Raw genomic sequence first — 68,723 nt, forward strand, 5'->3', positions numbered from 1 at the left:
CATGGCCCTGGCGTGGAGGGAGGCCCATTGGTCTCGATGTGGTGCTCCACACCATGCTTCACCGTGGGAGCGGAGAAGGTGGGCTTCGTGAGGTCAGGGAATTCGGCGAGCAGCCGAAGGTACTGGTCGCTGTCGGCGAGCGTGTTGGACAACCCGCTGTAGATTGCCTCCCCCTGCGTACAGGCGAAGGAAGCGAAAGTCTGTGAGTTGACCAGGCGCCTGTTCCCCACGTCCACCGACAGGTTGTGGGCGCACAGAAAATCAGCGCCCAGGAGGGGAAATGTGACAGCTGCGACGACAAAATCCCAGGTAAAGCGTTGTCCACCGAAGCAAACATCCACCGGTCTAGTGCCATAGGAACGGGTAGGCGTGCCGTCCGCACCCACCAACTGCGGACCGTGCTCCCCCTTCGCCACCTCCGATCCCCCTGACGGAATGATGCTCCATTGGGCACCTGTGTCACAAAGGAATCTGCGACCGGAAATGGTGTCTTTTATGAAGAGCAGCCTGTTGGTGACACCGGCGCTCAGGGCTACTACCGAACGCCGGCCCTGCCGTTTCCCGCCGGTCCAAAGGAGCAGGGCGAGTGGCATCGTTTGGCCTTGGCGCCAAAAGTGGCATGGTAGAAACACTGGCCCGCAGCGTTACCCTGCTGGCCCGAGGGTCTGGCGTCGTCCTTCGCTCTCCTGCGACGGTCCGGCGGCGGGGCAGCCGTGGGAGCCAGCAGGTCCGGGGACCGTTGAGGCATGGCCAAGACGAACCGGTCTGCCTCCCTGGCCAGGGCGCGGGGTCCAACGATGGTGGTGTTAGCAAGCGCCATCCTGACCTGAGCTGGCAGTGTGCGCATAAACAGCTCCGTGAAGAGGATCATGGGGTCTTCTGTACCGAGCAGGTTAAGCATCCTCTCCATACGTGCAGAGGGCCTCTTGTCTCCCAAGTCCGACATGTCAAACAAGCGGCGCACCCTCTCTGCGGTGGACAGCTCAAATGTCTCCAGGAGCAGGGCCTTGAGGCGCTCATACTTGTTTGTCGCCGGGGGGGCGGACAGAAACCCCACCACACGCGCTGCGGTGGAGCTGCCCAACATAGCCACAGCATGGTTGTACCGGTCGTCGTCGTCGGTAACGTCGCTTTTATAGAAATGTGCCTCCACTACAGCGAACCATGCAGCAGGCGTTGAGTCCCAGAACTCTGGCAGCTTAAGAGTGGGGGTGCGCACGACCTGCGTCACCCTGACAGGAGACGGTGATGCCTGCCGCTGTGAACGTCTTCCTCGGGCGGACATGTTGCAGAATAGCAGTGTTCGCTTGTGCGGTTTTTGTAAACAAATAAATAACAAAAACGAATGTCGGGGTCACCAATGTAGTGCCGGAGGAAAAGGAGGACGTAGGCAGCGTAATAATAACAATAATAATAACGTTTTAATCCAAAATAGACAGAGCAGAACAATCACTCACAGCGCATGGCTAGAACTCGTGCAACCGCATAAACCGTCCCCCTAGACCCCGGTGACTCAGAGCCAGTTCCCTGCCACTCGATCAGTAAGAGGGGAACACGAACCCATAATGTAGTCACTACAGCTTGTTCTTTCGTTCAGTCGAGTTTCCGGTAGCAGTGAATCGAATCATGGAATGCACGGTTCTCAGACTCAGCACCTCCCCCGTTCTCATTCTCAAACGTCAACAGTACAACTTTAACCAAACGCAGCGGGATGGGGGTGTGGTTGATTATTGGATGTTTAACATATCAGCAAGATAATAGACTTGATTTAGCAATGATGGTGGGTGACCCGGGTGTTTTAGGCTCCCATAAACAGAACCCTGAGCAGCCAAAGACTAAATCTAGCTGCCAAAATTAACACTGCCTTCAAAACGAGAGCTGGTTAATTGTGAAAAATGCATTAAACTGTAATCAGAAAACGTGGTTATATGCTATAGACCCTATAGTATCTGTGGTATAAAGGCTGGGACGAATTTCAAATTACAAATATGTACACTTTATGTTGAAAGTATAGACCACCCGCGGCGCTACCACTGTTGTTTATATGGTTAGATATGTTATTCATTTAATTATTCTTAAGAAAAAAGCTACAGGTTCATACAGTTCTTCTGTCATTCTGAATTTATAAGAAACAGTTAAATAATTTTGGACAGTTCCCTGCGCGCCATGATGGGTAAATGAATGGAGAGAGAAACAGACCCTGCAAAGATATAATTCTGTTTCAGTCTTTTTGTGTATTGAACATTTAAAAGAGATAAATGAAGTTAGGCTTACTGCCAAGGTGTGTGTCTTTGTCCGCTTCAGCTCTGAGCTGAGGACAGCAACACAAGAGCCACAGAGGTAGGCTACTGAGTCGCTGTCCTCAGTGACACAGAAAGGTGCTGAAACGGAGATGAAGAGGAACCCGTTTTTTTTTTTGGTTTATTTTAACTGGCCCATCCAGTTTTCTGGAGGCCCACCCACAATCAAAATCCTGGCGCCGCTAGTGGTATAGACCGTTGAGATTCCCATTGAAACAAATGGTGTGGTGACTAGTCTTCAAAACGAGAGCTGGTAGGTTATGAAAAATGAATTAAACTGTAATCAGACAACACAGTTATCTGCTATAGACCCTAGACTATCTGTGGTATAAAGGCTGGGACGAATTTCAAATTACAAATATGTACACTTTATGTTGAAAGTATAGACCGTCGCAATTCCCATTAAAATGAATGGCGTGGTGACTAGTCTTCACAACGGGAGCTGGTAGGTTGTGAAAAATGAATTAAACTGTAATCAGACAACACAGTTATCTGCTATAGACCCTAGACTATCTGTGGTATCAAGGCTGGGACGAATTTGAAATTACAAATATGTAAATGTTGAAAGTATAAACTGTCGGGATTCCCATTGAAACAAATGGCGCGGTGCATTGTCTTCGCAACGAGAACTGGTGGGTTGTGAAAAATGAATTAAACAGTCCCTCCAGAAAAATGCGGCGTTTTTTTGTGATTGATGCGGCCAAAAATCCTTGATTATGCGGCACGTTTTCTTAAAAAATGCGATGAAATATGCGGCATATTTATGCAATTTTATGCGATGAAATGCGTTCAAAAATTGCGGGAACTTGCGAAAAATGCAGCTTTTCGATGACGTTCACGTCGCGTAATTACGTCACTTCATAACGTTCCCATGGCAACAGGGAGAAATGGCCGCTCTTGTATGGAGTGAACGCAACATTTTTCAACTTTCTGCTAAGATATATGTGACTTTTTTGAAACGAAAATGCAGGGATTATGAAATCATGCAAGCCCCGCATATTTTGAGCGGAATTCGGCAATTTGTGCGGTGAAAGTGCGGCATATTTGAAAAAATGCGGCCCCCGCATGAATATGCAGACTTGGCTGATTATGCGTTGAATTATGCGATTGCATAATCGCGTTTTTCTGGAGGGACTGATTAAATGAAGAAATACACCTAGGGCCGCTGCTGGCCATTTCGGTGCCATATGCAAGTGGAGGGGGGGGGGGCTCTTTTTACATATTATTATTATTATTATTATTCACCTTATATATATTAGGTGAAAACATTTGTCGAAATTGAGGGATAGGTTATACACGGTGGGCCTCTTCATAACTAATTTATATATATTTTTAAATTCAATAATGTAATAATATATATATTTATATTTTACAAACATTAAGTTTTGGTTCCCCCCCCCCCCCGGGCCTGAATACACCCCTCGTCAAACTTCTTATTTAATGACAACGATGAAGCCTATTGTATTGCCTATTGTATTGTATTGCTGCCCTGCAGCAATACACAAAATAACAACATAAGCTACAACCAGTAATTCCTACATGCACATGTCTAACATAAACATCTTCAGGAACTTAACCAACCTTGACAACAACAACTATAGTAATCAAGAATGATAATGGACTTACATGAATTTTGTCAACAGCTTAATATCCTCTGTAACAGGAATGTCTGTAATGCTGGCAAACACAATAAGGTCGACTCTCATACACTGTTTATGTAGGATATATATGTATTAGTGCTGTCAGTTTAACGCATTATTAACGGCGTTAACGCAAACCAATTTTAACGGCGTTCATTTTTTTATCGCGCGATTAACGCTCTTTTGGCTTGGCAAATGTTGTAGTTTTTCACCTGCTGTCTAGCAACAACTAGGTACGTTAGAAAAACTACAACACCATACCGGATCTAGCCTCACCGGAAACAAAACAAGCACGCCGCACAAACTTGTTGGGGCAAGCAAGGATACGGAGCGGGTGAAAAACTCCTTAAAGGGGACATATCATACCACCAGGTGTGAGTGTGATTAGCCATTACAAGCAGGTTTGAAAATGTGCAGCATTGTGACATCACAGGTTGGCGTGTCCATCTATCCGTCACACATCTAGATGGACACGCCCACCTGTGATGTCACAATGCTGCACATTTTGAAAACGGCTTGTAATGGCTAATCACACTCACACCTGGTGGTATGATATGTCCCCTTTAAAAGTGTGTGTGTCACTCTGTTCGAGCCTGCACGAGAGTTCAATGTTGTCATTAGCTGTTACGTCTTTCTGACCAATCGCAGTTCAAGGCCCACCTGGGCTGTACCACTTCGGGAGGGGTCGCTCAGTTACTCCCCTCTAGACAAAATTGACTCGGTTGTGTCTGTTGAGTGAGTGAGAGGTTGCGGGCGCACAGCTCAGGCTGCCGGACGGCGCTGCAAGGAACTTTAATAAACGCAATATGTTATCCCGCAGTAATCAGCCCTACAGCCCCGAAACGTTAACGGCCCACTGGGAATTCTCCCGACTCTCCCGATTACCACTCCGCCACCATGTGTGTGTGTGTGTATAGGTGTTATTCAATAGCCTGGTAATGTGTATAGGCCTACGTACGTAATATTCATACTGGTTTAAATAATAAATGTTATAGTATTTCCCATCTTTGCTGAGCAAGAGTTTTGTTCGAAAGCTCAGTGATTGAAACAAATGAAAGCCTGGGCTATTGAAGTTTTATGGTAGGCCTACCACTGTCATGCACCTACCCGATGTCAAGTGGACCGGGTTGAATTCACTGCGGGTCGCTCTTCTTATATCCATCTTACCAAATATATTTTATTACTGTCCTTCTCAACACCCTCTGATCTCACTAAAAGGCAAGCAGCACGAAATCAAGGGATATTTAGAATGCAAAAAAATGTGCGATTAATCAACAGATGTAATGTGAGGTATGACCAACAGATGGAATGTGAGGAATAACAAAGTGACCACATCTAAGGGCAAAAAATGTACCTCAATAGACATAATAAAAAGATACATGTGTGAAGCACATTAAGTTACACCAATCCCAGGAGCACTAACAACAGTCTTTTTATTCAACAACAATTTAAAAATAACAACTACAAAAAAATAGATCGTAAACTATTAACATAAAAGATAATAAATCAACAAAGAGTAGAACAAACAAAGAACGAACTGTCTACTCAAAAGAGGCAAACACCTCCAGGTTTCTCCTGTCTATCATCTCCACACAGAACAGTTCATAATCAGTATGTGATCTGAATGAGAATAGGAATGGTTCATTTTTTCTTACGTCTTTCTTCCTCGTCCCCGCCGTCATTGGATTTGCGCTGTGTTGATGCTGCCTCCTGCGCCCAACCTCTCCTGAAACGCTGTCCTTGAAGGACTGCAACTGGCACAATGCTGCTGCCTGAATGGTGTCCTTCAGGACAACATCATCTTCCTTGAAGAAGAAAGAAAAATAATTTGTGTCTGTACTTGACAAAATAACACAATAATTGACACCCTACTCTCCTAAAACCACAAAATGGTACGCAAACAAAGGCTACTACTACTGATGAGTTTTCAGTGATAAAAAACACTATTCAACTACCCATCAGAACTATTTCATCTGGCTATACATACAACCTCCAGCATTACACACAAATATTACATACCAGGTTCCAGTTCCTGGTCTTCAGTTTTGTCTGGAAATAAAACAGTAATGTAATGTTGAGTAGGCTAATTTAATGGAATAATAAAAGTAGGCCCTAGTAATGCAATAGATCAGCCATGGAGTAGGCTATAACTTGTATATTGATGGAGATATGTGTACAACTTAATTTGGAAGTAGAATCCTAATAGAATCAATCAGATCTCACAAATACTCAGAATATGTGTAGGCCTACATGGATTCACCTGAATTAACAGTCTATACATTATCTGATCCTTCAGAGCTAGATGCTGTTGGAGCAACTCTAGCCCTTTTTGTGGGGACAGCTTTATCCTGAAATGTATTAGTGGTGGGAGGGTGGTAAGACTGTAGCCGTTCACAATTGCTCTAAGACAACATCACACATTACAGTATATGACACGTACCTGTAGCTTTTTTTCCTCCCGTCTTCTCTTCCTGCTTTCTGAAAGCTCATCTGCAGACCTTGGTGAGTAAATGGCATACATTACATATTTTCAATATTTGAATCAACTTTGGCAAGTTTGTTACAGTGAAGCAAATTATTTCAGAACTGTTAAGGAAACGTTAAACCCAATCTAAGACTCTTACGGCTTGGGGAAGTTCTTGAACAGAACAAGGCACCACCATCGCCGTACTTGCGTCATGTTTGACTGAGAAACAATAGTCAAATGGGTTAACAAATACAAATCAAGAGAGTGACAAAAACACCTTGCCTCCACTAGTGATGATAGACTTATGTAAACATATTCAGCAAAGTCCCACCTTCCATCCATTACAATGTACATTGAGTACTGTAAATTAAGAGAAGTGGTTTATATTTATGCTTATAAAAATAAAAACAACTCCATTTATTTTTTGAAAAGAGAAGAAATACCACCCCAGTTGCCCCAATACGACATATTCATAATATACTGAATAGCCATTTTCTTACCATCAACACAAACACCCCACAGTTGTTGGAAAAACCTTGCCTGGGTGCGCCCTGTAGTGTGAAGAGTACACGTCTTAGTAGAAGGTAGAGTCAGATGGTTTATCTCTGAAATAATAATAATAATAAACTGAAGATCCACAGTAAGAGTTCTCCAAGGCCCAGGGTAAGATCTGAGCCAAGGTTCTGTGTATAGTATATATGAAAGTCAATTTAACAGAACAATACTTCTGCTACTCTTAACCCTCCTAAACATGCATAAAGCTTAGAACACAGTTGTAACAGGATAAGCCAACAGGCTGGAACTCAAATAAAAAAATAAAAATAAATGGCCTAATGGGGTCAGAACAGCTCCACTGATAAGTTACAACTATGCCTCTGTTTCACGCATCCAATTCGAAGTTATGTACAGTATCTACAATCTTTGCCACATGTCTCTCTGGAGGGGCCACCGGGGTGACTGGAGGGGCCACATGTCTCTCTGGAGGGGCCACTGGGGTGACTAGAGGGGCCACCGGGGTGACTGGAGGGGCCACTGGGGTGACTGGAGGGGCCACTGGGGTGACTAGAGGGGCCACTGGGGTGACTGGAGGGGCCACTGGGGTGACTAGAGGGGCCACTGGGGTGACTGGAGGGGCCACCGGGGTGACTAGAGGGGCCACTGGGGTGACTGGAGGGGCCACTGGGGTGACTGGAGGGGCCACTGGGGTGACTGGAGGGGCCACATGTCTCTCTGGAGGGGCCACTGGGGTGACTGGAGGGGCCACTGGGGTGACTGGAGGGGCCACCGGGGTGACTAGAGGGGCCACATGTCTCTCTGGAGGGGCCACTGGGGTGACTAGAGGGGCCACATGTCTCTCTGGAGGGGCCACCGGGGTGACTAGAGGGGCCACATGTCTCTCTGGAGGGGCCACCGGGGTGACTGGAGGGGCCACATGTCTCTCTGGAGGGGCCACTGGGGTGACTGGAGGGGCCACTGGGGTGACTGGAGGGGCCACTGGGGTGACTGGAGGGGCCACTGGGGTGACTGGAGGGGCCACTGGGGTGACTGAAGGGGCCACTGGGGTGCCTAGAGGGGCCACATGTCTCACAGGAGGGGCCACTGGGGTGACTGGAGGGGCCACTGGGGTGACTGGAGGGGCCACTGGGGTGACTGAAGGGGCCACTGGGGTGCCTAGAGGGGCCACTGGGGTGACTGGAGGGGCCACATGTCTCACAGGAGGGGCCACTGGGGTGACTGGAGGGGCCACATGTCTCACAGGAGGGGCCACTGGGGTGACTAGAGGGGCCACATGTCTCACAGGAGGGGCCACTGGGGTGTCGTGAGAGTCCAGGTGCTTTAAGAGCTGTTTTCGGTTTATAATTGTAATTGCGCAATTATAACAATGAAAGTGCGTAGTCTTCCTGCAACCTAAACCGCACTTTATGATCATGAACTCTGAAAGAAAAACTATACAAGATATACAATACAATTAATAAAAACTGCTTTCATTATGGACATATTTTAAACAGTGTATTTAAAATGGTATCAAATATATATAATAATAATAATAATAATAATAATAATTAAAAATTTAAGAAAATGTACCTCTGTATTTAACCGAGGCATGGCATTTAATATGGTCGATCACACATTTTTGCCCCTTTATATCTGCAGAAGGGGCAGTGATGAAGACCGCTGCTGTCCAGCTGTATTTCAGGGCTCTCGCCATCCACAATTACACTGACGTGTCTCTAAAAGCCAAAGAAAACCAGTATAAACATAAAGAATGTTGTTATTAAAAAAAAGCATAAATATAGCGATATGAATTTCATTTGATTTCTATAGAATTGTTTTAATGTGAAATTATACAATTAGGCCTTGGTAGGATATTAATTGAAAGCAAATGAAAAGTCAAACCGATAAGATAAACACAATTGGGGAAGTATTTATTGTTATTTTTTATTTAAATATATCAAGCATTTTGCAATATAAACACTTGAGCACAGACACCTAACATTTCAGCTGCAGCTGACACATTTGCTAACCACTATTAAGAACAGGTCAAGCTACATTATTTTTTCAAAATCACAATTAAAAAGTAACCCTTGAGATGCAAGTTTTGACCATATACAGCTAACCACTTTTAAGAAAAATACACCATAATTCAACAACATTTTTTTCACTATGATTATTATTAGTATCACTGGCTCACCCATCTGAATAATAGGTGAAAAAATAGATGTTGGTGCATTATTACTTTTTTGCATAATGTCAGATTAAATAAAACTAAAATAATATTGATGTTCGATTTCTGTTTCTGTCTCTCTTAAGAACATTTCAAGACCCAACATGAAGTATCAGCTCATTGCTAAGGATATCCACAACGACGGTAAAGTAAGAATGCACCAAGGGAGGGGGAGGGTGAGGGGGCTATTTTGACCTAAGACACTAGGATATATTTGACCTATATTCGCTAAACATATTTATTCCACCGAATGGTTGACATTGGTTGACATTCCTGAGATTCTAATCTTTCAAACGGTGTAGGACATGACTACATCACTCAACCTTATGATGCCGAAAATTGACTCAGCATGTTGGGGGGAAGGGGTGGTGTCGTGTTCCTGAAGAAAGTAGCTCAATCCGGATGGCTTTTATCTCACTTTATTTGTTAAAGTATTTCGGTATGGTAACTATGAAGCAAAATGAGTGAATTGTATCATCTGACTCCCGCTCCCCGTTTGTATCAAGTGGGCGTGGCCTACGCGAAGTAGGCGTGGCCTATGTGACGTTTTGGTTCCGGCTTCCTCACCTGCCTAAAGGTGCTGCCATCTGTGGCTGCAGTAGTTATTGCATCTTATTTGTTGGTCCTGCTTACTTGTGGCTATTTGGAGCTAATGAAGCTTGTGTATTCAATCCTACTTCCTTGTGGCTATGTGGGGGCAGCTTATGTGCTTAAAATACGTAACAGTGGTGTAACTAAAACTTGTCAGCCGATGGGATTTGACGATTAAGTGGTTAACAAGACATAATAGTTTAATTTATGTTGTTTTGATAATAATGTATCCGAATGGTAAAGGTAGAATCTTCTTTATTGATGACCACGGTCTAACAGAGAATCCATGCGTAACGAGTTCCGGGTTATCGCAACCAAATCACGTGAAGTTAATCCCGCGAGACCCACTCATAATACGGTAACCCTTTAGGGTCAAACAGTTAAACAGTGCAGCTATCTAAATCCCCCTTATTTAGCTGTGGCTCCTGAACATGGGAAACATAAAATCATACACCTCTGCACTAACAGCAGTTTTATAATATAAATTTTAATATGATCTGGTTCACTTAAAGTTAACTGAGTGCCCCACAACTAAATGCATTGTCAACAGATTAAAACATTATGCAGAAGTCAAATAACAAAGCATTATTTCTGACATTTTGGATTCAATAAACTTCAGCAGCTAGCTCAGTTCATGTATTTTCTATTTGCCCTAGAGGCTCTGCCGGACCTAGTGAAATACATGGAATTGGCAACTTGAACTGGGTTTTTGGCCTGCGGTACGACACGTTGCTCGGATCCCACGCCTTGCTGGGATATACTGGTGGGAGACTTTTCTGGATTTCATTGTCTGTGACACTGTTCTTACGGTGTTTGTTCAGTTCCTTCAGTCCTTTGTATTTTGTCCATGCCCATGTTTCTCCATCACTGGCAGGATGTGGCGTCGGCTACACCTGTATTCCTTACCTTCAGAATCCACCACATTTGAACGTGGCTCATCACACCTCCGCTTCACCACTCCAACTTTAGCATGTCCCCTTTGTGTTTGGAGTCTCACCACCTGGTCTGGTTCCAGGGGGCGTAGTGGTTTGCTGGTCGTCGTAATAGTGTTTTTGTGTCCGCCGCTTCTTTGTTAATTGTGCTTTGATGCTGGTCGGGGTTCTTCAAGGGAAAGTGGCCAGAAAACGCTTTCCCTTGCCCTTCTCTTAGTGGATTCAACTCCTGGGTGTCCATGTGTAGCACCTTCAGGTATTCCGAGTGCAGGGCAGTGGGCACGACCGCCCTGTTTCCTTTCATGATGACCCTGTCTTCGACGGTGAGTTCATCACGGAAACTGAGGAATGGTCTCACCTCTGTAGGTACGCTGCAGGGACGTCTTGGCCAGCCCCGTTGAATGAAACAGGTGAGTTTCTGCAGCACTGTGTCTTCAGCAGTGTATTGACAGAGTTCTTCAAGACACCGTGGGGATATTAGTTGAACTGTCATCACCTCAAACTCTGGCCGTTCTGCCCTCTGGGGGCTGGCGTTGCACCTCGGTGCATGGGAAAGGGTGTCAGCTAAGTAGAGGTGCTTTCCTTTTTTGTAGGTAAGAGTCAGGTCGTATTTGTAACATCATGCGTTGCAGGCGAGCTGGGATGGTGTGAAATGGCTTGTTGTGAATGGTGACCAAGGCCTGGTGGTCAGTCTCAACCGAAACCGGCTTGCTGTAGATGTAGTCATAGAACTTGTAGCAGGCGAAGACCACTGCTAGAAGTTCCTTTTCGATTTGCGCATATCTCGTCTCCATCTGGGTCAGTGTGCGAGACGCGTATGCCACGGGATTCTTCTCTTGGAAGCAAGCAGCCCATAAACCATATTGTGATGCATCGCAGGTGAGTGTCACTGGTTGCCTCACATCATAGAAATGGAGTACAGGTGGGCTGCTGATGCAGGTCTTGAGCCTGTCAAAAGCATTATGTTGATGCTCCGTCCAACCCCACACCACTTTCTTGTGGAGCAGCTGACGTAGTGGTGTGGTTAGTTCACTTAGGTTTGGAATGAACTTGCCCAAGTAGTTTAAGAAACGCTGAAGAGCTGGCTTGCTATTATTTTTTTTTAGGGTCTGCTTTTAGCCCTTTATCTGTGAATGTGTGCCCAACATAGCTCACCTTGTTGAGTCCAAACTTGCATTTGCTGGGATTCAGTCTCAGTTTCACCTGTCTGGCAAGATCCAGTACCTTTTTCAGGTTCCTTTCATGCTCATCAGGGTCTTTGCCACCGATGATGATGTCGTCCACGATTATAGCACATGGATGTCGTGCAAAGATTTGTTCCAGGGCTCTTTGAAACACTTCTGAGGCTGCACAAATTCCGAACGGCATCTTTAAGAACTTGAATCGGCCATGCGGAGTTGTGAATGTTGTGAGGAGGGATGAGACATCATCCAGTCTGACTTGCCAGAAGGAGCTTTTAGCATCAAGGACGGATAAGATAGTGGCACCTGACATCTGAGTGGCAACCTCCTCCACCGTGCGCATGGGATGGTGAGGGCGCATGAAGCCCTTGTTTAGGTTTCTGGGGTCTACGCAGATGTGCACGTCACCCGTCTCTTTCTTGTGTGGCCACTGCGGTTGTAGCAGTTTTAAGGGTGGAGAGGGCTTTGCTATGTTTCTCAGTGAGCTCCCTAATTTGGCAAATGTGTAATGCTTTAGACAGTGTTAGGTCAGTCTCTTTTAGCAGTGTACGTCTGACACTGTCGCTACTTATTCCACAGACCAGTCTGTCTCTTATCAGTTTGTTTTCCAATTCACCAAATTACGGTTTTTAGCCTGATTTCTCAGTGTACTCATGTATGCCTCGATTGTTTCGCCAGGTTTATGGTGTCTGCTGTTGAAGTTGTGCCTCTCCATTATCACATTTGATTCAGGGTTGATTATTTCTTTGAACTTTCTTTTCAGACACTCCGGGTCCTCTCTAGATTCTGCTGGAACGATGACGTTATCATCTTCTCCTAGTACTGCGGGCGCATAGGTGAATGAGCGCTCCCTCTCTATAGCCTCCGGTCCTGCGAGGTTAAGGAGTATATAAGCTCTCGTTTGGGCAGGTTTATCGCCGTGTGCGCCGGCAATGAAAATATCATATTCTTGTTCAAACTTGCGCCAGTGCACTGCCATATTCTCATCAAAAACGAGAGGGTCCGGACGTCTGAATCCATCTGCCGTTTCGATGGTGACGCTTACCGCGGTCGAGACATCAAAGTTAATGTTCCGAGAAATGAAATTGTCTGAGTGATGTCTTCAGGATGAATCTCACTTCTGACACCATGTTGTTTTGATAATAATGTATTCGAATGGTAAAGGTAGAATCTTCTTTATTGATGACCACGGTCTAACAGAGAATCCATGCGTAACGAGTTCCGGGTAATCGCAACCAAATCACGTGACAAACAAACAAAACCAATGAGAATAGTCAAAACAACAACAACAATAGTCAAAACAAAAGTAATAATTTGAACCGAACATGTCCAAAAAGGACTAGGATGAAGCATATGCTTACAATGGCATGAATATTACTAAATATAGTAAGCATTTTGACAGTCTCACTTACTTGCATGGTTTATGTGTCAAACAGCATCTTTCTTCTTTCATGGAAATAGTCGTTTCTGACCCCGTTTCTGACCTGAAATTAATCTTCTATGGTTTAGGCAGACTAGACGCAGCTATGAAAGCCTGAGCAGGCAGAGTGCCCGCCCCCTCAATGTGGACTGAGTGCCCGCCCCCTCAATGTGGGCTGAGTGCCCGCCCCCTCAATGTGGGCGGAGTGTGCTCCCTCAATGTGGACTGAGTGCCCGCCCCCTCAATGTGGGCGGAGTGCCCGCCCCCTCAATGTGGACTGAGTGCCCGCCCCCTCAATGTGGGCTCCGTCTGCGGGCTGCAGTCAGGGGTACTTGAATTCTCTTGGCGGGCAAAGCAGAGAAGGGGAGGCAACCTTATGACGACATATGGGGCCAAATTCGAAATCGGAGCGTCTGAGCTTTCATATTTCAATGACGGAGCAGGGTACCTAGTGCTTGTTTACACCTAACGCCATTTCTAGCTACTGGGGGACCATAGGCAGGCTAGAGGAATTCCCTAGCCTCCCTATATTAATATTAGAAAACCTCATAAAGTGTCATTTTCATGCCATGGGACCTTGAAAGGCTGATTATGGTCCCACGTTTACGCAACGCAACGCCAACGCTTCAACGCAGTCGTGAACCTTTATGCGTCGGGTGACGCCTTGTTCACACTACATGCGTCCGTCGACGGCTGGGTGCTTGTTGACGTATCCATGTGTTTTTCCGGGTTGTATAACAAAGGCGATTTCATTGGACAGTGTCCTTGCGTATATTTGCATAACGCAGTCTGATTGGCCGACGGATCCGTCGCTGCCTGGAAAGTTGAACATTTCTCAACTTTTTGATTGACGCCTTGTTCACACTACACTGTCCAATGAAATTGCCTTTGTAATACAACCCGGAAAAACACATGGATACGTCAAAAAGCCCTCATCCGTCGACGGACGCATTTAGTGTGAACAAGGCGTCAGCCCTTGCTGCTGCGTCGCCTCGACGGAAGGTTCCAATTTTTGGGAGGCGCAAGTCAGGCCCTTGCGGTGGATGCAAGGAGGGTCCGCAAGGACGTACACAAACTTATGAACTTATGAACTCAACGTCTTTACTCAGTCAACTTCAGGTTGTCGGGCACGCATGTTTGTATCACGTGATGACTTATAACATCCGGGCACGTCATTTACATGTGATCATACAATTCTATTACAGTGTCCTCATTATAAAATCCATCGTTTGACCAACAAATGAGACAATCAAGCAATTAATAAAAAACAGCCAACCAACCAGTCATCGATGACTCAAATGAGTCTATGTCTCTTGGATGTATGTATGTGGGTATACATATAGCATCCTTAGGCAGTCAGTCGTTATATACAGGATGTCTATGAGAACTTCAACAAATGCTTGGCTAAAATGGAGATTGCAAATATCAGCAGTCTCCTGCTATACCTTATGCCTACTGTAACTATGCATGTGTGGTAACCACTGAAACATTCATGAACATTGATGTCCTCGGTCAGCAGAACAACCACCTGTCTGCTGATACAGAGGTAGTGAGAGCATACACAGTGCTGCAATGTTCTTCCTCCTTTTGATTTTGCTTTGTGGAACAAGTACAGCGATTCTCTTGGTGGCTGGTAATGAGGTGAGAAATCTGTTTTACGCGCCTAAATTAACCACGCATGTGACCTCACTCATAACTGGTTTGTAACTTTAATGGTGGTTTTCCCAGGCGTGTGTGTGTGTGTGTGTGTAAGTGTGTGTGTGTGTGTGTTAAAGCAAGGAAATGTTCTTATGTCACATTTACAAGTCATGTCATCCCCAGTCTTTCAACAGCAGCAGAAGCATTTGGATCTGTGAAAGCAGTCTTTCATGCCTCAAAGCGGGGACAAACCAATAAGTAATGAGTGTTAAAACAGGAAGAACATTTCCCCTGTCTCCATTCCCTCCTTGCGTGGAATCCTCTGTCTCTAGCGCGGTGGATGGAGCGGGGGTCGCCGGGCCTGGCTGGAGCAGGCCAGGTGGGCTATGAGCCTGTGTCACTGAGGACGTTGAGGGTGAAGATGGTGGTGGTGGGCAGCACTGGGCTGGGGATGTCCAGTCTGGCTCTCTGCTTCAGGAAGGACGCGTTCACCTCATCCTCATACAGTACCCGTAGTTATACTGCTCTCTGTCTCTGACAGCTGACAGACAGAGAGGGACTGGATCTGATGAGCTGGTTAGTAGGCTAGTCTGGCTGTCTGTCTGTCATGCATTGATTTTTAACCCCATTGGCTGGCAATCTGTACTCAGCTAGTCTAACAGCGGTCCACACACAGATAGAAGCAACATGACAGATTTTGAAAAAACAAAATCAGTGAATGCAGCCACAGTCAATGAAATGGAGATGACATAGCCGTCTGGTTTGTAGCTGTCTGTCGGTCTGCATATGTCTGTAAGTCTCTATGTCAATCTGTCTGTCTGTTTGTTTTTTTGTCTTTCTGTATGTTTGTTTGTTTGTGTGTTTGTCAGCTTGTTGGTCTTGGAGCTAGCGATCTGCTGACATGTAAATGCTATCTAGTAGCATTGTGGTTGCGTTGACAGCCACGATGAAAGGACAATGTGTGACAAAAAGATCACAGCAGTGTGTGAAGGACAGCGAGACTCCTGTGCATAAACCAACCCACAGAAAACAGGGACACCTGTGTGTGTGTTTGTGTGTGTGTGTGTGTGTGTGTGTGTGTTTCTAGGCATATGTATGTATGTATGTCTGAATGTATGTTTTGAGCATGTATGTACACTATGTATGAAGATACACACTTCACACCTATGAATGGGTTAGCCAATTTGTTTTATTAAATTAAAGGTGGGGTTTGGACAAATCAAACTAAAGTGTCCCATATCAGGGCGATCTCCCCGAGGGGGTTAGTCTCTCTGGACCTTGGGCTCCTCAGGAGAAGAGGGTTGAGAGCAGGGTCAGGGGGTAGAGCAGAAGCAGGCCCTGTTCCTCATAAAGTTTCTCTTCCATTCTTCTACCGATCAGACTAATCATTCATCCTGTCCCCCTGACCACACCTGGGCTATGCTGGCGCTACTGGTGTGTAACCTCTCTGTCCAGTGGCTGGGCAGGGTTAGACCGTGGAGGAGAGGCTGTCTGATTATGAACTCTGTCTGAAGGCTGGGTGTCGAATAGGGGCCGTGAAGGAGAGGCTGTAGAAGGCTGGGTGTCGACTAGGGGCCGTGTAGGCATGCTGTGGCGTTCAGACCGCTAGACGCTGGGTTCTCTCTGGGCGGGGGGACTTTTTTAATTTAAGGTCTTTTGAACTTAAATAATGTATCCCTAGATGAAAGCAGGGAGACATTGACTCCCGGTTTCTCTTTGATTATGTGTCCCCAACAGCATGGCCATCAGGTCGGGACATCGGGTCAATGAACTGCTGCCCGCGATAAGTGAGACGTGAAATGTACTTTTTTACAACTAGAGGGCAGCAGTTACAAACGCTACAGCTCCGTACAGCTCCGATAACCATTATAGCCAGAATAATGAATTATATCAAAAATTCTGATAGTTATATCCACAATAAAACTTATTTCAAGTGACTAATTACTCCTAACAACCTATTACTAAGCACACATTGTACAAAGTAGTTGACTCATTCATTAGAATAACATAACCATGTTGTTTGTTATCATTATTAAAGATGCACTTTAGACTGTTAAACCCAACAAACAGTTAAATATATACTGACTCGGTTTGCTTTTCCCATCACCGTGAGTGACTACCCAATCAACCTCCCTTTAGTGATATCAATCCACCATGATGCCTACATGTTGATTCTTTGAACACGTGTGTGTGTGTGTGTGTGTGTGCGTGTGTGTGTAAAGGGGTGTCGGGGGGGTGCATGTGTGTCAATGTGGTTGTGGGTCTGTGTGTAATTCTCCGTGTCCCCAGCCAACAGGGTGAACAGCATGTTGGGGGGCAGTATGGGAGCACTCAGACTGGTTGTAGCGCAACAACATCTTTACCTCCTGCGGCCCAAAGGCCTGACCTCCTCCTAACTCGGCTTCTCTCTCTCACTCACTCACTCACTCACTCACACTCACTCACTCACTCACTCACTCTCAGCCTCCGCCCCCTTGTCTCTCTCTCTCTCTCTCTCTCTCCCTGGATTTCTCTCTTTCTCTCTGCCATTTGGGATAAAAAATAGTCTTCCTGTTCCTGTCAAGATGTTGAGCTGATACCAATTACCTTAAAGCGGACTCCTACAGTTCTCTCCAACGCACAGTGCACCCTGCACTGTGTGTGTGTAGTGTGTAGTCTGTGTGTGAGAGGGAATCCGTCCACACATCTTTTCTTTCTAGAATGATTGAATGGATGAGAACTTTTTTCACCAATATTCAGTTCAAAAGGACCCCCAGTTTTCATAGGTCCATGTATTCTGACATAGAGAGGACCTTCAGAAGGCAACATGGTAAAAACATCTCATGTTACCAGTGGCGTGGCGTGGGGATTTTTTTTGAGGAAGCCAAGTGAGGCCAAGCCTTTAGAGAAAATAGTACGTTTCAGCTTGGATGTAGTTAATGCAACTACAACAGCTATTTGAGCGCCTGGTCATTTACCAGGACTTACACACACCGGTAATCTGACCGACACGACACACGCTCTCTCTCTCCTCTCTCTCTCTCTCTCTCTCTCTCTCTCTCTCTCTCTCTCTCTCTCTCTACTGCGCTCTCTCGCTCTCGCGCTCACTCTCTCTCGCGCACACACACGCACACACGCACACACACACACACACACACACACACACACACACACACACACACACACACACACACACACACACAGTCCTCCTAAACATCTCACTAAATTATACATTTTATTATAAATACAACCCCTCCCCGACCGAAATGCACAAGCCGCTAAATGGTCAAAGAATCGACAGCGCGGTTGTCGGCTATTTCAAGTTTCATGTTCACGTGTAACACGACTCACACAATCACAGTATTTGATATACATCCTTTTCGTAAAACTAGGCCAAAATCAATGTTAAGTATTCAACACTACTTTAAAGACAACACCAAGACAACCCAGAACAAGCACATTTTCTGCATCATGCACGAGTTTGAAGCTAGACTCGGAATGGGTACATTCGTTTTGTGACACCGGGCAATACTTTCTTTCTTGAAAGCGTCTTACTGACTGTAGCGTCTTATGGGAAAAGAAGCAACGGTGATTGACCATACTAAACACCTTATCCATACTATGGGTCTGTGAAATGCTAATGAAATCAAAAGTATTTATTAAGCACATTTAAAACGGTGTGCAATTATTTATTTATGTTTTTGTTATAATGGCCGTTTTTATTTGTATGCCCACCGTTATTATTATTTTTTTACTGCCGTTTATGAAATAAATATGATCTAATGCCACAATTATTCATGTCTGCGATCATCACAGAGTCCACAAGCAACGCAGGTCGCAATCAACGATCAATCAATCTAGCGCACTGTCGAATTCTGCGCCCACAGTGTAAATGCAGGGAAAATGAGGCAAACCCAAACCAAATGTTTTCATGTCATTTATCGTCCTCATATCTGTATTTGCACACAATTATTCATGTCTGCAATCATCACAGAGTCCACAAGCAGCAGGTCGCAATCCCCGATGGGTCACAATTCATGACAGCACACAATTATTCATGTCTGCGACAGTGGTTAAATGGGGCCGGGGAACGACCCCATTTAAGTTTTAAATTAATTAATTTGCCCAAAAAACGCTCCAAACACTGCCTTTCTCATGAACATATCTGATGATGACAGTGAGTTGGCACTTGTTTGATATGTCGGACGTGTCATCCACTTGTACAGCAATGAAAGGGGACATGCTTATTTCTGTATCAGTCTCATCCTGGATGACTCGAGCTATGCTTTCGATTATCTCATTCTGTATGGTGTTAGACATACCGCTGAAGACTGTTGACGATCCCAAGTGCTCTGCAAGCGTAGTGTCAAACTCCGCAGACGCATGAACTAACTCCACAAAATTGCCCCGGTTTGCGCTGCCAGCGGCCTCATTGTGTCCACGGAAAGCTTGTTCTTGGCGAGCAAGGTACAAGGCTGTTACAATAAGTCTCCTCAAAATATCACGATTCTTTGTAACCTGTTCATTGCGCTTCTTTACGCTGATGCTTCTTGCCAAATCCAGAGCCTCATCAATCCTGACACGTCCAAACAGTGCCAGTTTCACAGCGCAGTCGATGTGGCTTTTGGATTTTCCATGCCTCTCGATTGCGCGGGACAAGTTGGCAAGGTCAACGAATCCTGTAGTGACCCAGGGATTGTTGAGGGAGCACGAATTCCTATCAAAAAGAATACACGGCCAGCAAAATAGTCGCTGGAGTTTGTTGCTGCAAGCTAGCCACTCCGTTCGAGTATAGTTCGCTTCATTGAACGTCCGAAAGCCTTGCTTTCTCTCCAATCGCAGTTTCAGCGTCGGTGTTGGCCTACCATCTGATTTTATTTGGAGTCGCTGCTGTTGTGGTAGATTTGCAAAATTATTTTTAAGCAAATAATCTATTAAATCTACATCTCCACCCTCCATAACTGCATTTGCAATGCTAACTAGGCTACTCAAAAATGACAACAATTCAAACATGCGAATTTCGCGCTATTTGTTTTTTCGGTGACGTTGATAATGATGCTTTGATTTGATTGGTGTGAAGCCAAGGGCCGAGTGGCTTCCCTTGGGACCCTCCTGACACCCTCCCGACCAATCAGAGGAGGGCACTGTCATTACGGTAGCCTCACCTGATTGGTCAATTCTTTCTTTTCTTTTCTACAAGGGATGCCAGCTCGGGCTGGCTTCCTCGCAGCGTACAGTGTTGTGTTTCGCCGCGTCTTCAGTATATAATAGGGGCGCCGTATCGCGCGCATTGTGAAATGGTCAATGAGAGGAGAAAATGGGGAAGAAATGACAGCAACACAGCACAAAATAATTAACGAAACTGTTAATATAAATGTGTTTATTGGATGACAACTACAGCCTAAAAAAACAGGGAAGCCTGGCTTCCCTTGGCCTCCGGGAGAAAACTCCACTGCATGTTACTTAAACCTGCATCTTGTTGCTGTTTTCACTGTGGCCATCAGGTATTTGTTCAAAGTTAGTTGTGTCACAGATAGACTGAGAGATAATGAATCCCTGGGTTTATGAGTCGTGGTATTGATGGTTTAATATGCTTTAGAAACTCCTTGTTTCAATAAAAACAAAGGCTATGGCTGCCTTTTAAGGACACATCTTTGAGCTACACTGAGTCGAAGTGTGTGCCTTTGAAGATCAATTATCTGTCCTCCTCAAACTGTCTAGAACACTTTTCACGACTGTTTACAGCGTTACTTAAAGGATATATAATTAACATTTTGATGTGGACGTTTTTATTACTCAAGGGAAGATTAGTTCCAGAAGTTCTGACTCCTCTCCTGTCACCAGACATCTGCTCTCCTCCCTCAGGTCAGCCAGTTACCAGCATACTCCTTATTATGGGATATTTTCGCTCTCGTAAGGATCGCTCTCTCTCTCAGATGGTTCACCCATTTTATTGTGCAGTGGTTTAGAAATCATGGAGAGAAGAAGACTTTACTTTACAGAACAGCTTGAGGACAGGCGTCACCAGACCGCTGGGCTGCATTTGGTTTGGTTTCGGTTTTTTCACCCAATCAAAGTGGAAAAGTGAGGCATTGTTTAGATAACCATATGGGATAAAGGGAAAAATACACTGACAGATGTAGTGAAAAAACGATCCTAATAAAAGATAATAGTTATTATAGTTATTACTGTTTTTTATTTTATGTGGGTTTGGCTGCTTTGCACGAAGAAACACTACATAGGCATTTGCTGTTTTGATCAATGTAATAATGGTATATTTTTTGTAAATAGAGGAAAATAGAATTTCAATGACAAAATAGAAAATAAAGAGGCAACATGTTTAATGACAACAATGGAAACACCAAATGTTCTATTTTAATAGGGCTTTGACTTTCAAGAACTTTTGTAATTATATCAGGTTAATCACTGTATAGCACAGTGATAGTCGTAAACTGAAGTAAAAAATGTGTAATGGTAAATATATTTTTATTGTAAATTGCAAAATGTATCATGGCTTTATGTGATTATTTACAAAGATCTATAAAAAACTATGAATAAATGTTGTTGGTTACTTACTAATAAACAAAGATTTAAGAGCTAGAAATTGAATAGGCATTGTCCGCTATAAGAGTGTGAAATGCACCCATTGGCCCTCTAGGGCAATTTCAGACTGCCCCCGGCTCGTCTCTGACCATATCTTCCCTGATTGGTAAATGGACTACATCTCGCCTGTCGATCACAGGTGCATGAAATGCAAAAAAATAAATAGAGTGCAGTCTTCATCCTCATCAAACGTAACTGGGTCCGCCCCTTTCCTGAACATTCGGGAAGTACACTTCCCATTCATTTTCTCCCTTGACTTTTCGTAAAATCATTTTATAAAGAGTTGCAAGCCTGAAACCAAGCAAATCATGCGTCAGGCAACTCGTGACCATTAAACATTTGATTCGGGGAGAAAATTATTTGGAAAGAAAAGGCTAATTTTTTGTGAACGAGTCAGGAACTACTTATCCCATAAACCATTGCAAACCTTTTCACAATGGTTACAACGCAATAGTTTAGCACTAGTTGGTCATTATATTGTTTATATTGTAAATTATAAGTTGTTTCATATATTGTGTGTTTGTGTACGTATTTATAGTGTTTCATATAGTGTATAGCGTAGTCATCGACATGGTACGTTATATAGGGAGTGAAAGAGGGAGCAGTGTTAGTTTAATTTCTAAATCTTGGATCTTTTATGCAGTCTCTCTATTTGCAACTCTTAAACTTACAGCAGCAGCTTCAAATAAATATGAACTAAAACTGAAGAGACAAAGATTTACAAAAAGGACTCCTTGTTACTGGACGAGCCAGTGGTCTGCGCAGGCTGCTGACGGGCTGCGTCTGAGTTTGCATGGGAGAAGGGGCGGCTTCCTCGCCAGGTGAAGGTGAGGCCTCCCGGCCTTCACTCTGCGTCCAAAGCGTCCCACGGGCCGAATGCCCCGGCCCGTGTACCAGTACGGGTCGATGTCCGGCTCTACACCGGGAAACAATAACCAAACACAACTTGACTTCAGAAAGGGTGGTTTTCATTGCCACAATTCAGGAACTCTGACCACTTACAGTAAAATGATCTACTCATTATTGGAGGTTATTGATGCCAATCTTTCAGACATTTAAAATCCATTACTACAGCTCAAGGTCTAAATTAAAAGTATGAAATAGGCCTACTGTTTCATCATATTCATTTGCATACAATTGATAGAATTAACATACCTATTGGACGTATGTTTTATTCACATTAAAAATACTCAAGATAAGATTCTAAATGTAAAAAAACAAAAAAACATTGCATTATGATGCCATAATTTATTCCATGTGATTTATAAGGAATAGCATTTGTTTCCAACAATGGGTCTAAAATGATGACTAAAGAGTGAGGGAAAAAAAGAGAAAGGGAAACAATGAGTTATGCCAGCTCATGAATACTTACTCCTGATGTTGAAGGAGTCGCTACTGGTCTGTCCATGGTCTTTACACAGGCCATGTCTCACAACTAGCATCAGCGTAAACAGCAACACACACCCTCTCATTGCAGCACACAAAGCTTGTATAAACCACAGAATATTCCAAAAATCTGAAACACAGCAAGTGCAGACATCCATTAAGGACTTCTGCGTGTGTCTGCCAAATGAGTAATCATAGAAACGACAACCCTAGGCAAACATTTGTAAATACAATATAGTACAGTATAGTAGCTGCATTTAATTCTTAATCCACCAAATATTTCATTTTTCAAAATGTCATTAGAATATCAAAATACCTTATATGTTTTTGCAATATAATTTCTATTTACAACCACGGTGCAAATATTTGTTCAAAGTGCTAACCTTGACTATTTACACCTGTCAATCATTACTGGAATAATGTGCTGGACTAATTAAAGTGAAGAGTCATTGATGAACCAAATCCACTGAGTGGATAAGGAATACAGATCCGGATGGCCTTACCTTCAGAGCTCCTGGAGTCTCCACTGTTCTCTCAGTCTAGAGCGGGAGAGAGGAAGCCTTGTGGAGCATCGAGCACAAGGACCAGATGATCTGTGCCGTAGAGAGCCATCGGTCGCTATCCTCTCTCCTTTTATAATGCACTTGGAGGTGTAGTGACACACACACACACGCACACACACACACACACACACACACACACACACACAGAAAGTGTGTAATCTCCACAGCTTTTGTACCTAATGTCCAGTACAGAACGTTTTGGATCCATTCTGTAGGAACTGTAGGTAGGTTGATGTAAATAGTGATTGGGGTGGAGTGAGGTTTGGCGAGCGGGCAGTGGTAGGGGTCATGAATAAGAGCAGGGAGGAGGCAGGGTTTGATGAAACACAATTTGGTTTATTTTCTTATTCTTCAGGTTTATTTGATGCTTTATCTTGCATCAATTTAACTCATCTTTGTGTGCTGCATAAAGGGGATAACAAAAAGATAATAGAATTAGACAATGATCAAACACATAAATTAAACAAATGAACAAAGGCACATGTCTAGCAAACAAAGGAATCTGGTCATGAACCAAGCAAACAAAGGAATCTGGTCATGAACCAAAGATAGTCAAATTAATAGATTGACTCACGATAATTGGAGACGCACACAGGAAGCATGAGCGTGCTGGTGGTGAGTGCCAAGCAGGAGCCAAAGTGTGCACAAACAATTCATAGGCTCCTCCCCTCCCCCAACAGGTGAGGTGGGCGTGGCCAAGTGGCAGGTGGCAAAGGTATGTTTAGGACGGGCAGATTCAACACAGTCATTATGTTGAAAGAATAAAAATGGAAGGGGAAGGAAATCAAATGGAAGGAGTCTTTTCACATTCAGTTGCAGAACCGCCGTGAAAACCCAAGAATATGTCAGGGTCAAATTCCTTCATGAACAGTGTTTATTGTTTAAATGGTGTATGAATAATGAGGCGAGGTGAGGTTTGTGTTATACTGATTCTGAATGGTATTGATATCACTTGGTAGCTTTGCAATTGATCTAGTTGTTTGAAAGCAGTGTGTTATTCAATTGTATGCTACACCAACAAACCGAATCTTGAATAAATATATAACTCTGATGATTAAAATAGAATCAGATCTAATATCAAATTATTTATTTTCATACAGCGCACAATATAGAACATGACACGATGACCCTACCTGCAGACTTAAAGCTCACATAGGTTGCCAGGTTGAGGACACTGAATGAAGACTAAGACAAACCATGCAAACCTATATTTAGACAAGGACAGCCTAATGCATACCGTTGCAATGTATTTGTTGTTTGCAAATAATAAGCATTGTGTTCAGAGAAAACAGAAAAAAAAATCATCTTAGACTGCTTTGTTAATCTCTGATGACATATCATGTTCATTTTAGGATATAGTACAGTACATATCATATAGGTTCTTAAATATCCTGTCAATATTGCCGCTGCAAAATCATGTTTAACATGTTTAATTATACAAACCTAAACTTCTCCCTATACAAAATGTATGAAAAAAATCACTTTGGTATAGATATGCAGGAAAGCATGCTACAGCACATGTATTGTTAATATACTTGCATTGTGTTCATGAACAAAGTGGTGTTTGGTGCTAACTCTGTATTTGGTATTTTTTTGGTCAGCTAAATATTAAACAAAAACATAACCAAGAGAGATTTAAATCCTGAAAAATGATTGGTTTATGTGATTGATTTCTAAACAAGGAGTCAATGAGATAGCCTTAATACTGAGTTCTTCCTTAAACAATAGGAATGAACTCAACAAGGTCGATAAAAACATCCACAATCAGCATTTTCTATTAAAGATTGTATCAGCGATGTTGTGTGATGTCAATTCTGTTGGTATTTGAAGCGAGATCCCAAACAAACAGAGCCAGCTCGTCCCTCCCTTCTGTGTTTCGTGCATCCAGAAAATCTATCATGAACACAGCGCAAAACCCCACATCACCCAGCCCTTGTCGGTGATTTGTTGGAATACTATTTATTTTGGTTTTTAGGTGTTGGTAGTACCATTTATTTTTGTGTACGATCTCGGAGCGCAGGCTGCCTACAGATCCCTGTTTTTTGACGGCCTGCTTATGGGGCGAGCAGCTAGCGGATCGTGAGAAAATATCAGATTAATGTGATGATTTATGTTTCGGCCTAAAATCGCTGATACAACCTTTAACACAGCACAACATAACAGTGGACTTTGTTTGACTAAGAGAGTAACTGTGAATGGACAAGCGAGCGACTGCACCACTGTACCGCACCCTGCTACCATTACGGTACGGATGTGAGCCGGGACAAACAGTCACATCACAGCCAGATGAACCGCTTTCATATAATGCTGAGTTTCCTCCTCATGGACACGGAGACATGACAGGTTTCTAAAGAGAGAGAGAGAGAGATAGAATGAGAGAGAGAACTCTAGAAAGATACTGACATACGAACATACAGAGAGGCACAAGATCAGTTAAAGATGAATTGATTGGCTTACTGTTTTAATTGATTGAGTGATTGATTGATTGAGTTATAGTTGATCAGCAATTCAAAAGACACGGATTCGAAGGACTCTGGAATTCGGAATGTGAACAAACAACATAAAATCTAGCGACCTTCTAACAGGAATCTGTGAAGGCCGACTGGGAAAGAGAAGAGTTGAGCAAGAGGATCTATGGTAAGAGGAAAAGTAGAGATCCACAGAGCAGTGTTCATGCAGTTCACCTACTTACTATACGACTCATAAGCCCCCAATAACCAGAGAATCATCATTAAGTCATGAAAGACGTCCACCAACTACGTTTTGCAACCGACTGAAGAGTCCATTTCCCAACATCCACTTTCTTACTTTAACATCTAAAATCACCATGGCCTTGATAAGTCCTCTTTGGCATCTTTGAGCATTTTCATCATCAAATCTTCTCAAAGATTTTAGTCAATTACTGATTTAAACACTTTTTCCGTATTTGTTGGTCAAAGTGAGGCTGTAGGTTTCTTTGAAAAAGGTGGATGTTTGTTGGTGACGTGAACCCTTCATGTTGCTCTAGGACCCAGGCGTTAGGGGAGGTCATACCGCACAGGGTGCCCCTCTCTGGGGCTTGGCCACAGGGTTGCGCTGGGTCAGGGACCCTGTGTAGATTGAGTTTCTCACAAACTTGCCCACCTGGCCTGAAATACACAACAACTACAGTGTTTTTCCACTTCTCAATGCAGACACAGAGTTAGGAATCAGCTGTGCTTGGGCCTAAACACTAACTAGATAGATCCATATAGATAACCATAGAGCCAGACCATTAAGGCTAGCGGCCACCAGGAAAAAATCAGTGACTGTATGTACCCTCCACTTTCAGATACATTTTTTGCAGAACCTGCAAAAAAGGTTTGCTGTTTGTTGACACCTGCCTGGAGCTTTACCCGTCACTCTGCATAGTACGTCATCCGGAGCGTTGGTCTGATTGGTTGAAGGACTATCCAACTGTGTAAAGAGTCATTGGAACTACGCCCGTTGATCACGCCTCTTGTGCTGAAGATAATGACAGCAACCTCCCCAGACCAATGTGCAATCTACGATTGAGCTTGGTCTGGCAAAAGCCAGGCTAGTGGCAAGGGCGTTTGATCAGCAACCCTTATGGTTTTCAGTTTTGAGGAACTCTGAGTTAGCATTTGCTTTCTGTAAGCTGCTTCCATTGACTTGCAGGGTTACAGTAGCCTATCTTCTGTGCATGTGAGGGGAACACACTTTTGATTTCTTTCCAATAAGTTCCGAACTGTGATTATGAGGCTAGCTGTGATACACCGCTGAGAGGATATCCTCTGTGCAGCCTGTGGAGTACCATAGGTAGCCTAATGATCAGTAGAGAAACTACAATTATGTTGTGTTGCTACTGGCACATGTTTTGAGTAAGCGACTATTCGGAATACATTGGACATCTTTGGAAAGTAAATGAAAGTGTATTCCCCTCACATGAACAGGCGCTAGTCTACTGTAACGCTGTAAGTCAATGGAAGCAGCTATGAGAAAACAAATGCTAACCCAGTGAAAACGCCTACACACACAAGGAGGAATCTGGAACTGAACAAGTCCTCCTTTAAGTCATTCCTGCGACACAGAACATTTTAAGAGATGGTTACGGTGTGTATTTCCCCTGGGACCTGCTACAGCACCACCATTTGGTTTGACCTCTCCAGTATTTACCATGAGGCTAGCTTATCCACATAGCGTGTAATTCCCTGAATATAATGACATAAAGATTCAGGATCCAGTGACATAATGACAGCTTTCCTCATCAAACGAAGACTTTCCCTTGAGCAAGGCACTAAACTTTATTTAGTGTTTAATTGTAGCTTTGCACTATCCATGGTATTGGTAGATGTAAGCTCAGTGAGCCGTAATCACTAGCTCCTTGCCTAGTGTAAATATATAAAAGACACTCAACTTGATGGCCCCTTCATTTGAATTTACAATAACATTTGAGGCCCTATAAAGCGCATCAGTGTGTGTGTGTGTGTGTGTGTGTGTGTGTGTGTGAGAGAGTGAGTGAGTGAGTGAGTGAGTGAGTGAGTGAGTGAGTGAGTGAGTGAGTGAGTGAGTGAGCGAGTGAGAGAGAGAGAGAGAGAGAGAGAGAGAGAGAGAGAGAGAGAGAGAGTGTGTGAGTGTAGTGAGTGTAAAAGTCACAGCAATTTTAACTGCATTGTTTTTGTGAACTTGCAAGAGGAAAACCAGCTTTGTGGAGCTGGATGGCGAAATTCTTGAGTCTGAACAGAAGAAGATGTGTCTTGCCCTTGAGGGGTGTGTGGAAGCAGAGAGTATGTTCTTACTTGTCGGAAAACCTTGTGAGTGTCGTCTTGTCGCTGGAACTGGGATTGCAGACTAACCAAAGAGAGAGAGAGAGATAGAGAGAGAGAGAGAGAGAGAGAGAGAGAGAGTCTTTTAAATGTAACAAACAGATCTTTCATAGAGCTAAGGCAGCTTGTACAGCTTTTGTATTCATTATTACATCATGATACAATGATCCATCTTCCAGTCATAATAAACCACGTTGTTTATCATTGTCTGGCCCTCGCAGCTTCCAACTCACTTACCAGCATTCAAATGAGAGCCAAATGAGAAAGGTGGCTGCCAGTGTTCAATATCTTGGATTGTATGCATATATACAAATCCCTCATCTTATTTCTGAATCAACCATCTGAAGGACGGGTAATGGTCCGACTCTTCCTGGCGCTGCTGGTGTATTGGTGCATAATGGACGGTGTGTAGCCAGCCCTTACCCTCCTCCTGCCCGTGTCCACAGACATGCCAGCTGCGCCGAGCGCCGCGATGCGGTTCTCGATGTACGAAACCTTGAGGGTCGGAAAGAAAAGACGTTCTTTAACCTCCGGATAGACAAAACCACATGGGAGCACACTAGACTGCCGCTACACAACACATTGTTGTTGTTAGGGCCTCACTCTATTTCTATTTGTCATTGTCTCTGTAGCCTTGTGTGAACACAGTGGTGGAATCATTTGATAACAACAAGCATGGGTGTTAGACCTAGGAGGGGCATCCTGTTTAACCGCCTAGTGTGTCGTATCGGGAAGGCTCCCCGGCCCCCCTCGAGGTAGGGGGGCTCTCACCTGTGTCCGGGTGGTCTGGACGCTGGCAGCGGCCTGGGCCACCCTGTCCTCCAGCTCAAAGAGCAGGGCACTGGAGCCCCTGAAGCCCACCTCGGGGGCCTCCTCCGTGGGCCGTGAGACCCTCTCTGCTCCCTCTGTCGGAGGGTCGAACTGTGGAGAGAGCGTGCCAACAAAACTGTGCAATTCAATGGGTGACCTTGGCTTAAGAAAGAGCTCGCAAAGAGCAAATCGTGAGGAACCATTGTGAAGCTGTGGACCCTCAGGTGGAGCGAGGCCAATTGTCTCGTCACGTAGGCCTCGACCTTTGACCCACTGTACGGGTGGAATCAGACCGATGAAGGACATGGCACAGGGAATGAATTGGTTCCAAAGAAGCATGTCATGTTGCGTTTCAGAGAAATGAAAATACCTTTTGTGTGCGATGGTTATCAGGATTACATTTTTTAGAAGGACATCTTGGTATTGTAACCTTTCATCAAGGCGGAACAGTAGTGGGTTGTAGGGTGGGGGAGCGGTGAACTGATCGATTCTGTGTACATATTATAGTCAAAGCTAGTTAAAAAAACATTTGTCGGGCTCTGAATTTTGACTCAAAATCGTAATGTTTCGGGGCAGCAGTTGCGCAGGAGATAGACCGGGTTGCCTGGCAATAAAAAACCCCTAGCTCCGCCTTGCTAATGTGTCCCTGAGCTGGCACCCGAACCTAAAACTGCTCCTAGCAAACTGAATGCTTTTTTACAACTCTGACACTGCCGTTCGCTGTAGGTACCTGTGTGTATGAACGGATGAATGTGAGCCACTGATTGTTAAGCGCTTTGAGTGTCCTCGGGTCTGAAAAACACTGTATTAATGCCGTCGATTTTTCAAGTGATATTTTCTGAAAAACATTATATCTTTTTTGGAAGAGATTAATGAAGGCTTTCATTGAAGACCGGATAAGTGGCGAACACATGTCAGCCCTTAGACCAAGAACATTCCTACACCTACAATGTACAATATGTGCACGTGAAGTCAATGGGAATTGGGGATATTAGCATTCGGAAAATGCTCGTTATACTTTGGGATGATCCTATGTTTTCCTTTTTGTCTATTCATGCCTGTAACTTTATATTCTGTCAATTTCTCTAGAAGGAGATAACGACGTTAAAGTTACTGATTAAATGAAGTGAGAATAATACCCGCTCTTAGAGGCTCACCTTGTGAACGGGGGACGGCTGGATCAGCTGCACCTCCACAGAGGAGGTGGAGGTGGAGGAGAGGAGCGGCTGACCGGCCTCTTCAGCCTTCGGCCCCACGTGGCTCCTCCAGAGGGGGATGGAGATCTCCTCCTCCTCCTCCTCCTGCTCCTCCTCCTCCTCCTCCTCGTCGGAGGTCAGGCCGTTGTCGCTGATGGCTCGCGTCAGCTGGTCCAGCTTCTGTCTCAGCCGCTGCTCCTCCAGGTCCTCAGGGGCCCGGGGGGCCAGGCTGGGCTGGGGGACGGAGAAATAATCAATCAATACAGTCCAGTGATGGATTGATACTTTGTCAATCACAGCAAAACTATATGGATGGTGAGTCATTGATTGTGAATGAGTTAACAGTGTTGAATAAGTGATCTGCGTTGAATGAACGGGCTGCGGTGAAGAATGACTCTTGTGAATGAGTGAAATGTGAATATGCATTAACAGTATTGAAGGAGTGAACGGTGGTGAATGCATGAACAGAGGTGGATGAGTGAACGCTGGTGTTTGCATTGACGCAGGGGAATGGGTTTAACCGCGGTGAATGAGTGAACGCTGGTGAAGGTGAACCCCTGTACCTGCTCGCTGGGGGAGACCGCCTTACGCTCCAAGTTGTTCAAAATGCCCTCGACCAATGACATCCGTCGGCTCAACTCCTTGATCTGAGACCACAATGGAAATTAACAGAAAATTAAACGAGCGGGAGTCGAGCCAGAGAACCGGGACAGACCCGTCCCCGTCTCCACTTGAGGTTAATACGGTGTTCTTCGGAACCAGATGGGCCCCGGTAATGAATGAGGAAGACAATGATGGTTTCATTATGTAGAGGAACATGCTATTCTCTCTTATTTCAAAATGTTCTCAAGTGAATCCGACCTGCTTGGCCACGGCTGAGCGTATTTCTGATACACATTCACATCCGACATGCATACACAGTCATCTGTGTGAGGAGTCTTCATCCACGATGAATACTATACTCAAATATGATGCAGTAGTAATCAGCATTTTTTAATCATCATCATCATTATATCAATTTGAAAAGCATTATATCAATTTGAAAAGCAGAAAAACATGCACTTCCATCGAAATGAATGTTTGTGACCATAAAGAATAAGACATAAGGTACATTCTATTTTTTTTGTCATATTTTTCAATTTATGGGTTATTTATTCTCTAAATTCTCTATGTAGGCTGAGAGCATTGCAAAAAAGTTGAATGTCTGCCTAAACCTTTTTATACACATCATGCATTCATATTAAATCTCATAATTTGATTGTGGCAGTCGGACAATTCTGCTGTGAGCCCTGACCAACCATGACACCTAATAGGCTGCACTAGAGAAGTTGAACAAGGCTTCCTAGAGACCCTGGAGACCCTGAGAGCCAATCAGAAGCCGATCCATGATGTCAGCGCCTTGGCTCTGGGCTGAGTCATATGTCCTGTTCTTTCTCTTTAAAACATGTTTTTTTTTTTTGTATATATATCGTGCTGCTCTGATGTTTCTCTGTTTCCTGCTCCGCTGCCTCCCATGTTGTCATCAGGTCCAGCTGTGAGGTAAATCCTCCCCTGACGCAGTAGAGCGATGGTGGGAGAGTTGCTCAGCAGTCCAGCTGGGAGTGATAACGTCAGCCTTTGATTTCATGATGGACTAGATTTCTGACTGAGACTAGAGGGACCACTTCAGGAATAACTTTGCCCCATATGCCTACACACACTCTTTTGGGGCAAATTCCCCCACCATGCATTTTCTTTTAAGGGCAAAAAGTGTGTGTTGACACACATTCATTAGACACATCAAATGCAAATAAATAAAGGGCTGTGTGCGCGTGTCCATGCATGTTTGTGCGTGCGTGTGTGTGTGTGTGTGCATGCATGTGATTTTGTTACCAATAGTTGGCTTTAACTAGTAATGTTTTCTGATGTGAATGTGTAGGAAATTAAGACACTCCAGGGCTGATCAAAACATAGATATTACTAAAGGTTTATAATTTGCAAAACTCTGGGGTCGAGTACCCACAAGCAAACATGCCCACCACATGCTGGCCATGTTATGTGAGCCAACTACATGTCTAAGTATGCAGACAGAGCTATTTTCAATGTCTCGCTCTAAATCTATCCGTCCCTCTCTCTCCCTCCCCCCGTCTCTCTCTCAACCACCACCCCTTGCAACGTCTAAGAGATCACTTACAAGTAATTCCCTCGCATTAGCCATGGCTGCTTGCTGGGGCCTGAACTCTGTTCCCTAGCGCTCAGAGAACTAAGAACAAGCCGTGCAGGAAACACCTGTTAGGCACATGGCTGACAGATGCCACCGTCATGTATGTATGGATATGGATATTATCTATCCATACCCCACGCACGGCACTCGTTTATATGATCGCAAAGCCTTGTCACACAAAATAGAATATTCAAAATTGTATTTCGCATTCACATTTCTCCGTAAGCGCTGAACTGAAGTAAGAGTTCAACTGTTCAACTCGTATGGAGGGTGACGATGATAACAGCGATAAGTAGGGTCATATTAACCACACATGGCGTTCCTTTAATGCATGGATCTAACGTACATTACGGTGGGTGCATGCATGTGGCTGCAGTGGGAGGAGAAACCCAATAACAGCGTTACCATGCGACCAGCTGACCCTGACAACAAGGCATACATAATTCTTATAGAATAATATATATTAATCAACCAATGATAAATAAAGTCATGAAACGGCATTCAAACCTGCGGAGGTTGGGGCGAGTTCAGGCTGTGCTGGGAGACGGGGCTGTCGCCACGGTAATGAGAGAGATGCTGAGGAGGATGATGGTCCAGGAGGTAGCAGGGCTCTTCCTCCTCCTCCTCCTCCGAGTCGTAGGGCTCCAGGGGGCAGCTGTTGACCGAGTACGGCCCCCCCCCACTCCCACAGGAGGAGTGGCTGAGGCGGGAGACCGGCCGCAGGCCTGCGGAGCGAGTGTCCGGGTACACCATGTCGTCTGTTGGGAGAGGTCATAGAGGTCAGAGGTCAAAGAGGTCAGAGGTCAAAGAGGTTAGAGGTCGTGGTACACCATGTCGTCTGTTGGGAGAGGTCATAGAGGTCAGAGGTCAAAGAGGTTAGAGGTCGTGGTACACCATGTCGTCTGTTGGGAGAGGTCATAGAGGTCAGAGGTCAAAGAGGTTAGAGGTCGTGGTACACCATGTCGTCTGTTGGGAGAGGTCATAGAGGTCAGAGGTCAAAGAGGTTAGAGGTCGTGGTACACCATGTCGTCTGTCGGGAGAGGTCATAGAGGTCAGAGGTCAAAGAGGTTAGAGGTCGTGGTACACCATGTCGTCTGTCGGGAGAGGTCATAGAGGTCAGAGGTCAAAGAGGTTAGAGGTCGTGGTACACCATGTCGTCTGTTGGGAGAGGTCATAGAGGTCAGAGGTCAAAGAGGTTAGAGGTCGTGGTACACCATGTCGTCTGTCGGGAGAGGTCATAGAGGTCAGAGGTCAAAGAGGTTAGAGGTCGTGGTACACCATGTCGTCTGTTGGGAGAGTTCATAGAGGTCAGAGGTCCAAGAGGTTAGAGGTCATGGTGTCGTGGTACACAATGTCGTCTGTTGGGAGAGGTCATAGAGGTCAGAGGTCAAAGAGGTTAGAGGTCATGGTGTCGTGGTACACAATGTCGTCTGTTGGGAGAGGTCATAGAGTTCAAAGAGGCCAAAGAGTTTAGAGGTCATGGTATCGCGGTACCCCATGTCGTCTGTGGGGGAGGGGTAAGAGGTCCCGAGGTCATAGAGGTCAGAGGTCAAATAGTGGTGGTAGTCGATATTGACGGGTGATTAGTCCATGGCAAAGGGATCCTTCGAGTTATGATTCGACACTGAAGACCTGCATGAAGGTCTGCATGAAGGTCTTAATAAAGGTCTCCATGGATTTGTGGGTCAAATGCTCCCCACATTGTGGCTGCTTGTGATCAGTTCAAAATGGCAGTGACTTAACGATTGTTTATGCCCCCCTCCCTGCCAAGCAATTGGTACTGTGCATATGGAACCATCCAATCATTCATCTGGCCAATGGAAATGATTGAAAGGGCTCATTATTACAGGCCTGCAACAGCTACATATACTATATCTCTTTCTGCTGGCTTAAACGTTGAACCTTTGCTAAATGCCCTAAATGTTAATTTAGGGCATTTAGCATAGGTTCCCCCCCCCCCCCCCGTGTGCCCCACTGACCTGGGTGCGGGGCTCGTCCCAGGCTGATCCTGCGGCTGAAGTCCAGCTGGACCTCACTGCTGAAGTGGTTCTGCGGGCCGTCCCGCTGGTCCTCCAGGATCTGCTGGATCACCGAGCTCATGTCCGCCTCGCTCAGCATCCCGCACTCCCCCACACCCCGTGCTGTCACGTCATGGCCCCTCAGCACCTGGGACAGTTTGGGGTGGGGGGGGGATGAACGATTCGGACATAAGATCGGTGATCCAGCAGATCCTGGAGGAGCAGTAGACTCTTTCTGCTTCTTCATAAGTATGGAGGTTTAATGGTTTAACAGGACTTTTTATTGGTATTTGGTTAGCTTTCTAATATTTCATTGAGTGACACCAAAACTGCTCTATTAATAGAATGTATAGTCATGATATCAAAGGAGCTTAGATATTTTAAACCCCTTCCTATCCACCGCTGGAAGGAGACCTCTTCTGCTTTTCCTCAAGACTTCTCCCTTTAAAGTTGATTCCCCTCCTTCAGCAGGGACATCCAAACATGGAGTTGAACTCTGAAAAAGAGCCCCTTCATAAAGCTGACCATTCGTCAAACCCTAATCAGGCAAATATCACACACGCACACGCACACACACACACACACTCACACACACACACACACACACACACACACACACACACACACACACACACACACACACACCAAAGGATCAAACAGTACGTTTGATCCTCTCAAGCACTTTTCCATTGCTTTGTCAGAGTCTGACCATAAATATCTTTAGAGGGCACATTCTGGAACGTCAGCACATATGCCTCACAGCAGAGTCTGTACTAACGTTTTCTGGAGGAATAAAGGGCATTTATCAAAAAGGTATAAATCTCTAAGGACACAATCTTATAATCCATCAAAAAAAAGATATATTCCTATATGTTGGGGAGAAAAGAGCAGGACAACCCATAACCAAAGCAAAGGTAGGGGAAGATGCAATGCTTGTGATTAAAGAGAAGGCATCTCTGGGAGATTGGGATGCAGGAATTTAACACATTTAGTCTGATATCATATCAGAAGTCCCCCGACGAATATATATAACCCCTGTGAAAGAACCCTAATTGTCTAAGAAAGTCTGGGAAGTTAAAAAGCCAAATGTGCATGAATCAGAAATGCCTAACAGTTTAGTCATCATTGGAAGTGGCTCTTGTTTAAATGACTTACAAATGTGAATTTTCTCTCTGTCTGCACGTGTGTGTGTGTGTGTGTGTGTGTGTATGTGTGTGTGTGTGCTGTCTGCACAAGTGTATGTGTGTGTGTGTGCGTGTGTGTGTGTGTGTGTGCACTCACGCATGTGCATTTGTGGGGTACTTCTTTGATGTGTAGAAAGAAGCTGTTCCTTAAGCTGTTGTTTCCTTCTTCGCCCCCCCTCCCCCCAGAGTGCATTTCAAATGAACCCGGTCTCTCCCGCCAATCGCCATGGCCGACTTCAGCCGTGGCCAATCCCTCACTCTCCAAGGTGGGCCCTCCCCTCACCTTTGTTTGGTCTGTTTTTAATGCGCGCCATGTGAACGTTTTCCTATGAGAATCATGTATTCCATTGCCACATGGATGATGTTTGGTAAATCCCTTCCTGTGTTTCCTAGGACCATGCTCGCTATGAAACCAAATGCTTTGCTGTCAAGAAGTGTCCTCACACCAATGGTTTCCCTCAGTGAGACGGGCCAAGTGTGGTTGGAGGTGTGATCACAGTGCTACATGGACCTGCTCGTCAGAACGAAGAGCCGCTCACTCCCCCACCCTCAGGCCTGAGCCCCAGACGAGGGCCATGGGGTCTGTCTGCAGGTGGTCCCCTGCAGAGCGGGGGTCCGCCTTAAAGACCTCCAGGCGGTGTCACGCAGAGCGGGGGTCAGCTGGGTTAAGGATCTCTAGGGGGCCAGGCCAAACACCCAGTCTGTACCTGAAATAGTAGGGGTACCTGACAGGAGGGGGGTCATATGGCCGTGATCAGTACCTGACAGGAGGGGGGCCAGTCTGAGTATCTCCGGGCGGTACCTTAAAGGAGTTCCTCCTGGAGGTGATGGAGTAGTCCGGGTCCAGGTCCAGGTCATAGTGCTGGACTGAAAGGATCCTCTTGGTCTTCCTCATCTATGCAGGGGATGGGTCGTGTGTGTGGGGGGTGGGGAGGGCCACCAGGAGAGGTAGGAGGACCACCAGACGACGGATGGAGGGGGGGGCGGGTTGAGAAGAGAGGAAAGGAGAGGGAGGAGCAGAGCATAAAGAAGACAACGCCACCACAACGCCTGTCTGTTGTACAGCCAGAGCATGAGGCAGTACTAGAAGCTCAGAATAACCATATGAGGTCACATGGCCCCCCAGAGGTACTACAACTCTCACACCAGTAGAGGGCACTGTCTCTTTGGAAAGAGGAGGAACGTCTAGCAATCGCATGGCCCCTGGCTTGACTACGGGAAAGAAGAGAATGCAGGGAAACTATTAAAAAACACCCCTGTGAAACGGACCACACCTTAATCAATAGTTCCAACACACCACAGCCCTTAGAGCAGACGGACCCGGTGAAACCGCCACTTGACTGAATTGCGCTGCGACTGCAATCCACAGAACAATAGTGCACCAGTGCCGTGCTTTATGAGGGACATTCCAGTGGATTCCGCAGAGGTCTTTTAACTGTAAACAGAGGTTTCCGTCTGTGCTCCTACGTCTATGATGTACGACCGCCTGGTATTTTACCCAGGATGCACCAGGGAGTGCGGCGCCGTTGTTTCTGCGAACACGTAACCTTAGTTGGGAAGCATTTGATTTGAAGGGGAAGGGGGTGCCGGGCAGATTAGCGCCTCTGACGTCCCTCTTGACGTGACCGAACTCAGACGCTGGGGTCTAATAAGCTCGCTGTGCAGTGATGGGAGCCATGGCCATATAGTGGGGATAGTTATATAATGTGTGCCAACATATGTTCAGTGTTCTGTACAAACTGGTCACACTTGTTCACTGCCTGCCTCGGTTCTGTAAGGCATCGGGTCCAATTAACACACACCCCTGCCATCATGAAAAAGACATGAGAAGAGATACCTGTGTCTCGATAAATTTTACTTTTAACTGATTTAATAATGAATAAGTCATTCAAATCCATAAACTTAGATTGTATAAAGGTACTCCTTAAAGCACATTTAGTAGACAACCAAGTGGATAAGAGTGAGGTACCTCTTTGCATCGCTGGGCATCCGAGCCGTCCAGGTTGTGCTGCTCGTAGTCCTCTGAAGCAGAACAGAACACAAGAAGAGTTCATCCACAACAGAACACCATCAGTCAAGCTCTACACATCTGTTCACCATCACATGAACCCTCAATCAAAACTAGTACTTTTAACTCGTTTGACACTTTCATCCATTTTGGTAGGGAGCTTAACACACTAGTCACGGACATCGAGTGTGGGTCACCTCGGTCCCTGTTGGAGATAAGGTAACAGAAATCCCACAGGAGAATCATCACTAGTTCTACAGTGCGATTAATGTACTTCATTGGCAGCGGAGAGATTTACGACCTGCGCTTTGTTTACCGTGTGTTGTGCATCAACATCAAGATTTATAACCCGACTATCTGAGCCTGGGAGGTGAAGCCTGAGAACGGCAGGGTTTAATCCTCCCTCAGTCCTTCTCCCTGGGATGTGTTTATGAGCTGGTTCCCTCCCTACATCACCGCTCCAAAATATCCCTCTTTAGTTCAGCCAAGGAGAGGGAGGAAGGAGATGGAGAGAGGAGAGGGAGATGGGTAGGGAAGAGAGACAGAAGGGAATAATAACAGAGACAGAGAAGGCCAAAGACAGAGAGAAGCGGAGAGACGGATACACAGTTAGTGTGTATCCGTGTATCCGAGGGAACGGCAGGAAAAAGAGTGAGAGTGAGAGTGAGAGAGAGATAAAGAGAAAACGGGAGAGAAAGAGAGAGATAATGGAAGAGGGAAAAATAATAATTTAAAGATAAGAGATGAAAAGGGGTCACTCTGAGTTGTGGAGACATTTTGAACAGTCAGGGAGGTGGGAAGTGTAAAAATAAATTACAGTTGAAATGTGTAAAAATAAAGGTATTAATCATTACATGTATTGCGTATAATATATTGATTTGTGGTTTCTGGAAATTAACACAGGGGACATCCAAAAACACACCCACTGAACACACACCCACTGAACACACACACACACACACACACACACATTACATTAAAGAATCAACAGCTGTGGGCATCAGTTCTCTTGTCTGGTAGAATCTTGCGATCCCACAGAATACTGACATATAGTGACACTTTTCAGCGCACATCATCTATCCTTCCTCCATTCTTTTTTCACACCAAAAGTCTGCAGCCTGAAGCCTTCTCACTATGACTAATACTTCCTTGGCATCTCTCTGCTCGCTGTTTGCCAGTGAGTGGGAGTTGGGGTGGGGGCTACCTACTGGTAGCTTCCCAAACCCACTGAAACCGCTTCCAGTGGTGGTCCAAAGCAACCCATGGCATTGGGTTCCTAGCCCGTTAATGTTGCGGCTCGGGTTATAATGATGTCAGCCTAATCCCAACCGATCTCGATTTCTCCTCATGTGCGGAGAGAGGATTACAGTGGGCGTTTTAATACACAGATCAACGAGGGCATGACTCCAGTTCCTTTATTCAAACACATGTCAGAAGGATATTAGGAGTCTTTGAAGGGAAATCGGTCGCAGTTTAAGTCGTTAAGTCGGGAACATACAAATACTGTAGTGTTTGTCGTGTCCATTTCGGTTGAAGGAAGTTGGTCTCTGTTTCATTTTTTTTTATAATGAATAGACGTGGAATGCAACAACTAAAGATAAAGTTTGTTTATTAAAAAAGTTTGTTGTGTGACAAATTCAACTTTTTTTTTACTGGTTCCTGTTTTTCGTCTCCCACAAGAACAATCTTACAGCTAGACGAAAATCCATATCCCGATTTAGACACAAATACGATTTGAGGCAGAGAACAGCTGGTGTTACTTACTGTTAACCTCCTCTATCTAATCTAATCACTGGGCTCTGAAAGAGAGATAGTAGTAAAGGAGATATGGACTAGACTGCTGCATCCTGGTTGCATACTGGTTTGTTTGAGCAACATACAAGATTAGATCAGACCTAATTGATCGTTGAAGGCAACTTCATTTTGAAAGGCACGATATACAATTTGAATTATAATAAAGAACAGATGTAGTACAATGCCATTTCATATATTCAATGTGTATTAGGAATGCACTGTTTAAACAGTACCTAATAGCATGCACATACAGTATGATGTAAATGAAAATAGTCTATTGTACCAAGAAGCATCGAGATTGTGATCAAACTAATGTATGTTGTAAAGATAACGCTAAATAGAAAAATATACAATCAAACCGCTATTGGTCAAAATGAGTGGAATTGGATATGGTTGGTCTGGTGATATGGTGGAGATAAAGCGGCTCTTGGCTCTTTGTGAGGGGTATGTACTAAGGAAGCTTCAAATGTGCGCCAAAGAGGCAAGGAATAGGAAGCTTGTAGAGTCTTTCTGAGCCAGAGACCTACATCTGTTCTGAGCGGAGAGGATGACTCCTGCACTGCTCTGGGGGCCCAACGGACCACAGTCCAACATGCACAGTCAGGGAAATGTGTGTGTGTGTGTGTGTGTGTGTGTGTGAGTCTGTGCGTGTGTAAAGCGTTATGTGGGACTGCTGTGTGTGCGTTTGTACATTTAATCAATCTATGTATGTGTGACTGTGTGTGCCCATTTTTGTAATCCCGATCAATGTTAGTGTTCTATGTGTATGATGTGTGTGTGTGTGTGTGTGTGTGTGTGTGTGTATGTGTGCCAACCAATGTTTGTAATCCTAATGTCTCTTGTCTGTTAGATCTCAGTATCTCTGTGTCAGTATGTACGTGTGTGCATGTTGGAAATTAATGATCATTAGTCACGTGCTTACATGAGGATCTTTAATCAATTACTTGTTGACAATTTCCAACATGTGAGCTCCATGTATCATCCAACCAGATGGAGACATTACTGCACATATAAATGAAGCAATAACTCCACGCTTATGCATTACCTAACGTATGAAAGCCCTCCCCATCCAATGGGCTGGTTTCTTCAATCTTGCCCTCTCTTTATGTCTTCCACATGCTCACCCTCGCTGCTCCCCCACTGTCCATTCTGCTTTCCATTTTTCCTTCCCTCGTCATTTTGCCCTTAGTCTCCTGCTGTCTTTATATCCCAGATGTATCTCTCTCCCTCTGCCTCCTCTCTCTCTCTCTCTCTCTTTCTCTCTCTCTCCCTCTCTCTCTCTCTCTCTCTCCCTTTGACTCTCTATGTCTTTCCCCTTAACTCCCTCCTGTTCCCTTCTCACGCTGTGCTCTCTACCTTCCCTTACTCTCTTAAACACCTTACCCTCCTGTCTCTCTCCCTCTCTCCCTTCCATCTCTCTCTCTCTCTCTCTCCCTTGCTCACTCCACTTCTTTCTCTCTCTCCCTTGCTCACTCCACCTCTTTCTCTCTTTCTCTCTCTCCCTTGCTCACTCCACCTCTCTCTCAATCTCTCTCTACCACATTTTCCCTCCCTCAGCTTACTGACGTTCTGGGAGGCCGGTCGGGAGGCATGTGACTGGAGGATCACGCGGCCGTCCGGGCTCAGCCAGTGTCATTTCCCACAGTTCTCCAGGGTGACTCGGCGCTAAACGCTACCAGGAGACCCCTGCCCGTCTCTTTACATTTCACTAATCCCTCCATGATTTCATGAGACCTTCAGGGTTCCTCATAAGGTCCCGAGCCAACCGTTAGAAAGAACCCAGCGTGTTATCTCCCAACGAAACGGTTCATAGCCCCGATGCTGAAGAGAAAGTTTTACACAGTGCTTCAAAGTGGAGGAGGGAGAGGGAAACGTACTCGACAAGTCCTTCAACGCTGTCACTGGGCTTCTCTAAACAACCACAACAATCATGAACAACAACCTCCTGCTCGTTCAGCCATTGACTAATGGCATGTCGACATGTGTTCTGCTCCAGCCAAGAGACCTCCCCCTCTCTCTACACGCCGTGGTCAAACCAGGACAGGATGAGACACTGGAGCCTGACTCAATACCAGGTCTCATGTCCCAGCCCTGAGGTCTCCTCCTCCTCCACATGCTGCTAGGAGCCGTCAGAGAGGAGATTGAATCCCCTAGTCTCGGGTTTGGCTGGCCTGGTTTTGGGGACGGCTGTCAGCAGAGGAGGAGGTGGGATAGGAGAATACTCTCTGCTAAGGAATGTTGAACAACGGAAAACTGCTGATAATCTTCCCTATGTAAAGACCATGTGTGTTTGATCTCTCCCTGTGTGACGCATGAGCTTGAAGATGTATAAGGCCCGTGTTTTGAGATGTGTCCCCTTCCTATGCTTTGAAACACATTCTCTGTTTGGACACAGTGATCACAGTTCCCGTGCCCGGGTTGCACATGCTATGCAGGTGTTTTTGGGATTCTTCGGTTTTGCCAAAAATAAGAGTCTGGAAGTTATAGTCGTTCCATGGCAGACCTGCTAGAGCGCATCAATCAAGAAGAAAGTTGCTTAGTGGGGTGGGTCAGAGCGTAATCTCCAGCAAACAGCCCCCCTCCCCCCTTCCTTGTGAAAGACTCAGTGCAGCTGACTGTGACGAAGGTTGTCTGGAGACAATGGTCCTGATCTAATCCATAACATCTGACCCTCCCCCCCCTTGTCTCTCAACCCTGAGACGTTGAGGTTAACTCTGAGAACACTTCCTGTTCTACATTCATAAGAGTTTGCTCACATGCAAACAGTTAGTCTAGGTGGATGTGCCTGATGGGCCCGAACAGAACATGGCTCTGGTCCAATCAGATGCCAGGAGGAGCTGCCTGTACTAATCTTTGGCATCTGGCTGGACGTTCTCATGTGTGATGTCACTGCAGGGCCCTTTAAGGATGTTGCGCCTCGAGGACCTGTCATGACAGTTGGACAGTGTCTTTTGTCATACAGCCTTATTTACTATTTATATGGTACTATTAGTAATTTCTTTCCAAACGCAAATACAAAGAGAGTTAGTGAATATTAATAACACTTGTGAGAGTCTAACATTCATCTTCATTTAGTTGGCTCTATTGCACTCCAATTCGTTCTTCAAATGGTTCCATCCAAGTGGTTCAGAACAAAACACATAAAAAAACCAAACAAAACAACTTGGTCTTCCAGATGAACAGATGTAACCTCTCAGCCTCTCGGTATAACCGCGCTCCACGGTGCAACAGGCCGTTGGACCGTGCAGTGCGGTTGAACCACCATGGAGAAGGACGCCGCCAGGAAACAACGACATCAACAGCAGCCTGGGTCCTCACCTCTGAGCTCCCTCAGCGAACAGGTCTCCCCGCTCAGCCTCTTGAAAAGCGAGCGCATCACCTTGGCACTGCCGAAGCGTTTAAAGCGTGCGCGCACGTTCCCGTGGTACCACTCCAACGTGCCGATCTTGAGCACCCTGCGAAGACAAGCAGGCGTTAAAACGGGATTGGGCTCTTTGGCGTCGCCCCACAACAGACACATCAACCACATTGAGTCACCGCATCGGATCCGAAAGAATGGACATAACCGCAATAATGGAACGATATAATGGATCACAGAATGGGCATCTGGTGTGTGGACACAGCCAATACGTGTCTGGAAGTTGGAGTGAATGAATGAGTGAATTCATAGTTTTCATCAAGGGATGTTGCATTGTTTCAGGGAAGCCCACCATACAGCCAGCTCTCTTTACCAGATTAACTTAGCCCAAAATAATCGGACTGAAAGATTCTGAGGCCTTCTCATAATTGGAACAGAATAGAATGCTTGCCTCCAATATAAGTCAATAGTATAAGAGTAAGTGAATTATAACAAATTATCAAAATAATTAAAATACAATATATATGAGTTATATGACCTGATAGGCTGCCATTTCTAACCGGTTCCATGTCTACCCTGGCTGTGAACTATCTTGTGTCTTGCCTATCCTGGGTCTAACTAGCATGGCTCTTACCTGACCTTGGTCTTACCCAGTCTGGGTCTTAGCTGGTCTGGGTCTTCCCTGCCCATGTCTTACCTAGATTGAGCCTACCTATTCTGGCTCTTACCTGGCCTATGTCTTAACTATCTTGAGTGTACCTATGCTGGCTCTTACCTGGCCATGCGGCAGGGGTCACACACCCAGCCCAGCTCCTTCTTGTTGTAGCGACTGCATGCCTTGCAGGTGAAAAGCTGGCAGTCAAGACACTGCCGCTTGCTGTTGACCAGGAACTTGAATGGTTGGAGGCAGCGGATGCAGTGAGACTCCGACAGACTGCTCTGCTTGCCCAGGAGCTCGATCTTACTGTCTTCCTTCTCAATCTTAGTCTTCAGTTCACTGGTGTAGAAAACAAAGAACAATGACGCAAATCATTTCTAATGATGTACCCCATTTAAATTCAAATGTGATGCTTTCGTGTTAACCAAGGTGCTGCACAATTGAAAAAGAAAAATGATACCGATACGTCGACACAAAAACGCACAAGAGAGGGCCTTACAAAAAAAGAAAAATACTGAGACGATGATATAGAGTGTCCTTTACGGGCAGGTTAAAGAGCATCTTCCAGATGGGAGAGACAAGAGGCTTGTCCTTTGCATGCCAAAGTCATTCATACTCTCAGCAACATAGCACCCAAGGTACCTGAAGTCACTAACACTAACACTAACACTATCTTTGTGTGCTATTATTGGAACATATTGGCAGGGAATCTGAGTCAGATTTCCAATGCCTCAAGGCTCTCATCTAGAAAAGCTTTGCGTTAAACCAGGAGATATTAGTTTGAGACCCTTCTTCCCTGTGATAAAATGTGAGGCTTCATGCTCATCCATGATGTTGAAGAGACGCACAGAGCCCTCGCTCAAGGCTCCCTACAAGAGATCCCATACATACTAAACTAAAACAACACACAGCCCCTTCCAGCAATCCTCTCTTCAATTTCCCCTTTAGCCTCTGGTATCAATGGGCATGCAACATAAACCAGCGCAGGGGAACAAGTCCATTCTTTTTCAGCAGTTTGTAATCAAAAAATAGCAATGACAACAGCCCTGAAGGGAAAAAGAAAAGGATCCATACGAATATCTTTCCCTTGGAGTTGTTTTCCGGAAGACTGACCATGTGTTAGCTATCAGTTGAAACAACGTGAATTCATGGCAAAACATGAAAGTGCGTGAAAAGGGGACTGGAGGGGATGGAGGTACTCTGAGGTTGTTGGAGGTGAAGATAAGTGTTACTATGTGACTGTGGTTTCACAGACTGCAGACCTTTAGCTTGTAAGATTAAACTGCAGCAAGCAGCTTTTTACACGGCATTACACACAATCAGAGCAGGCTTTGCTAGTTATCCTGATTACTTTAAATGGTAAGAGTGTATCAGACACAGGACGACTTAACAACTAAGATTTATTACAGGGAGAGACATGATGTCAGAGCGCTAGCTAGATGGGTAGGTTGATGCTAATTGATTAACAAGCATGGAAAACACCGTAAACATCCATGGCTAATTGCAAGCCAATACTTACTTACATAATCTAGGTAGAAAATGCCATAGCAATGAAAGAGATTTAAAGAAAAAAGCGGTGTAAGGAACAATGGGCAGACATGATTCAGCAGTGAAAATAAATCCTTATACTAATGTCTTGCGAATAGCACTTTACTTGTGGCTTTATGTGCTTTGACCTCATAATATACTCCACGTTTCCCAACGTCAGCTACCTTTTCTGTTCATTTCTGGGCCAGCTTTTTGTCTCCTGTGTGTTATGTGTTTCAAACAGACAGCTTCCCAATTATATCTCAGTAATTATAGACTGGAAGCTTCCCCTGGAGCATTTCAAACAGACATTATTCATGTATGCTTTAGAAATCAATAATTTCACCATTTCCTGACCCAGACTTGGAGCTGTGGTGTCTCCTGGTGAGTGGTGGGTTACAACGATAGACAGAGTGAACTATCCAGAGCCAAGTCAGGGTCCCCATGTATGGTGGTCTGGTTCTGGTCTCAATCTACAGAATTAGGTATATCTCTCATTTCCCTGCTTTTCAATTTAATTTAATATTTTTTCTGCTGGGTCATCACTTTAAAGCGATGCGTGTCTCTACTGTCCCCGCCTTGTTATTGATGCGTAATAAAATTACATATTGCTCACATTGTCACCACCACTATTTTTATTCTCCAGTCTTTCATAATAATTGGTAAAAACCATTGGAAACTATTTACCACAATGATTTGATAAGGAAAAGGGGAAAGAAAGAGGAACAAGAGATTTTTAAACTGGCTGACACAGCTGTTCAACTGACTATTAGAACACCAGTTGCAATTGACAAAGATAATTCAATGATAGGCGTAGGGAAACAGACAGAGCAGGCTGCAGACTGAAGACAATAGGCTAGCATTATGAAAGCTAAACCATAAAATGATGGCTTCCAGAGAGGGTTAACTGCCCAGTGATCCCTGGCTCGAAGACAGTTTGACCACAGATATTCTGATAATTAGCCAATTGATTGAATATGTAAAGTGAATTTTGTGTATAGGGAAATGAGAGTCAATGGGGATTTTTCATCAAATCAATGTTAAACAAGGTAATCATTAATTGATTGTTGCCATCATGGTCATATTGTGACGATGGATAAGAACACATACTTTTTTATGCCATTGTTTTCATTAAATCTTGAAATCTTGAAATCATTCGTGAGACTACAGCTGCCAATGCATGAGGACTGCCAAACTCCCTCAGAATGGGGAGAGAATCTGTTCCCAGAGTCCCATGTTCCCAGGACCCTTTGCTCAATATCCGGTTCACAAATCAACCCTTCCATTATGTTCGGATCAAATATTACTTGACAATTAAAAAAAAAAAGCAAAGGCAAACCGGATTCAATAACAAACATAAGTCATGATCTGATATTTGGGATACTCTGGGATGATTTTTCATATTAGTTACATGACAGATATGAAGTGTGAGGGGTTAGATTAAAAACCAAAGCATTGAGCTATCTTCTTTGGTTATTCCATTTGATCAGCTTCCTCAAGTGTAGCTTACTGCATTGAGAGCCACATGCAGTGCTGCTGGGCAACAAGCAACCCTTTCCCCACCATAGCCTAGGAAATATCCAGCCAACATAAAGCTTGGGAACACCTTTCTCCCATTATGGGAGAGACTGGGAACATAGGAGACTGGGAATACAGGAGACTGGAGACATACGGGATGACTAGGAACACAGGAGACTGGGGCACAGGACCCTGGGAATGACCCTCCTCTTGGGGTAATAGCTACGTTCACTTATTAAGAGCTGCTGTCCAATTCATCACTTTTAAGGCGAGGAATATGTAAATTTGACGCAAAATATATGCCTGCTTTATTTAAAGGATGAAAACTGTGTGATTTGAGAAGATTACCACTGCTGCAGCTGCTTGTCAGGTCTAAAGCCTAATTTCTAGAGCTACTGCTGTAATAAGGTAATATCACACTCCTCATCATCTGTGTTTTGGAAAACAATTGTATATTCAGAGTAACCAGTAGATTGTGTTATTTGCGACATTGGCAGTGAATAGCCCGTACACAGCTGAAATAGATTATTATGATAGTATTGAGGTAGATTCACCCCCATTCGTTTCTACACTGTCTAACAACACTGCACCCGGTGCGGAAAGCGTGGTATTGCATTGCATATTTCTTGTTGAATTCCGGCCAAAGGGAATTCCATAGGTCTCTCTTTATAAAAGCTCTGGTAAAACCTTTCTCTTGTAAAGGCAAACTTTAGTCCTCTGGTTTTTTTAAGCAATGGAACTTGATTTTGCATTTAAGAGGCCCTATTGAATGAAAACCTGATGTGTTTAGGTCGACCATGATTAACTCTTTCTTACAACATTATCCATACTTTGGTTGAATTAATGAGATATGCAAATATATAGGAGCTATTCAAACCTACTTAAACAAAGCATAGTATACAGCATGGTTCATTTAAGGTTCAAACAGCACTATTGTTTTGCTACTTTTTTTGCTAAATTTACAAATTTGTTATTGCAGTAATTTCAAGTAACAATATCCAAAAACCTAATGTCAAGCAAGAATTGTTAAATACGTTCAATAAATGTGTCTTAAATTAGGCTATAATTACCTATTCTCCTCTCTGCACTAGTATGTTTTTTCACAGACAGAGTTTGTGCACTGGCCGGCATGAGCAAGCTTGATGCACAAGCAGTTATGCTTCAGGCAAACCAATATGAATCTTCATTGGAAAATTTTGAATGATAGCAAATAATAATACAATGCTAAAAATGTGCTCAAGCAACCAAGCCAGCAAGAAGCAAGCTGGCTCAAAACCTTTGCAAGCTCAAAGTTTTGATCGATTGTTTGTGTCGCTGTTCTGTCCACAGAAGTTATATATCCTATAAAACAAGATTTTGTTTAATTTCCATAAGGAAAACGTTAGCACAGTTCAGTGTTACATAATCTCAAAGAAACAGTAGGCTTTTAAAGTGATAATGATACAAACACTTTAAGATGTTGACCTGGAATGAACTGTCATTCTTCTATAGAAGGAAGAAGAAAACAAGAGCCCAAAATATGCTTTTTTTCTTTCCCTTTTTTGCTTTCACAGATGTGTTTAGGCACGGCATTTGCAAACGGTAACCACATGAGTGCTGGAGTTCACCTATTTTTAGATCCTGAAGGCCGCCAAAGACAGACACTGGTCTGAGGAGAGAAGGGACAACCACCCCAACCGAAAAAAACAACAGCCATAGTGGTTTGAAGTATAGAAGAAGAAACTCCCTTGTTTCTCACAAATGAAACATTGCTTTTTTGATAGCTTGAGCAATGATAGGTATTATTATATTTTTTTCAGTGGAAATTTGATTGTCACTTGTCATTCTGGATGAAAGATTCTGCTTAAAATTATTTGAACTAAATGGTTGCCAAGAGGAAGAGAGTAATGGACAAAGGCTGGACGGGGGCTGTTACTTCAGCCAAAATGCCAATCCGTCCACTTCCGCCATCTAGCGGGGGACAGTGTCTCTCATCCTGTGTCATCTATTTATCTCCCGCACTGTACACACCTGCCGGCAATATTCATCAGCACACAGTACTTCAACCCCGGTTCTCCAGACAATCATCGCTAGATCGTTGTTTTAAACTTAACTGTCAGTACTTCGTCCTTGGCCCTTCCTCGTGTCTAGATTGTTAAGTCATTGTGTTCCATGGCTCACCCTAACAAACTCCTCCCTGTGTCTATTGTGCCGACCCTCCTGTTGCCGAACCCTTGCCTGACGACTACCCGCCTGCCATCAAGCTCCTCGGCCTGTTCCCCGCCTGTACTTATTTGTTGCGCTCACTAAAGACCCTTATAATTTACTCTGAATCAGTGTCTCTGTGTGTCAAGCATTTGGGTCCACTCACTCTTTTTCCCCGTAACACACAATGGCTCTCATTTGACTAGATTCTCTGCTAAAAATCAAACCATTTTGAAATGATACTACAAAAACACTTACACAGTTAAAGTCTAAGTGACTCATCAAAATGCTTCACAGCCACATAATTACCCAGGAGGCCTTGTTCCCATACCATAGACCTTTGTTACTGCCCTATTTCCCTTTCACATAAAGTTCATGGTAAATGACTGGAATAACCTTTCAGGTACAGTCTCTATTCAGACACTCTTTCATTCACATGCTTGGCATAACAATTCCTGAATAGATGGGCCAAGACAGTCAAAAAAATGGGGCATGCATAATGCCAAGACATTGTACCATTTTATAGATGTAGAGCACTAAATGAAAGCAGACACCATGTACAGCAAAGAGTTTTATTGTTCTCCAGAGTGTAAATCCCTCTCCCTGATGGTTTAGTGGTCTCAGCGTTCGTCTTCTAATCCGATTCAGTCCTCCATGATGCAGGAAGACTGAGAATATACTTGGGATGAACTTGACCTTGTGTAAATATCACAGTGGCTAAATAATCTTTACTCTGTCAAATGATCAACCATTGAGTTGACTTTGGCATTCAAGTTTACAACATGGCTGAGAAGCCTACACAGGATTTTTTTGCAATGAGGAGATATAAGACCAGGATGCCAGGAAAACTTTGCAGAAATCATTCTTGTGGACAAACATCAGAGCGCAAATATTTATCAACATGTCTGTGTTTGCACTTATTCAACCATCCTTAGTCATTGGCAACCAAACCCTTTGCTCAAGGAAAAAATGTGGCATACATGACTCTTGATGGAGGTGCTGTTAGCCACTGATATTAGCTACCAGCAACTAACAACTAGGACTAAATATGTGCCTTTACTCCTGCCATCTCTATGGGACCCAATCTCATAGCGCAACCATTCATCAAGGTGCACATTAGCTGGCACAAGTCAAGATAAAACTATTTGCTGCTATCATTAAGTTGAGCTTAGCCCTGCCTCTATTCAGAGGTGTGGAACGAGAGACACTTTTCTCTTTGCCAATGGTGCATACTAAATAAATATTACCACCCAGCTTAGGTAAGTATTTGTTGTGATTGATGTAACAGGAAGGATCTGTGGGGAGGCAATGTATAATGGAAAAAAAGACAGGTTCTGACCCACTTGTTATCAAATGAAAAAATAACCTCTCTTGAACAGGGAGAAAGCACTTACAGATTGGTAATATAAAGCAATAAATGCTGATACAATAGGTGAGTTGTCAGCAGTGCCTTATATAAAGTTGTCTTTATTTTTGTTCAACGGAGGGAAATGGTGTTTGTGTTTGATCAATGTCCAGATTAAAGAAGGTAAAATGATGCTGTATCTTTTCTGAGCTTTTCAATGTGATCTCCAACCTAAACGACATAATAGGTTGTTTGTCAATATGACTGAAAACCGCAGTTGAAAATTAGCGTTTACTGGAAGGAACAGCACTATGTCACGTATTTCAGAGTCATGTCCGCCAAAATAAAATGTCCTTCCAGGTGAGAAGCTCCAACAAAAGCTTTGTCTACCTTTTAATTGAATGAGGTTATTAGATTTAGTGTGATACCTACATATATTTTCAGTTTCTGTTCTGTTCTACTGGAGGTCTAGGTTCTGGTGATCCAGTTTTCTCTTAATTTCCTTTTAGGGCAAATTGATTTTAAGAAAAAAAGTTGTAACTCCTTTCTTACAAGCTTGTCACACCCTGTAGTTCTTAAGTTGTTTCAATGACACAAAAATGTGCTGTGCATATTAGAATTGTTGAGAAACAGGATTATTTAACCTGCAAAACCTAGCTCAGAGACATCATCAATCAATTAACTGTAACTGCCGTACTCTGATATTCCTTCACTCAGATTGAGATATCCAAATAGAACCGGCTCTGTAGGACTTTGGAGCTTCAGCTGTATCAGTAGCAGCAGGAGGGTGTGTCCTTGCTCTGGGGTATTTGGGAGAAGCTTCATCTCCAATCCCCCTCCCAAAAGAGGGAAGACGTCTGAACTCACCCAAGTCGGTCCTCTTCCTTCTTCCTCAGGTCGAAGTCCCGCTGGACCACGTCCCAAACGTGCTTGGCCTCCTCGTCCGTGAGCTTGGAGAGGTCCAGCTTCTTTCCCGGGGTGCTGCCGGGCATCATGGTGGAGCGGCGGGCGGCGCTTGGCCGCCGTCAGGTCTGGGGGAGGAGGATCAGAGGGTGTTCAGCCAGACCACACAGGGACAAAGAAGGGCTCTACATTCATGAAGGGAAAAGAGTACCCCTCTAGAATAAAAGGCAGAGAGGATTAAACAAAGGTCAAACTTGTTTCCAAAAGGTGAAAGAGGAAACTAAGGCCAGAAGCAGTTTGTTGATGGATTTGCAGTTTTTCTCAATCGATTAAACACGTTTTCTGAAACTATAGCTACATTTCTCAAAACTCTAAACACAAACCTGAGAAGAGTTAATCATTTTGTCAAAACTCCACAAATTCTTCTCAAAACTAATCATCAGTAAACACAGCTATCAAATTAATATCTCTTAGAGAGCCTCAATTAAACAATGGTGTGATCAATTCAAAACACTTCCAGCAAAATACTATTTACATATGTTTTGGCTTCATGAGGCCATGTTACATATTACCAATGTCTAAAATGTTTAGAAACAGCTTTCTTTTTTACAGTTTTTCTCGATTGTATACACACAAAAAATGGAACTATGCACACAATTCTGAAAACTTGAAGCTCATGTATCAACTACAAGACTCCAGACTACACAAAGCACAATTCCACTGTTTTCACACATATAGAAATTCTAATTACATTTTTGCTAAACTCTAAGCACAAATCTCATAATTTAGCACACTTGGTTCACCGGGAAACACTGGCCTTCAAAACGCAACAACTTATTACCAATAAGTCTAACTCACTTCTCAACTGGCAAAACACTTCAATCATGTGTCAGAGCATTAAAGAGGACTCGTGAGCTCTACTGTGTTGGAGATATGGTCCTCTGGCCTGATCAGGATCGGAGGTGGGATACAGACTGACTTACATGTATATCTGTTTCACCTCATTTATGTTCTTACTTTTATTTTTTGTTGGCCTCCGAAAAGCTTTTTTTGCAGTCAGTTCTTCTGAACATTTAACTGTATTAGGGTAAAAAAAAATAGTTGCTTTGTTACCTTTTTGTACTTGTTCCCTGATTTCATCATTACATCCCGTGAAAGACAGTCTAAACATTTTCTTACTGTAGTGTTTGTCATTTGACTTACCAGTGCAATTACTGTACTGTAATTTGCCAAAATAGATAACATTGGTGTATTGTCAGATCAATGTTGCAGTATCAACTATAGGTGTACAGTATGACTCTGGGAAGCTAGGATTGTGAGTTTAGCCCATTGGAGCTCATTGGATAGACAAATATGTGTTGTATCCTATTCTGATACGATGGTGTCAATGCAATATTTATATGATATATTCACAGTATTGTATTACAATATGGCAACAGTCTTTATACTGTATGTACCACACAATTGCAACTTAAAAAGGGAAAGCTATTTCTAAACAATTTTACACATTGGAATATGTAACATGGCCTCATGAAGCCAAAACATATGTAAATACTATTTTGATGGAAGTGTTTTGAATTGATCACACCAGTGTTTAATTGATGCTCTCTGAGAGATATTCATTTGATAGCTGTGTTTACTGTTTCGTGGAAAAAATCAGTTTTGAGAAGAATTTGTGGAATTTTGACAAAATGATTAACTCTTCTCAGGTTTGTGTTTAGAGTTTTGAGAAATATAGCTATTGTTTCTGAAAATGTTTAAACAATTGAGAAAAACTGTTGCAATTAGGTGGTACATATAGTATAAAGACTGTTGCCATGTTGTAATACAATACTGTGAATGTATCATATAAATATTTCATTGACACCATCGTATCAGAATAGGTTACAATGCATATTTGTCTATCCAATGAGCTCCAATTGGCTAAACTCACAATCCCAGCATCCCAGAGTTATATTGTACACCTATAGTTGATACTGCAACATTGTTCTGACAATAAACCAATGTTACCTATTTTGGCAAATTACTGTACAGTAATTGCACTGATGAGTAAAATGAAAAACACTACAGTAAGAAAATGTTTAGACTGTCTTTTGGGGGATGTAATGATGAAATCAGTGCACAAAAAGGTACAAAAAGTACAAAAAGGTAACAAAGCAAATATTTATTTGTTACTGTAATACAGTAAAATGTTCAGCTGAACTGACTGCATAAAACGCTTTTGTAAGCCAGCAAAAAATAAAAATATAAATGAGGTGAAACAGATCTACATGTAAATCAGTCTGTATCCAACCTCTGATCCTGATCAGGCAAGAGGACCAAGGGCCCTATCTTGCATCCGGCGCAATTGACTTTCTCACTGGCGCATGTGTCGTTGCTAGTTTGCAACTGGCGCAGAGCGTTCTTTTCCCTCCTGCGCCACGCGTCGGTAAATTAGGGAATGATCTTGCACCCCAAGGGGCGGTTCGGCAAAAGGAGGAGGCGTGTTCTGGCGCAAACGTTCCCTGGTGCTATTTTGCAGTTTCAGAAAACAATTGCGCCACAAACCAGGAAATACCTGGTTTAAAGTCAGTGGCGCGTAGCCGCACATTCTTGGTAAATTATTTGGGAAAGAACAGCTGATACAGCGGTAATAAGTTGTATTTTTTAATCACTGCATCTGCAAACACCGTACAGTAAACACATATTTTCTTGACACAGACATTGTGTACATGCCCATAACTTTTAGGATTGATGAGTATTTGATCGTGAGCGCGTCCATCTGTTTAAATACACGCAAACTAAACACGTAACTTATAATACAGTCCATGGCAATGTACATTAACGGGGGGACACATGCATATTAGGAACACAAGTCAATAACGATAATGCATACAATACTGATAAGAAACAATGTTTATAATGTATTGCGTATATCATTACATAGAACCACAGTTACCGCATATCATTTGTGTGTTAAGTTTTCTTTACCGAAATTTATTTGAGGACTCAGTATTTCTGAAGTTGTGGAAGAAAACCTTATTCCATGTGTGAATTAGGCCATATTATTTGGCCATAAACTGAGCCATTTGAAGTTTGAAATTCATGTGCATCTGTCTCATCGGAGACTGCAGACGCGCTGTCAAAATATTAACTCGTCAGATTCAAATGCGCTCATGGCTCTTAAAGGGGATGGGAGCTGGCACTCTCATTGGTTTATTGCATGTTACGCCCAAACCACACCTACGGGTAATTTGGCTACATCAGACCAACCCTTTTTAGATTTGCGGCAGGCGCAAGAGTCATTTTTGCGCCGGTAAAATAGCGACATCGCCATAGAACCGCCCACAAAGCTACTTGCGCTTGGTGCTTCTCATTTGCGTTTCAGACCGTTAAAATAGAGCCCCATATCTTTAACACAGTAGAGCTCACCTGAGGCCTCTTTTATGCTCTGACACATGATTGAAGTGTTTTGCCAGTTGAGTTTGAACAGGTGAGAAGTGAGTTAGACTTATTGGTAATTAGTTGTTGCGTTTTGAAGGCCAGCAACCAGGTGAACCGATTGTGCTAAATGATGAGTTTTGTGCTTAGAGTTTTGCAGAAATGTGATTTAGAATTTCTATATGTGTGAAAACAGTGGAATTGTGCTTAGAGTTAAGCAGTCTTGAGTCTTGTAGTTGATTCATGAGCTTCAAGTTTTCAGAATTGTGTGCATAGTTCCATTTTTTGTGTGGATACAATCGAGAAAAGCTGTAATAAAGTTAGAATTTTATTTACAGTTTTTTTCAATTGCTTGAACACTATAGACACATGCTCAGACCAAAGTAACACAACTTGACGTTTTTGTTACTATACCTTAAACACATGTAACCATTCCTTAAACAAAAGCGCTGCTTTGCACTTTAGTTACCTATTCTGCAACACACTTGTTCCTGCACACTACACACTATTTCCAACATAAAACACTTAGAGTTAAAAAATGACATCTCAGTATATCATTGGGAAACAAATCTATTCAAAATACAAACCACATTGGGTAATTGAAAATATTTAAATACACATCTCAAAACACTTGCTTACAAAACTGACCACCTGTCGGCCAGCTACAAAAAGGCCAAAGGGCAATTGTGCACGTCCCGGGGCAGCGCGGCGGAAATATATCATTGTGTGCCGCCATACACCTTCGAGGGTAACTGCACCATCATGCAAAAATAGGTCCCTACAATACCCAACATAACATCACACTTCTAGATGCACTTCATGATGCAGCTGAACAGGACAGATCAGACCAGCCCAGGTTTGTTTCTGTCTGGGATGTTCATTTCCATCGGGCTGTTTTGTTCTGGAACGGGTACACCAACCATAAACAATTTGAAGTCATATACTCGCCATTTCTAAACCCTATAGAAGGTTTTTTTTTCGGCTTGAGGATGTAGTGTATATGATCGGCAACCACATGCCCGCATGCCTCTTCTGCAGGCAATGGAACAGACCTGCAGAGACATTGAGGTAAGGTCAATCCATGGATGGATTCGGCACACAAGGCGAGGATCCATAAGCCCACCCACGCACAATTGCCGTGTTTTTCTGTGTTTACAGTACAGTTGTGTATTTTTTGTTAATTTTTGTTATATTTTAGCTTAAACTGAATTCACTGAACTGTAAAGTACTGTACTGCAATGTACAGTATTGAGTATTAGATTTTATGATTGGTGTGAAAACGTGCCTTCTGTGGATCTGAATAAAAACAGTGAATATGGAAGACTAGTGTTTAATATAAAGTAGACTAGTGTGTTGCTGCTGATCTGAAAGTCTATTAATATTATATGAAGTGTGTATCATTTTGTCATTAGAGTGACATTTTGACAAACGATTGTTAGGTTTCGATAGGAGACTTTCAATTTGACATAGATTTGAATGGTATATTTCTCAGTGTTGTGTCTTATTTGCTTGTGTGATGAGTTTTGACACAATGAGCCAAGTTTTGCAAAATGTGTTCAAGCAATTGAAAAATCCTGTAAATACTGCTCATTGAAGATAAAGGGTAAAAGCTGATAAGCAGAATATCCTGCTGCTTTGATTTGAAAAGGTAACTTACTACTGTTTGTAACCAATGACCTATTGATTCTCATTGAACAGAGCTCTTAGGAGCATAGTTGCTTCACATGTGATCATTATTTGTAATTATTGTTCGGATCATTTTGATTGTTTACACTGTACAACGCCCTGTGAAAGGGCCTTTTGGTGTCCCCACAGCTCCGCCCCTGACTCCACCAGTCGTCCCCTACTCCCGACCGACTCCAGTGTTTTATCGCTCCCATTAAGGCAGTGATGATTGACCATTAAAACTTTCTACAGCAACACGTCTCTTGCATTACCCTTCACACGACCCCGGCATGAATTATGACTACTATAAACCAACTATATAAATATATTCACAACGGATAAGGACCACAGAGAGAGACAGTATATTCAACAAACTCAGCTCCATAATATTAACCAGCGTTTGGAATACATAGCGTTTGCTTCCCATGAGTTATATTGCAATGTAGTCAATGTAGCAGACTCTTTTATTCCAAGCAACCTCCAGGACATCATTTCCTTAAGGAGTAAGGGGTTGGACTGCTTGCTAAAGGATTCATTCAGGTAAACATCTGCTTTGACAAGGCAAGCAGCATTGGACCTCTGCCCCTGTAAGGCGTCATTGGGACAGAAATAAGTGGCTCTGACGGAGCCTATCAAGCATGCAGCTGTTGCCTGTTGATTTCATATTAAAGCAGCTCCCTGTTGTCGCTCTCTGACTGATTCCCCCTCTTTTATTGTGTTCCCAGTGTTTATGGAGGCCGGTGGAATGACTGGCACATGGTTCCATTCAGTCTGGAGCTCGGAGCTAATTGCCACAACTCCTCCATAAACTAAGGAGACTGTGTAGGCAGCATCTGGAAACTACGCTACACAAGACCTGAACTATATGGATAGTACTCTTATACTGTTATTATCTTTATCTACCTTTATCTGATCTGTTGATCTGTATTTTGCCGTTGTTTTCTCCCCCTGGTAAGTCGCACTAAAGTGATTGGATGTCTCAGTGACTTGCTACTTGTTCAATGTTAATAAAGAATGGGTGAATGCATCGGTTGATCTTCACCATCTGACCCTCACTCTCTCATCTGCACTCGACCCGCTGTCTGTTTCTGTTCAACCATCACACGGAGCGCATGATTCTGCTCTTTATGAATGTCTGTTGAACACACGCAAAAACACACATGTTTTGTGTACAGGCACGCACAAACACACTCAAATACACCCATACACACACAAATACACAACATGCACACACACATACACCCCCCCCACTGATACACACACACACACACAAACACACACACAAAATACATACACATACAAACACAGATACTCACAAGGCCCAAAATGGAAAAACAAGACAGAAGTAAAGTAGGAAGTCAGATAATTGTTTTGTTTTTCAGCGTCCGAACAAGTCAAATAATGCAGTAATCTAATTCCTCTATCTTCCCGGGGTAGTGACTCAAGGTAGTAGAGCAGTTGGACCACCGCTGGGCCACAGGCTGCTGGACTCATCAAACAATACACAACAACACTCAACAACTGGTTTCCCACACAGTTGTGGTGTTTCCAAGCCATCAGCTAAGTGGTGCACAGGGCCCTGCTGTGTGTTTACTCAGAGGGCGTCCACAGTTTGACGTCTCCTTACAACACAAGGTACAGGGAAGCCAAACACAATCCATGCCAGTTAAAGTTATGTTTGTTACCTTTAAGAGTTGAAATAGGCGTGAATTAATTGTCAGCATGGAGATGATGAAATACAAATAGGTGAAACTACTGCTAGATAATTGAAAGCTGAAAGTGTAATCTTAGTTGACGACTCAGTTACATGTTGTACCTGCCAAGCTATATCACAATATAATGCGATACCCATGAGCAGCATTTCCTAACACTCAAACATTGCTTCCACAACACAAGGCCAAGCTTCTTCTGTGCTGGAGGAAAAATCCTCCTAATCATTTGTTATTATAAGTAAGTTGGAGTTTCCCTAGAACCACAGCAACAAAAAAAACATTTAGTAACACTTGGCTGCTGAACACAAGGCCAGGAATATACACCCAAACAGTATCAGAGGCATCCAAAGAGTCCTGGGTGGATCCGAACCCCCACACAGAGTACCCAATTAAACCACAAACACATCAGAGACACACAAAACCCATCAGAGTTCAACGCAACCAGCCATTGCATACATCCACTGGCTGCTACTTCAGATCCATCCGTTGTGCTCATCAAAATACCTTGGTGCTGGAGTTGTGAAGGGGGTAGCCTGCAGGGGCCAACTATTCCATCAGAAGAGCTGGCAGACTGACTGCAGGGCAGGCCAGGGAGCCAGGAGGCAATGCTAATCACATGTCTAGCTAATCAGGAGGAAGACTTGCAGGCTGCATGAGAAGGCAGAGAAGTCTCCTCCCTGCTTTCTCTCTCTCTCTGCCAAAGGTCAGCTATGGGGCTGGTAGCCTGCTGGTGACATTCTCCAGTGCTTCAGAAGACTGGACATGCGTTCAGAGTTGAATGGGTACATAGGTTAAAAACTTCTAATAACCCAATAAATAAACAAAAACAAATTCATGAAAAACAATAAATTGAGAGAAGAATACTTTTCAATTCAGGGTAAAACATTACTTGAGCATTAGCCAATAGAAAACATCAATAGAAAACATGTAAATATGAAGTGTATCCACATGGCCATGGCTTGGGAGGTTTCTGTTATGCAGGCCGTATATCATGTCTTATGATTCAAAATAAGGGGGATGCAGGATATTGTGTCGCCTAACAATTCACCCAAAGCCACCGTGGACTTTATTATTTGGCTATATTGACCATTCATAGCCATCTTAATGCAGATCCCTAGGGGTTACTAAATACTAACTGTAGAAATGTGAGTTAGTAAAAATCAGCCATATTGATCTAGATCTAACTCACTTGCAAACGCGAAATCAGTTCTTTATTAGAAAATGTGTTCACCAAAAGGATAGTGCCTCTGTTTGCTCTCAGTACATAGGAAAGAGGACTCCCATATTTTCTGGGAGTCTAAGAGTTTAGGGCTTTTTTATAATGGGGATTAAGTGGGGATCTCAGGCCTTCAGACTCTCATAAATGGCTGGTCTCAAAACACTGAGCAACTAAAGCTAGGCCTTCGAGCCAGCTTACTGTAAGAGGGCAGTGGGATCAAACAATCTTAGCGACTGCCTACCCGCCATGATGAATTTGACGGATTTGGTGAGAGTTAAAGCCCAGGAAATCAACACACACTTACAACACTGGCCATAGGTTGCGCAGCCGCCATAGTCTGATTGGCTCAGGGTAGTGTAAGACGATGACCTCATAAGCTGAGGTCTGGCACCAATATGAACAATCACAAAGAGAAATTGGTTAATGAGACAGGACGCGGCCCCTGATTGGTAACTTAAAAAATTAATGAAACATTCAGACTGGGAACAACTAATAAGCAATGGTATGTGCCAGATTTAGACACACACCAAAGGCACGCACATGGCGATACTGGATGTCAACAAGGATTCACTCTTAACATGATTTTTATGCTATATTTAGTTATAAAACAGGGCCTTTCTCTCCCCAAACCTTTAGCAAATCGAGACGCATTAAAGAGGTAACACAAGCATTTGAGTCATAGAAATTGAGTGCTGAATGTGCTGGCTCTCTTTCTGCTGGTTGTATATGCCAGCTCCAAAGTGTGAGGCACTTTCTGCCACATGAAAGCAGACATGCAATGCTGAAGTGCTCGGTTATGAAATTCACCTGGCGGGTGACGACAACAACTGCAGCCAACTTCTGATGCATCCTGCTGAACATAGGCTCTATTCATCCAGGCCACTAAGAGCAATGTCAGGTTATTTGTTACCTGAAACGACATGAGAAAGTCTTAATATGCTTAGTTAAATATTCTACATGAAAACTAGGTGCTACATTTATAGTAGAAATATGATATGGATATAATGAAAAATGGATGGTAAGAAGTGTTCAGGGTTTTTCATTTAATAGATGTCATGGATGTGCACGAGTTGGAACAGAGCCTTGTACAGAGATCACCAGAGATAACGATAGATAGATAGGAACATTAAATCATTAAATAAACAGACAACTCCTTTAAATCAAATATAACACAGCAACTGACAATCTATTGAAGAGACAAACTAGGGGTCAAGAAACCAGCTTCACTCAACAACTAAAACAGTAATACAGACTCATGATAATCATAGTCAACTGTTTTATTTGTCATATGCACAGTATGACCAGCTAGACCATCTAAGTGACAGGATAGTTTACTTCAATAAACTACGTCAATATGACCCAAAATGACCCGTATGAACATTTGCTGGTATAGCGCCCCCTACCGAAGAGCAAAACGTCACGTATGTCAAGGTCAGATGACATGGATGACATTTGTGATACTCTGTGGAAAATGCTGCATTTTAAGATCGTTTCGGCGTTAAAAAGAGCGATAAAATCTAGCGATAAATGTGCATTATCTTTCCATTACATCGGGGCTTCCTGCTCGAAGGTGTATCTTTACCTGATGATGCGCTTGTCTTGAGTGATGACACAACAAGATTCAAACTTTTATTGACCATCTAGTTTTATATTATAGCCTACCATTAAATCACAATGATTTGTTTAAAGGACGTTTAATATATTTGGGTTATTTCAGACGGACGGCGACACACAAAATGATATCCACGATGATGAATTCAGTTTGACGTTCAATATTCCACCTTTTTTGCTTCCTCATCTCAATAGCTGGAGACGATTTATTTCATACTAGTCCTGTTCATTCATTGGACAATGTTTCACACATTCCCCCGAGTGTCACACAATGTCCTATTAGGTCAAAAACGTGTTGAACATCGAGTTCAGCGATCAAATAGTGTGAAATATTGTCCAATGTCCGGTCTTTTTACGAAGACTAATATGAAATATTCTGTCCTATTTTATTGAGCTATTCTGTCTTGCAAGAGAATATCATCAAACCATCACCACCACAGTACGCTTCTATTAAACCTTTATTACCTTTTAATTAGGCTTATATAGTTTTAGGAAGGAATGAATAATGAAGAATCATGGCCATCATACAAACTCGTGGATGGGGATATGTCTCATACAAGAACGCACAGGTTATTGTGTTTTTATAGGTCTATGTTCCTACAATTTGAGTCAACGCAGCCCACTCTGAGGCGTGGGGCCCACTCTGAGGCGTGGGGCCCACTCTGAGGCGTGGGGCCCACTCTGAGGCGTGGGGCCCACTCTGAGGCATGGGGCCCACTCTGAGACATAGGGCCCACTCTGAGGCGTGGGGCCCACTCTGAGGCGTGGGGCCCACTCTGAGGCGTGGGGCCCACTCTGAGACATAGGGCCCACTCTGAGGCATGGGGCCCACTCTGAGGCGTGGGGCCCACTCTGAGGCGTGGGGCCCACTCTGAGGCATGGGGCCCACTCTGAGACGTGGGGGCCCACTCTGAGGCATAGGGGCCCACTCTGAGGCATGGGGGCCCACTCTGAGGCATGGGGCTCACCCTCTCCGATGGACCTCGGAGAGGGTCCCTCTCGGGCATGACGTTGCACAGTGGACAGGTAAGTCAGAGCGGTACGGTACGGCTCGGCACATCCAAAAGTGCTAATGGAAAACCACCATATCTTGCTCCCATATCATTCTGCACCGCCAGGAAAGTGTTTGCATCACTTACTGTAGATGTAGTTGATCATTTTAAATGATCAGCATTTGAAAATCTTTTTCGTCTTCCTTTTACTTTGTGGATGTATCAACACTTCCAAAGCCTTTAAAGTGGTATTTATCTGTCCTTACTATCTTGTACAACAAAATGCTTATATAGCCAGGTGTAAAAAGAGGGGATTAAAGCAAGTTAGTACCTTATTAAAGTAAAGGTGACTTAGTTCAATAAAGATAATAAAAATGGGTAACTGAGAGTTTCATATAATTTAGATAAGATGCATAAGGTAGGGTGTAAATAGTTTAATAAGTAGTTAAAACAAACAGTTGGATGAAATCCATAATTACAACACAGATTGTGCCTCTAGTTTCAGCCCGTTATATTGGCAACTGAAGGTGTCCGTCAGTTTCACCTCTGGTGATTGGCCAGAGGTAAAGAACCTTTGGTTACATTTCTTTGTTCTGAATGTTGTAATTATTGTAAAAAAAAAGTCTGCTAAATTCCCTAAATGTAAACGGAAACAGTAAGGAAGAGAACAGGAGAGGGCGGGGAGAGCGAGAGAGGCAGAAGAAAAACAGGGAGCGCCAAGGAACGCTAATAAACCCGTAGGAAAATAGCCTGGTGAATGTTTAACGTCACTGTAGAGTACGTACGATACCGCACACTTTTCATGCTCAGGACGAATGGGTTTGGCGAGTGTTTCGGTGCTAAGGGAACGTCGGTGAACCGTGGGACCAGAGAACGCCAGTTTTCGATCGGACAGAGGGTGATACCACGAGGATCTCAGCTCCGAGTCGTCTGGGTTTCCTGAGGAGGGTACGGACTCTGTCGTCCCCGAGTGACGCACAGGCCTGCCACTTCTTCTGAGCTACACGTTGGTGCGCGTGAGGGTGTGTGCGTGTGTGTTTGTGTGTATGTGTGTGTGTGTTTGTGTGTGTGGTCCCAGTGTGTGTAAATTCTCGTTGCGATGTACATCTGAGTTTACATAGAGAATTCTTAATAAAAAGGAATGAAATAGGGATTTGGCCAAAGAAATTTAGGGGATTCATGTGTTTTATTGTAATGTGTTGGTATAAGCCAATTCTGTTTTGCATGGCTTTACAGGTTGTTAACTGATTTGATAATTTTTGGACAGGCTTTTTTTTTTTTTTTCTGAAATGATAATTTTTGTCATTCTGATTTATGTTATTTGTGTTTTTCTGACTAAAAGGGTTTATATGATTTGTACCTTCCTCAAAGCCTTCAGTAAACGAATATATTTTCATTCAAAAGAGTTGGCTGGGGTCAGTTATTTGGAATACAATATACTTAAGGTGGGTATTTGTTTAGTTTGTCACACCTTCCTTCAGGAAGGAGACTTCGTTCCCTGCCCCTAAGAACCAAACGAGCCATGTCCACCTTTGTTCCAGCATCCATCAGGCTGTTGAATAAACAGTAAGCCCCCCCCCATCCCACCAACCAAACCCATCACTTCAGACTTCAACCTATTCACCTTCCACCAACTAACAATATATCTTCCTACCATTACCTTCACCCCTAGCCACAGGGTGTTTTTAGCTTTAAGAATTTATTTATTCTCGTACACGATTATTGCAAACTATTTATTGTTGAAATATGTCTTGTTTGTATGTGCCTGACCACAAATTAAGTTGAATTGAATTGATTATAAAAAAAATAGATAAACATTCATAGTAGCGACCTGAGAACCGAACCCAAGCACCCCATCATTCAAGTCTAAAGTCAGTGCTAAAAGTCCAATGGCATGAAAATTTCACTTGATGAGTTTTTTTTTAACAATAATATGAATACCCCTATGGTCCCCCAGTGGCTAGAAATGGCGTTAGGTGTAAAATGACCAAAGGCATTCTGCTCCGCCTTTGAAAAAACAAAGCTCAGACGCGCCGACTTGGAATTCGGCCCCATATGTCGTCATATGGGGCCAGGTTACCTCCCCTTTCTCTGCTTTTCCTGCCCAGAGAATTCGGCCCGCCAATGAGCTACGATCGTGCGAGCGCCACGTGTGTGTGTGAATACGCACACTGTAACGCAAGTGTTGTACACTTCTTCGTTATTTGGATAACCGTTCTGCTGTAGGTGTTATTGCGCATAACACGCAACACATTAACGCAAGCTTGCGTAAAGCTCCCATGTGGTGAAAAGACTAGACTGCGTCGGGTTCTCTGGCGCCTCTTGGAGACTACTTCCACAACGAGACTCGTAGTGGGGGTTTTCTCGGCAATAGTTGAAAAGGAATTGGGGAAAAGGAACTTTGGCTTTGACTCGCTGAAGTCCAGATAGAACCGAGACATAGAGGAAAAGGGATTGTTGCCCGGGATTGTCTCCTGTTGGGGCAACGGCACCGGAGTCATATGCAGCAGTCATAAGTTCTACTGGAAGTTCCATTGCTGTGTTGCATGTTTCCTATTGATCCCTCCTTTGGATTTGTACCAGACTAATGTGTCTGTATTGTAATGTGTATAACATGGTAAATTCCATTCTTCATGACCAACTGGAGCACAGCCTATCCCAATCGTCCTGGCTGCATTCAGGGTTAGTTATTGCTAATTAGTTTTTCAATCATTGATACTTATGTACAAATTATTGCTTTGGAGGATTTACTTGTTTAAATCGATGTCCAATTCTGATAGTTTTTGTTGGTTTCGGTGTTTCATTGATCTATGACTTTATTGGGGCCAACACTTTAAATGTTTGTTTCTGGTAAAAGGCTGGATACAAACACTAAGTTGTGACTTAGTGTTTACATCCCATGTTTACTGGCGACCGTTGGCTGTCGGTAGTGCAGCCTAACCATGCACCAGACCCACAAGCTGATATCCTTAAACACACATGAGCTCAGTCACCTGGTATTCGGCCTGCTGACTTTCTGCAAACACATATCAAAAACACACACACACACACACACACACAAACACACACACACACACACACACACACACACACACACACACAGTGGGCTGTTGGCCTAATGTAGGGACAATTTTTAGATGTGATCATATCTGAAGTAATTGAAGTCTCCCCTTTACGTAAAGCAGTTGTTTTATATCTTTATCAGTAATCTAAATTGTCTGCATCATTCTGTGTTACAATTCTACGTTGTCAGGTTAGCAATCCCCACTGTGATGCTTTAATACCCCCTCTATTGGTGAAAGTAGCACATTGCACCGTAGATGCAGTACTGAAGTGTAACAAGGAACCTCCCACAATGGGGAAAAACAACCACATTCCTTTGCTAAAAAACTTTATACATGGGGAAAGGGTCTCACAAATATCATTCAAAAAACGTCATTATTAAAGTAATAAAACAATAAGAAATTACTCAATTAAAATGCCAAAATTAGAGAGTAATGAACAGAGTGGGACATGTTTATGGCAGACAAACTGATGCTCAAATCCAGTCATTTAATCAAATGATTCTCTGTAAGATTGCTGACCAACTAGCTCCCCATCTTAATTCTATATTATGAATGATAGGCTTAATATGCACTGACTAACCATCAAACACATACAACCAATTATGTACCATGTAATTATTACTACACATGACCCTATACATGAAGTCATACATTTCTGATATGAAGCCAAATATGGAAAATCTATTTTTTTATGATAAAAGTATTATTCAATTATTACCTTAAAGATTTGAAAATGAAGCAACATTCCTGCTTGTGTGGCATGCTGTGATCCGGGCCAAACAGGCGATAAGGGAGTGACTATACACACAAGAAAGTGGGGAATGATATGTGTACAGTGCAAGTCCGGACCTTTGCTGCCAGAACGAACAGAATCCACGCAAAGGAAATGAGCTCACTAGTATAAAAAAGAACATTTCAGTTTTTATGTTCTCTTCCAATATTTAGATTTCATGCAGGACATGAAAGCAGTCCAGCTTCCCTCTCTGTCCCTGGCCTATCAAGGGATAATGTTGTGGTTTGGCTTTCCCACTCATTCCCTCCTCCGAGGGAATTAGTTCCCTCCTCACTGTTTATATTCGCTCTAAGCAGTGGGGTCCGTTCCTGCCCTTAATGATTTGGACCATGCAACATTTTCTCAGTCCTATCTGGTTGGTCTCAGAGCAACAGGAAGAGGAAGGACCCCTATGACTAAGAACAAAGTGATGCCTATCACCCTCAGTCCAGCACATTCCTCTTCTCATGCAGTTATAGGGACTCGTACCACTGTTGACCAGAGAGGATGTACAGAATATACTAACATGTACAGGTTACTTCACGTCATCCAATGAACCCCATTGTCTACTGTGTTGCGGATGGTAGTGATTTTCTGGCCTGAGTGTTTAGACAGGGTGGTCTCATGCCACCGTCTGTGCAAATGACCTCTGAACCATTACAATAACAAACATCATCACACAGCTTGAACCGAGAGCTGCCGAGCAACACGTCACGCTCTGTCCTCCTGAGGATCTATTGAATGTGGCTGAGGCCTCCCACCAGCAACCTGGCCGGTGCCTGCCGTTACCATATGACTGGAAAGGCTTAATAAGGGCCAGGGGGCCCTAATGATCTGCTGCCTGAACTGCTCTTCAACAAACTGAAACAATGCCATTAAGTTCTTGCTATATTTTTAAGCAGAAGTCAGGATTCTCACATTGTTCAGATGGCCTGTCCCTGGCAAACCTTCAGTTCAACCCATCCTCCCTGAAAATACCGTACGCATTTTATTGTTTTCATTCATTACCTTACAGTCAACAAACCATTGGATTAACTGTAGGATGAATGATTGTGTTTTTGTCGTCTCGGTCACCGCACTGAAGGACGCTCACAAAAGCCCTTCCCTCTCCGCCCCTCCCAGCAAATGACCAGCAAGTAAGGTATAGGTCCTATCCCACGTACATCAGAGAAGCTCCAGTACTGCAGTTCAACGGCCTCCAGGCTGTGAGAAGTGAGCTATGAGGACTAGGGGACATGACATCTAATGCCTGGGGCGTATATGGAGATGGTGCAGACTCAAAGGGCTGCCGCGTCACAGGTCCCCTTAAACTGTGTGTTTTCTTTGTTGGCAGTGTTAAAGAATCATGGAATTGCCAATTGCTTGAACACTATAGACACATGCTTAGACCAAAGTAACACAACTTGAAGTTTTTGTTACTATACCTTAAACACATGTAACCATACCTTAAACAAAAGCGCTGCTTTGCACTTCAGTTGCAATTGTGCAACACACTTGCTCCTTTTTGCAACACACTTGCTCCTGCACAATACACACTACTTCATACATAAGACACTTAGTTCAAAAATGAAATCTCAGTGTACAATTGGGAAAACACATCTATTCAAAATGCAAAACACATTGGGAAATTGAAAATACTTAGATACACACCTGAAAACACTTACTTACAAAATGTGAACACCAATCAGCCAGCTACAAAAAGGCCAAAAGGTAATTGTGCACGTTCCGGGGCAGCGCAGGGGAAATATATCATTGTGTGCCGCCATAAGCCTTTGAGGGTAACTGCACCATCATGCAAAAATAGATCCCTGCAATACTCAACATATCATAACATTTCTAGATGCACTTCATGATGCAGCTGAACAGGACAGATCAGAGCAGACCAGGTTTGTTGTTGTTTGGGATAATGTTTGTTTCCATCGGGCTGTTTTGGTCCGTAACTGTTACACCAACCATAAACTATTTGAAGCCGTATACTCGACATTTCTAAACCGTATAGAAAAATTTTTTCGGCTTAAAGATGGTGTGTATATGATCGCCAACCACATGCCCGCATGCCTCTTCTGCAGGCAATGGAACAGGCCTGCGGAGACATTGAGGTAAGGTCAATCCATGGATGGATTCGGCACACAAGGCGAGGATCCATTAGCCCACCACCGCACAATTGCCGTGTTTTTCTGTTGTAACCATCATCAGCTCTAACCTTCGATTGTAGGACTGGGAGATAGTTATATATTTATCTGTGCATTAACTCGTGGGCCAGAAAAATCAGAAGAATCTAGATCGCTATAGGAGAAAGGGGTATTGCAATGTGCATTGAGTGACAGAGTGAAAGGACTCACACAATCAACAAGTAAAGTTTTAAATATGGTATATTGTGTGGATTTAAAGAAATAAAATAAAAATATATTAAAAAAACATGAGATATCAACCACAGTTTCTCAATACATCCAGCATATGGGAAAATCAGAAAATCTTTGTAACAAAATTAAAGTCTTTAGTTCGGGCAGCTCGCCACTACCACTGAGGTTCCCCACTACCTCTACAGAGATGGGAGAAATCCCAGCGGAAGAAGAATCTTCATGCAGATGTCAACCAGGTGTCAATCCAATCAAAGCAAAAGACCCAGCCAGAGGCTCAAGCATCACATACACATACACTCCGGGTACAAGGTAGAATACACAGCTCAGATCAGTCCAGGTTCCGGTTCTCCTTCGCTTCCGTCACAAACACAAGGTCCGCCAATCAACCCACGGCAACTTCGCTCTCTGCGCCGCCGATAATAACTCAACGTCGGAATATATCTGGGTCTCACACAAATAATAATATTCTTTTAACAAAAAGTTTGCATGCTGCCACCTCGACAACGGCCCGGCAGAGAGAGAGAGGAACGACACGTACACCTTGACGGTTGATTGGTTAAGCTATGTTGCCTTACGTGAACTCCTCACGTCACCCGAATCTCGGTACACTTTGAGAAAGGCACATTCGCAACACTTGAAATAAACAAAATACTCTTTTTAACAGATATAAATAAATTTGTGTATATTAATCTATTTATTGACATATTTAAGATTAAATTCATAAATCCTATTTATTCATTTTATGGAAGATTATTTTAAATCAAACCCTATTTATTCATTTATCTGCCACATAAGGAATATTAATTTATTAATTTTTTTATCAATTAACTGGTAAACTGGACTTCTAATAAAGGCCTAGTAACCTGGGTTACACTGTGTTTACAGTACAGTTGTGAATTTTTGTTTTATTTTTGCTTAAACTGAATTTACTGCACTGTAAAGTACCGTACTGCAACGTACAGTAGTGA

At 43.6% G+C, this 68,723-nt stretch overlaps 1 protein-coding gene across 3 annotated transcripts; it reads right to left on the minus strand.

Moving 5' to 3' along the window:
• Window positions 1-24,532: 24,532 nt before the first annotated feature.
• On the minus strand, window positions 24,533-58,299 carry mlphb (melanophilin b). 3 transcript variants are annotated; one of them, XM_079758356.1, is made up of 15 exons: window positions 58,238-58,299; window positions 50,901-51,064; window positions 43,577-43,798; window positions 42,762-42,898; window positions 37,611-37,663; window positions 36,444-36,536; window positions 34,419-34,605; window positions 32,947-33,197; window positions 30,800-30,883; window positions 30,198-30,470; window positions 29,002-29,151; window positions 28,654-28,725; window positions 28,204-28,255; window positions 26,459-26,553; window positions 24,533-25,772 (listed from the first exon to the last, which is right to left on the minus strand). In XM_079758356.1, the coding sequence occupies exons 2-15, from the start codon at window positions 51,026-51,028 to the stop codon at window positions 25,746-25,748; spliced, it is 1,824 nt and encodes a 607-aa protein (XP_079614482.1). In that variant the 5' UTR covers window positions 51,029-51,064; window positions 58,238-58,299; the 3' UTR covers window positions 24,533-25,745. The 3 variants fall into 3 exon arrangements, with proteins under 3 accessions (XP_079614482.1, XP_079614484.1, XP_079614483.1); XM_079758358.1 differs by lacking the exon at window positions 36,444-36,536; XM_079758357.1 differs by lacking the exon at window positions 26,459-26,553.
• Window positions 58,300-68,723: the final 10,424 nt, after the last annotated feature.

Source organism: Pollachius pollachius, assembly GCF_949987615.1.
Source record: "Pollachius pollachius genome assembly, chromosome: 20".
NCBI lineage: Eukaryota > Metazoa > Chordata > Actinopteri > Gadiformes > Gadidae > Pollachius > Pollachius pollachius.

Coding starts and splice junctions, on each gene's coding strand:
- mlphb (XM_079758356.1), bottom strand. CDS start 51,028: ATGATGCCCGGCAGCACCCCGGGAAAGAAGCTGGACCTCTCCAAGCTC. Junction 43,799..50,900: donor AAGGAAGAGGACCGACTTGG/GTGAGTTCAGAC, acceptor TTTCTACACCAG/TGAACTGAAGACTAAGATTG. Junction 36,537..37,610: donor ATGCCCAGCGATGCAAAGAG/GTACCTCACTCT, acceptor TCCCCTGCATAG/ATGAGGAAGACCAAGAGGAT.